Below are 72089 nucleotides of genomic sequence, written 5' to 3' on the forward strand. Positions count from 1 at the left end.
CTACTGGAGTATTGCCGGCCATTATGGTTGACGCCACCGAGACAAATAAGTGTTGGAAAAAAGGCTAACCTGCAATATAGTTGGCAAAAACACTGCATGATTATTATCGGAAAGTGAAATCGATTCAATCTATAAACGGACTTATTCTTAGTTTGGCTAAGCGGACTTCAGTTTTACAATATATTCATTTTCAGAATTTGTAAACACGAGCATTCTAAAAACGCGTTGGGAGAATGTAAAATGAACCTCTTGTCATTTTTCAGCTGCATTTGCAAAATTGCATTGTGTTCGAAAGCCTATCAAATTCATTGTCAGAGCGGCACCGGTTTACCTTCCATTGGTAACATTATTGTATAAATTCATAGATTTATTTATGAATTAACAAATATTCTGAATAATTTACGTTGATTAGTTGATTTGTGATCCTGTTTCGACACTGATGACAACTGGAGAATAATACCGTCTCATCGTACTAACTTTATTTCTGCAGAAATGATGAATTTATCGAGTTTAAAAAGAGTTCCGTGGCCCTCGGTGCTCCGTTAGCGATGGCTTAAAGCAAAAGTCTGAAGCACACGTGTTGGCAACGACGGTTTTTCTGGTACCGAAGAAAAGATGCGCCGAGCGGAGTAACTATGAAGTTTTTCCTGTAGTCGGCAGGGCGGCTACGAGGCAAGGTTTCCGGAAAGCTTTCTTCATGAAAAAAGTTCTTGCCTGTTTGGTTCGAGCTGTAAGTTGTTTTTAAAAAAATTTGTCTCGAAATTCAGTCGCACAATTTACTTTATTTGTAACTCGTGAGTAATATTGTTTCATCGGCAAAGAATTACATAACAGCCGGCTAAAAGTCATCAATAAGGCTAAACGTAAATTAAATTAGCAGACCTCTTCAATTTAGTATTTATAATTAATATTTCATTCCAAAAATAAGTAAATGCTTACTCTCTTTACCTAGTTAATACACGAAAAATAAATAAATAAATATTGCTTGAGCCAAATTCAAACAAAATAATAAGACAGTAGAATAATAGTCTTAGACAAAATAATAAGACAGTAGAATAATAGTCTTAGACAAAATAATAAGACAGTAGAATAATAGTCTTAGCAAGGACTAGGAGGCTGTTGACGCTGAAGATGCGTAGGCACAGCATCAGGTCGCAGGTAAAATATCCAAGTTAAATTAAAGATGTGGTGGTAATTTTTTTGCAGCAGTTCACATTGTTTACGCCTAGGTTCACTGATACTACAATAGCTGCTGGTCTGTAACGTGAGGTAATGGCTGGGACATTTCCCTTTAAATGCTGAGCTGTGAAGCAATGCAGGCGTCGTGGGAAAAACTGCAGCAGGGCTCCTAAAAGTCCCGTAAGCTCCTACCGATCATTTGTTAGAATTACCAGTCGAGATTTATGCGGGGCTGCCTGCTACTGGGAATTTATTTTGAAGACTAAAACTTAAGTTACTGGAACGCTAAAGTTTAGAACGCCGCTAAAATCGTTGTATGAAGCGTTTTGTTCGAGACGTAGATATCACAAGTTGACCGATGATTTTATGTATGAGAAATAAATTTGAATTAAAAAGAGCATTGTACTACTTGAATTATATATGTACATTTATTTGAGAACTGAATAATAAGTCTGTATTCGTATAAAAGATCACTATGATAGGGCCAATGAAATAAATTAAACTAATTATAAATGCACTGAACATTGACTTGGAAGATTATTCGTCGTATTGATTTGTGATTACTGTCATACTGAACCGAGTAATGGAATAAATGGATTAGCTGCACATTTGAATTGAAAGACATCCGCGGACATTATTTCACAATTCGCAACTTTTACAATGTATTCTTCGAACTGCTGATGGCTGACGAGACAAAAATACATATCCGAGAAGGCTGATGAGATAGAAATAAATATTCGAGAAGGCCGATGAGACATAAATATGTGTTCGAGAAGGCTGATGAGACAGAATTATATGTACGAGAAGGCTGATGAGTCAAATATATGTATATTCGAGAAGGCCGATGAGACATAAATATGTGTTCGAGAAGGCTGATGAGACAGAAATATATATTCTAGAAGGCTGATGAGACAGAAATATATATGCGAGAAGGCTGATGATACAAAATTATATGTACGAGAAGGCTGATGAGTCAAATATATGTATATTCGAGAAGGCTGATGAGATATAAATAAACTCCTATGTAAATAACATTTTCTCGTGCGGGAGTTCGTTATAAAGCCACCGGTTTGAGCACCTCCATTCACTCAGCTGTCAGCACTCCATCAAAATAATTTGACAGAAAAAGCACATTTTTCTCAATTATGGTGTGAGCTCGAGAGCTGCTGAATAATAGCATCTGTCAAGAAACTTACTGAATATGACGGTTGGGTTTACACAAACAAACGTAAGCTTTTCTGTGACACGAGAAAAATTCTGTGTTCATCCACTAACGGTATATTAGTACTTAATTTATTTAGTATGTAATTCATACCAATTTTCTTTCTTTTGTTTTGCTGCAAATCCTGACAGACTTCAATCCTTATACCAACCAAATAATTAGAAAAGAAGATAATTTAAATTGATGTTGACAAAATTCTATATCCATTATATATGTGAAAATAATCAATTGTTTACATCGAGTCAAAAATAGTTGAATGCCTCTAACACCCATTCCAGTAATTATAATGACTTTCTTTAGGTTTGGTCCTATTGGTCGTTAGGTTTGGTAGCTATTGGTATTCTTTATATTAATTTTGCATTGAATTAAAAATAAACGACTATTTTTATACACAGTCTTGGCACAAAAGCCTCACGAGGCACATCTGCCGGGACCGCGGCCATGAACGACAGCTACTACGCAGAGCTGTCATCTCTGTGACATAAGGAAGCGTCGGTGCGAACTGGAGCGCGGAGAAGACGAACTCTTTTTTTGAGAGGCCGAGTGACACTGGACGGCAGCTCGCAGAGATCATCTTCCAGAGCATCACAGCGCCTGGTGGCCGCGTTGAGGCTTGAGGCTGAAGTTATTTACGTGCTATCTGGACGCAACCGCGGCTACACTTCGCTTGTACGTAATTGCATTCGCAGATAAATTCTTCGGAGGAGCCGTGCGGTTACAGGCGTCTTGCACAACAGAAATTTGGACCACTCACGACTAAAAATCAATTAAAGTGTCTTGCTGGTCCAGTTAAGGCCTTACAAGAGAGGTGGGCGTGGAAGCCAGTCCAGTATATGTACACGACCAAGCGAGGTTGTGCCTGCACAGCGAATTTTTTGATATCGGGGGCGCTTGAAAGTAACAGTAGTTACATAACCGAGCGCATGGCGCCATTTTCCATAAACAGCTTAAATCATAGGTTACCCCAATCTTACCCTCGAATATTACCAACAAAATTACCCAATTACCCCCGAATAAATCCTCATACAATTTTATTACGAATCTCGACCACAAAACTTACCCAATTACTCCTGAATAAAACCTCCTTCAATAGTATTACAATCATTTACCCTCAAATCTTATCCAACAAAATTAACCAATTACCTATGATCCTTCAATATTATTAAGAACAATTACCCCCGAATCTGCACAAACAGCTTAACAGGGTACCGATCATGAATCTTACCCAACAAAATTAAGCAATTGCTCCCGAATCATGAGTTAACGACCATTTACCCCGATTTTACTGCACTCTTTAACTGAGAATAACCTAGAGCGGCTACCTGAAAAATAGGGCAAGATTCGTGGTAAATGATCCTGTTAAGCTGTTTATGCAGATTTGGGGGTAATTGTTCTTAATAATATTGAAGGTAATTAGTTAATTTTGTTGGGTAAGATTTGAGGGTAAATGATTGTGGTGACCTATGATTTAAGCTGTTTATGGAAAGTGTGACAATACACCCCTTTTGCTAGCTACTAGTAACCATAAAACAATATCCCATGATTAATTCTCACAGCGTGCAGGAAAGAAAATTTCCTCAGCATGTCAGATTATAAATATATATGAATTCAGACAGCCAAAAAACTTAGTAGCATTGGTTCTTGCTTATTTCTGAGCGAGATGTGTTTGGTCCGCGTATTATAAATACTCGTACCTCGTTCAAGTATTGAGCCGTAACCATGCATGCAATTCAAATAATTGTCTTCTCATCCATTATTTCTCGGTTTACGCTACCAATCAATTAAATCAAATAATCTAGTCCCCCCAGGAGGCTGACGACCTCCAAGTCATCAGTGGATATCCAGGAACTTAGCGGGAAATAAGCCATGGTAGATCAGCAGCCGATCATCAGTCATTTAGTAACCACTCATATTCAGGTGAAGATTCTTTTGATCGTAACGAACCAGCCAGAAATGAGCAACACGAAATGATGGCTTTTGTGGAGGCAATACGCCAAAATTGTCACAATGATTGGCAAAAGCTCATCAATATGAATTTAATGGATCCAGTGGGTGGCCTTCATCAACCACGCATTCTCGATCACGAGTCGACGCACGAAATTGCGCTTCTGGAGAATATTCCGAGATGATGATCGATGATGATAAGACGGTATATCCGTTACTTCATCATTACGGTGCAAAACTGGGCTTTATTTTGGGCGATCAACGATAAAAACTCGGCGGGCAAGTGCAACAGTTATATGGTAACGAATTTGGGGACGGAAGTCCCGAGAGCGCAGGCTCTGCGCTGCGGTGTGTTACGTGAGATGGTATAAAGGTTAATAAAAATTGTTTATTATTAAATTTATGTATTTTACATACGTTTTCGAAAATTTTGACTACAAAATAGGTAAAAAAATAAAGTTGAAAAACACATTAAACAGGATGAAACATAGAATTATAAGGAATGAATGGATTTTATCCATACCTGCAATAAAGAAATATCGTCGACGATTTATAACTAGATCTTCATCAAACATTTAAAGTTAACGGACAAGGTTTGGTTGTGTAATAGGATTATTTAAGAGAACAGTTCCATGACCCCACACGCGTGCTGTAAAAAAGTTCTCGCTTTGCAGTTAATCGTATAGAACATTTCAGACAGGCGGGACTGCGTGAGAGATGGGACGTCGTCCCAACAAATGCGCTCGAAAAATTCCAAGAGTTTGTCAAAAGTGAGGAGAATGCAAACACTTAAGGGTAGCAGTTTTCGGGTCTGTCGTCGACATCCATTACTATTAATTTTGTTCGTACAGCTCTGGCATGATAATTTTTCTCACCATATTTTTTCTCAACATCAAATTCGGTTGAGCGTTTCACGACCTAAGAATAAATTGCCGTTACATTTGAAACTTGATGCGTTCGAAGCTACTTACTATGCTTCGAACCAAAACCTTAATTTGTGGTATTTTTATTCCATTTTAGTCTGAGTGATAGTTGTTGTACTCAAAGCAAATTTCAGAATTCATTATAATATATAAGCATATAATTAATACTCAAAGCAAATTTTAGAATTTACCTACATGTTCAGGTAGTAACAGACGTTTGAAAACACAGCATGAAGAAAAAACTCTAAGCAGCATTTTACACGAATGTTATACTTGCGGAAGTTTTTGAGGTCGGCGAGTTTGCTTAACGTGTCCGAGGCTGCTTGAAGCCTGCTTTAAATCAGACCGAGAGCGAGCATCGCTGTGAGCAAATTTGCTCATGTTCTTCATATCAAATTGAACGCGCGATCTCATTAGTCTATAAATTAGTAAATAGAAAGAGAAGTCAGGGTTTGTTTGCATCCCTAACCAGGTATTCAAAATACTTAATTGACTTCAACTCAGTACATGTGAAAATAAATTAACAGAGTAATTATGTCAAGATTAATCAATTTAATCATAATTCCGAAGTAATTACCATTCAGTTCTCACCCTCAGGTAGCCCAACCTTACTTCTTTAGGAATGTGTCAAGTTGAGGGATGGTGGGAAAGAATTCTTTATATCCTAGTTAGGAAATATACTTTCAATGTTGTCCAATTTACGCCTGTGGGAAGGTAGCAAAGTTTGATTAACTCTCTCAGCTTTTTTGTAGTCCTGGACGGATGGAAAACAACGCCGAGAATTTCAGGCAGCTCCTTGACGCGTATGATTGAATCTTTCCCGTCATGAGGGATGCCATCAAATATACATTAAAGTCATACAGGCACCAATTTGGAAAATATCTTTCCACGGGGAATTCTTGCCATAAATTTTAACCTCGATATTCACCAATAAACAATTGGTCACTATAGGTACTTGAAATTTTTTGTCAGCAGTAAACTTGTTTATGATTGGCAGGAATGATTCCACTGCAAACTGCTCTAGCGATAAAGTTTATTGAGCTCAACAGAATAAACTAATAGACCAAGATGCTATATTAAGTCATACAGTTAAGCGTCTAATTTGATTTAATAATTTTAGCTAAAATATTTCGCATATTTCTCAAGACCAATCACACGCCAGGGCCAGCATTTCAATTGTAATATTAGTAGCTTAATTTTATTTAATTTGTTTGCTTAATGAGATCGATGTTGGATGTTTTCAATTGTATGGCATATAATTAGTGGATTGTTTGTGCTCCTATTAAATACCCTCATGCAACGGAACGATGGCAGCGCACAGACACGCCTCACGGGACAAGTTCTCGATATCCTGGATGCGCTGGAAGGTTTTTATGAAATTATCGATATTCCAATTAATATAAACTGAAGGATGTTTCTAGGAGACGTTTATGTGGAGCAAGAATTATCTTGATTTTAAGCACTGGATGAATGTAATATATCATTCCGCGATTTCTCTAAACCAAGATATTTTATTGCTCCTCAGTTAGCTTTTGTTCTTCGCTCACAAAATTTATTCTTTACAATGCCAAAAATAACAATAACATTATAACAGCTGACATAAAGTTTCCTGTAGTATATGCCGATGTAAGCTTCCTAGGCGACGTGGGTGGTACATGAAACTAGTCGAGAACTAGAGTATAATGAACAATTAACAGAATACTGAAACTATACACCTCATATTGAACTAGCCATGAATGACATTGATCAGTTAGTAACTAAAATTAAACATAACAATTGAAACTGATTGAAAGAAAATAATACAAATAAAGGCAGCATGCTTTAGCAATAAAAAAATAATAATAAATCCTTTTCATATCAAAGAACAAAAATTAATACCACATTACAGAAATTTATAACGCTTCAAATGATAAACATGACTCAACAAATTTTGCACAGAAATTTAAAAAGTTAACTTGAAATTTTTAAATAAGTTCCTTCGCGAAGAATAATTCGTAAAATCTGGCACTTAAAACTAACATTCTGAAGTGGAAAAGTAGGAAATCAAGATTCTCGGAGTGACTGAACAGAAATTAAGAAATTATCTTCTTACGATCGCAAATCAATCAAGTTCAAGTATGCCATGTCGTGGACGTACTCCAGAGTGTACGTGTAGCCATAAGCTACAGCAGCAAATATTAGTTCTTGCTGTAGACTACTTGTGTCCTTCAATAGCAGACATACGTAGAACTCTTTGTGGAATAAAGCTATAAAATTTAAGGAGTTCTAATAAATCGAATTATTGACTACGAGAACTCAAACGATCGAATTGCCAAATGTTGCTGACTACGAATAACTGAGAAATGTCCTGGAGTAACTGTCACTGGTCAGAAGGAATCTCTGCCATTGTGCTTATAGCGCAAATGGCCCCACCATCACGCCGCATAACACGGCATTAGCTATGGATACATTGCGGTCCTAATTTGAAGCAGATTTACGGGACTCGCGCTGCGCAGCGACAGGATTACTTCTTTCCGTATTAGGCGATCATTGCTATTTGCATTGCGTTTCCCACAAGAGAAGGAATGGTTTTAACTGTAACTCAAGAGACACGGCACGCGAAGGCTGCAGCTGCTTCATTGTGTTGCATGAATGTGACCGTCATGAACTTAGTGACAATGAATTGCGTTCTCTGAGTTGATCAGTGGAAAAATTTGAGATTTATGACGCGTTATTGAGCACCAGATTGCAATTTTTTCCACATCGAAACTAACCGCTATTTTCGAAATAAACTTGCCCGAAATAAAAGAAGAACGGGATTGGATAAATGCACATTCTATAGCTTAAAGAGACAACAGACAATTGTTTAAAACATTATTTAGGCTGGGCGTGTGGATTTACCAGGAATAAATACCAAATAAGTATCAATTACTCAACTTTAAGCATATTCAAATACTATTGCAACTTTTTACTTAATCATTTGATGAAGATGGACGATTGATTTCATTTGATTGATATTTTTAGTGATGATTCGTGTTGAAAACAGTAAAGCGTATTAAAGTTCAAAGTTATGCCAAGTTCAAGCAGGACCAAATAGCAAAAGAATGATAAGAAATTTGTAATAGTTTAGAAGCCTAGAATATATTATAATTCCAAATATAAAAGTTTTCACGTCGACAGATGCAATCCAGCACTTGGTCTTTTGGTCACCTCTTTTATTTGACTAATAAACTACATTTTACGGGATGACTTGTGCAATATATGGTGCACTTGCGTCGGAATCATCAACTGCAGCTCTAGTAAGGAGCTAATGTTACTACAATGATCACCGCCACCACATCCACCCTGAATTATTATACCCGTAATGATAACGTAGTCCCTTACGAATGAACGACTTGGCATTTAATAATTATTTCAGGAGGTGAATTAATGGAACAAAAGTCTGAGCCCATAATGCAATTAGTTATTCCAATAAAAAATCAAGTGTATGTCAAGGAAATTAATTATATAATAAATCCCACTGCTTACAATACAACTTTAACTGAAGGGCCGTACAATACGCACATATTTCTTGTTCGCACAACTCTCCGATAAAATCAAAGTAATCATATGAAATAAATCAATGGCAGCATCCATTTATTCCCCTTAGGTTTTTAAAATCTTAATAATTTATCTTCTTCCAAATTTTTTCGGTATCCAGCATGACATTATATAAATGTTCTACTGATAGAATAACAGTTTGGATACACCGCAAAGTTGTTGATAATAAAAAGATGGGCGAGTATCACGACGCGAGGCATAACTGTTCCCGCCAAGACGACTTTGTTCTGCTCTGTGATACGATAAGCTGCATTAAATGACGAGTTTTATGGTCGGATTTTATTAGGATCCTGAGCTTAGTTCGAGTTCACAGCTTTCGTTCATCGGATCATGGAAGTCCAAATATTTTAGTCCCTGCTTCATCCAATAATCTTATATTTATGTGCTTGCTGATATTTTTGATTCACGTGGAGGACATCAGTTACAAGACGACTCACATCATTCAATCATGTATTACTTCTCATTCGTTCATGTATCTTCAAAACAAATAATTTACAAATTGTAATTGCAATTGTTATCCGGCCATGTAGGTTAGGCTTTTAACGAAACCACATTTCGGTCACAAGCATAACTAAAGCAGCTCATACATGAATACTTCTTACTCGTCACTTCATACCTTACTCATTAGATTTAACTAGTATTCACTATACGAAAAAATAAAAATCTGGGAATAAATTTAATAAATCAATTAGAAATTTTACAAACAATACCAGTTTTTTCGCATAAATTACAACATGCTTGTAGTTCATTGCAATTGAAAGATATTAAAATCGTTCCTTCTATCAAAAAACTTAATAATTTCAATAGGTATATTTAGTTCGTACACCAAGTGAATGATCCACAATAAATGTCAATTTTCATTTCTTGTTATTGGACGCATTAATATTGGTATGATCCTGATTTCCCTTTTCGAGGTATAGTTGCAAAGCCAATATTTAGTCCTGGAATGCGCGCCGCGATAGCCCATTTCAAATAATATAAAAAATAACTCAGCAAGCAACACTAAGTTCAAAGGCACCGAGAGAGCAACGGACGAAGAAGTTTAAGTTTACAGTGGAAACCGCAGAGCTCGGCGCTTGCAGACCTGCAGACAATCAACAGTAACGCCTTTGCCTTTAAATTGGCAATCCGGGACCGTTCGCTCGTCGGGTTCAAAGCCGCCACGTAATACGAGAAATTTAGCCGAGACGGCATGTACAGAAGAGCCACTCAAAAGCCAACGCGTGAGGGATTCTTCTATTCCCACGAATTGCGTCTGATCAGTCGTAGCAGAGCTGTTGAAATACTAGATTGAATGCAATGCAAGGAGGCGGAAGTAAGTACAATATGAAAAAATTCCCAGGTATAGATGTGGGTGAAAAAAGAACGGGTTAAAAAAACAGTTGAAGAAAACCTTGGAATCCATGGTTATAACATTATAGATATCGTAGCGAGAGCATGAATCTGCAGCCTCTATTTCACGATAACTCATTAGGTTTCTTTACTAATGCGGTCATTTTTTAAAATAGTTTACTATTTACTAATATTTAATCAGATGAAATTTATTTAATTAAATGTTCATACAGCCCCCGTAGTGTCTCCAAAATCTTTGATGAACCATAAAATAGTCCAGAACTAGACATTTATCATCGCCATTCCGCACCCTTGCACACATTCCTGTATTCACACTCGGCTAACCAGTTTACTTCCGTTGTGTGTGATCCCTCACAAGACAACCTGTACTGCTCCAAGCAGTGTTCTCCACGTAAAAGGGATAGATACTTTTTAAGTTGGTAACCCGTCGTCTTAGTATGTTTGTCGATCCGTCACAATCAGGCAGGAAAGTAAAGTAAGTGCTCGAGCAGTTCTTCTTTTCGAGTTCTTTTTAGCGTGAAAAAGTTTATGATACTTGCCTCGCGACTGAGACTCTGCGTATCATGAGCGAGGTTCGTGAGGGGTGACTGACATAAGACTTGATGGTCGCCACTTACGGAGTTGCAAACGCCGGATGCGGACAACGGATTCGTCAATAATTAAATGCAAAGAAATTGACGGCGATGATGCGTGATGTCATTTAATGTTTTTGAAGAGCTTTAGAATTCATCAATGGTTCAATCATTCTCCGAGTTCAAAACAACTGAATTGCTTGTATCGCCGAATAAATTGGACACTGCGAAGGCTGTGCATGATTGAATCTTACGTCGAAGCTTTGTTGGACATTCAAGCAAATTTTAAAACTACTCTAGCAGATTAAATTGCTCAAATGAAGACTTTGTCACTTTGATTCCTGATTTTGACATTTATTTGTTTTCGAAAATAGGAAACGTTCAGTTATATTTTCTTCTTCTCCTTCGTTGAATGTAGCGAACATCAACAAGCTGATGAATCTGTTACCCTTGTCCAATTTGTTTTCGTATTTTTATTTTATTATCATTTCAGTTGCCCATAGAGCTGCCTAAACGCGTCATCAAGTTGGTGCTTAATTCCAGTGAAATTTCTAATTAATGCAAGCAACAAACTACTATAATTATTTGCTACTTAGACAAAATTTTTTTTTTTGCCATGTCAAAAGCTGTTTTGATGATCATTGCATTTCTATTGCATTTCCAAAAGAAGATTTGCGAGAGATTTTTCCTTGAAATTTGAAACATTTCTCGTCACAACATATCACAAAACCAAAAGCATGAAAATCCATTCAGGGATCACTTAACAGTGAATTAAATGGTATTTAAATTCAAGCATCCTCTCTGCTGAAATTTTTTTCTATGAAGCACACTCATAACTATAAACTTTAATGAAAACGCGTTCATCTACACGCGAAACAAAACTACCACCTGCACAAAACTCGTATAAATTTAAATTACGAAACATTAGCTACCGGACAACTTTGCGACCATACCTCATTAAGTAATATCCCCTTTGGACTGTGAGAACCATCAAATTGCGGCTTGCGGTATGACGAGCTTTATTTTATTTCTGATATATACGCGTTTTACACTGGCAGGTTAAATGCGGTATACTTTACACGAAGTATTTTGGGATCTGTAGCGAGGACTGCAGGAGGAGCAAAGAAAGCTGGGGTTTGGGTGATACTTGAGAAATTGAACATCAATTATTTTGTTAAGTAAGCAATCTGCATTCCGTCCAACGGTTGTTCCATGAGCTCAATGCAGTAACAAATGCAGTAAAACATTCTCATCAATAATTGTCAAATAAATGATTATAATTATCTAAAATTATTTTAAATGAGAGACGAGAGCAAATAATGCACTAAGAACAATAATTTTCCTGAATAGGAAAGGCTGATGTAAGCTGGTAAGCTTTTATCAAGATTGAAATGATTCCTACAAGAGCTTATATCGGCAGTAAACGTTTTAGTTTGAATTAAATTTTACTCATTGTTTCATATCTCAGAAATTCCAGATTTATTGTGCCAAAATGGTCCAGGCCGCAAAAATGATTTTATAAAAGAAAAAATTACGTACCGATCTATTCACAACGATTGCGGCATTTATGGAACTGAACAATTCAACTCGACTTAACATTGAAAATTATTTGTTCATTCGATCGTCTTTGATTAGAGACCGAGTTTCATGAGGTTATCCACCGTCGGTCCGGTAAGCTCTGGAAGTCGTTTAGGTCCTGTCTGGTTTGAACGCTGGCAAACCGCAAGCAAATCATGAACGAAACAGAACAAGTCGTTCACTGCAAGCATTTTAAATGCGAGGCCTGACACGCTCGAGGATTCAAATCGATTATATTCATTACCGCATTTTGGCGGGCGGATCGACATTTATTAGATAATTACTGGTAAATAAGGCTTACTTAATGCAAGACATTTTATTGGGTCGGACTGACTGAAGTGCTCTGTGAGACAATTGAAAGAATAAATCGGTATTGTTTGTCGACGAGTTTACGATGTTGGTGCCATAACTCGACGCAGGAATCATGAACTCCAATATGGAGCAGCCAAATCCTCCTATAAAAAAATTGCGCACAACAATGATGACGATATGCTTGTAAAGCATATTTTGTTAATTTTAGTGCAGAGGAAAAATGCACGACGACCTTCATGAATTAATGTCTTAGTGGGAAATGGAAACTAATGAAAGTTGCATCCAAATCAATTAAGTGTACAACTTACTAATCAAGTGTGGGAATCATGACAAGCACCAGTTCAAGAAATGAGCCATGCACGATCATTAAAGTGCGATGAAACAATGACATGTCGCTCAGGACCGCAAGTTACAATCGAGAACTTTCCCATCGAGCTCATCTCTCTGACTCCGTGATGCATTCCAGCGAATCCATGCCATGGACAGGACATTGTGAGGCGATAAAGTCCAACGCAAGGACCGAATCTCGGTTCGTTGTGGCACGACGTCTTGCTGCACGCCTTGAAACCTTTGCTTGACAGAGATAATGCAGGTCCCTTCGCTAAATTAAATATTATTTGAGAAGGGCCATGGGATTTTAAAACACATGAAATACCATGGGTTAGAGAAGGAGAAACTGGCTTCATCATGAAAGGTTTTCTGAATGGCCCATATACCCGCCATATCATTACCTATTAAGATACTTAATCTTCAATAAAATATCAGTTCGAATATATTTAAAACAATGTACGAGTGCAGGCGAGGGGGTGAGGATGCACTACGACTGTCGTCGCGAGCTCGAGAACATTCCTCATTTTTTTCAACATGAACTTTTCTGCTGTGAAAAAATTCTCTTTCGAAAAACAAAAAAAAAAAATATATATATATATAAAAGTAACCCATACTTGCTATCTAGCCTTTCTTCAGCAATTCTCTCACCACGCGTTAAGCTCTAAATAGCTCACAGGAAGTCTCCGTGAAATAACTGATGGTGCCAGACTCGCGCACCGTTAACGATGGCCGAGAGAGCACGGCAGTTGATCATCATAAGCAAGCTCGATTGCACTGCGGTATCAATAACCAGGCTCAGCTAAAGCGGCTGTCAGCGCCTGACTTGAGTCTTTTGTGCACCAAGCAAAACGAAAATATGCCGCATCACGATCTAGACATCCAAACAAATGAACGATAAGTCATGAAACGCACTTTCCGCACCCGCAGTCAGTCTCAAGTAAATGACAGCCCGCGGGGACAAATAATTGGTGAGCGATGGACTTGCCAAATGCTGTGTGGAAGCTGGCAAATTTAACCGCTGTCAGAGATTTGAATTGTCAATCAGAAATTCTTGGAATCCCGCTGCTAGCATGCGGTGCAGGGGTCCGCTTAGAGCGACCAGAGGAACCTGCTGTGCTGCTTAGGATTTCCCATCAAAAGAAACCGTTGCTCCCGAAATTCTGTCATTGAAAGTATGTGCGAATATGACGAGCGTTAACTGGACCTGCCCTGCGGGACCCTCTAAGTCACTGCCATCCTACAAGCGCGCGGAACAATGAAAGCCGCGATTAATTCCTTCAAGCATTCATTGGTACATGATTGATTCCATTTGATGTTAAGAGGATGGAACTATCGTCAATTATAACCTTCAAATGAGATAGAAGATCAAAAGAAGGAAAATGAATACTGGGACTTGGCAGCACACGTAACGGAGGACAGCACTAGGAAAAAAGAAAACTGTAATAACGTGATTTCAAGCGCACTACATCGTTTCTCATTAATAAAAATGTTCAATCCTAAATCGAACGTTATTTGAAGTGAATTTAAATTTAAAATCCTTGAAATCTTATAATTTAAAATGCACATAAACTACAAGCCTGATGAATTAATTGTGCACAAAATATAAGTTCGAGTTATCAAGACTTACGTTTTAAAGCTTAAAATAATCAAAACTCATTTAGGTCATAAAGACTGTTTGGCTAGAAACACAAGTCGACAAGACTCTTTGGCTTGAACGTTCAAGCCATCAAGACAATTCAGCCTTAAAGCTCAAGTCATCAAGACTCTTCAGCCTTAAAGCTCAAGTAATCAAGACTCTTCAGCTTTGAAGCTCGAGTCATCAAGACTTCTGCCTTAGAGCTCAAGTCATCAAGGCTCTTCAGCTTTAAAGCTCAAGTCATCAAGACTCTTCAGCTTTAAAGCTCAAATCATCAAGACTCTTTAATTGGCTTCAACGCTCAAGTCATCAAGACTCTTCTGCTTTAAAGCTCACGTCATCAAGACTTTTCAGCCTTAAAGCTCAAGCCATCAAGACTCTTCAGCCTTAAAGCTCAAGTCATCAAGACACTTCAGCCTTAAAGCTCAAGTCATCAAGGCTCATCGGCTTCAAAGCTCAAGTCATCAAGACTCTTCAGCCTTAAAGCTCAAGTCATCAAGACTCATCAGCCTTAAAGCTCAAGCCATCAAGACTCTTCAGCCTTAAAGCTCAAGTCATCAAGGCTCTTCAGCCTTAAAGCTCAAGTCATCGAGGCTCTTCGGCTCCAAAGACCAAGTCATCAAGACTCTTCAGCTTTAAAGCTCAATTCATCAAGGCTCTTCGGCTCTAAAGCTCAAGTCGTTAAAACTCTTTGGCTTCAAAGCCCAAGTCGTCAAGACTCTTAAGCTTTAAAAAAAAATTCACTATGACTCTTCAGCTTTAAAGCTGCAGTCGTCAAGACTCATGGTCTGAAGTCTAAACCAATGCAGTTGATCTGGAGACAAGATCTCTGTTGTTGAAAGGTCCTCTCTTTATTTGAAAGGAAAGCTAATTACTGCATCAGCTTTAACAGTCTCCAATTAGCGTTGGTTGGAAACCAGTTCTAGTTTTAAAGACCAAGACCAACGTCCTCCAGTAATTAAACTTACAGAGGATGAACGTGGACTTGAAACAGGATACTTAACCATGACTGCATATTCAAACAAATTCATAGTCTGATTAATGACGGCATTTTAATCGAAGTGTCAAGTTAATCGGGAAGGAAAGGGCTTCTTGAATCATTACAATTAAATAACCGCCGCTCTGAGAATCATGCAACCGTTTGGTTAGTTCAAAAGAATGGATCCAGTTTATAAAATAAAAAAAAGACATAAACTCATGAAAAAGCTTTTACCGTAACGAAGCTGCTGAAATAGATATCTCCCTATCGTAATGAAGCCATAAAAGATAACTAGACCAAGATAGGTCGCTGATCGCAGCTCAACCTGTTTCCACAGTACGGTACCCAAAGTCAAGATTTTCAGATCAGATAGAGCTTAGAGTTTTTCTACCGAGTCTTCACAAAAATAATATCAACTGATTTTAGTTTTGGCCTGCTTTTTCGAGCTCATCATAAGATTTTTGGGATAGAAAGTCTTGCACAATATTTAATTGTTTAAATGTGTCTTCACTTCATCTAGGGCTTGGGGTAACAATTTGAGTCATCAATAAATCCTTAATGACACATCACAAAGGGTAGAGCAGCACACTACGAAGACTGTTAGGTACAAGGTTCTCAGCTTAATCAATTAGAGTGATGAAAATTTAGGGGAAACTAGAAAGCTTAACGATTTCACGGAAGAGAAATGACAGCAGGTTTCCAAATGATGTACTTGAGCTATTTGCTAAATTTCCTACAAACACAATGGTTAATTTGCATTAACGATTCCAGTAGAAATTTTCTGAAGTCATCGTTAGGAGCAAAGGCTTGATCATTGAAATACTTCAGTGAGAAGCGAGCGAGTGAAACGACATGTTGATATCCTATTTATTATACCGGACTCTAAAAACTAAAGTGATCATCACTATTCTGTAGCACATATGAACAACTACACTAAGATAGTTAATGTACATCAATCCAAGAAACTGCGAAAAAGCACGAACAACCTTAGCCGGTAAAGAGGTTGTAAGCTTCGAATGTGTAACAATTGCAGTAGAATGCCTGCATAATTGCAATCTGTTCGTAAGGAGAGCTTTGGGAAGTATTTTGCTTAGGACAGCAATTATTGTGCAAAGGAAAGCAGGCATATGCTTAGTAAAGCTATTATTATGCTTAGAAAACCATGTATTATGCTTAGGACCCCAGTTATATTTTGCTTATTAAAGCAGGTACTCGTAATGTTGCGATGAGCGCGATGTCCACCGCGCTCGCCTGTCCCTCGAAACATGAGCACCGCTCGGCCGCTTGCGCTACGTATCCTCCCGCTTAGCGCAGCGCGCGATCTCCAGGCTCACGTGAAGGGCACTGACGAAGTCCTAAACATCGCGGAAAATGTGGTTTCGTGAATAATGTATTTTGTAAATGTTCATGGTTAAGAGAGCAATGAAAGCAAGAAGGAATGGAAGAAACACAGATATGTAAAAATTCGTGGAGATTGAAAGTGGAGTAAATTTTTAAATAATTTTTCAGTTCAGAAATTTGAAAAAATGAACGCTCTCATAGCTTCAGAATCTGGCTGTGAACACGGGCTTTTATAATATTTGATCTCCTTAGTTGCCCTTGTTAGTGGCAGCGTGCTGGGGACAGGTTACTACCCGTTAGTAATTGGTATCAATTTACTTCACTATTCATTTTAAGTTATTTTTTGTTTTAGTTTCCCATTCATACTGTTATAGAACCGAAATAAATCATTCGTTCTATTTAACTCATGAATAAATTCCGATTCTTTTCGAACAACAATGTTATATATAAAAACACTTGTTACCGACACTCTACCCTGCTAAATGTGCCCCCAAAAGTGCCACGCCATTCATGAATTTGTGGATTAATCCGCGATTTTTGCGTAAAAGAACCTGCGCGGCGAAGAGTCAAGTTACAGTTAGGAGCCGGGGTCCCGTAAGGGGATTCGATCATGGGATCCGTGACAGGAGGAGGGCACCGAGCAAACAGTTACTTGGGACTGCGGCACGCAACCTTGCTTGCTCAGCAAGCCTACCAAATTCCGGATTTGAGAAACTAATATTTGTCTTCAAATAATTCTAAATTTGATGAGATGTAGGAGTAGAAAGAATTTATTCTTGAAGGAGCTGAGACTTTTTGTTTCTTCGCTCCTCGTTCCCATTCGCGCAGTTTGAAGACTATGTATTGCGATGAATATAATTTGAAATATTGGTGTGGCCATTATATGTTCATTGGTGACAGTGAATAGAATTCAATTTTTAGTTGCTGACGATATAGATAAAGTTCGTAACAGTTTGTGTTGTAGTCGATTGCAAGCAACATCCAAATTTCTAACCGCTCTACTAAACCGGCTCAGTAACTCGATTTTAGTTCTAAATAAGTTCTGTTTAGTATTTGTGGGAGCCGCAACGCAAGGAACGTGTGTGAATGCAGGTAGTTTGGCAACCATAACCTCCTCACTTTATAAGGTCTCAAGTATTGAAGCTTGACACTCAGCACAAGGAAACTTTATTCAACAAATGCCTGGGCCGCTAACGCCGATGACAGCAAACAAGGAATTTCTTGCTCATCAGGAAACAATGCAGCGTAAATTTAGAATTATGCGGTAAAATAAGCACATGTAATGAAGGCATCACCAAATACTATAGATACTAAAGTAAATGCACCGCTAACTTAAATAGCAGGTTTCAGCACAAGCACTGGCGCATGAAAAGAGAATATTGTATTGTAACTGGGGCACATGAACCTAAATACGAAATGTTATGCTTGAATTGTCTCTACTTCACTATCCGTTGAAAAGCTTAAGCCTCATTCGTGTGAAATTAACCTTGCTTCTCGTAACTCATTTGACACTCGCAAATATGTGAGCCAAAAAGTGATATATTGTAGATTATTACGCTCATTTAAGGCTATATTGCAAGTTATCGAGAATGAATTATAAATAAATAATGAATCATAAATTAAAAATTGGAAAGTTGCAACTTTTTGCCTTGGATAAGTCCTGAATTTAAAACGCTTGATATTGAAAAAAAAAATAACAAAGTCTATCTTGTAACGTACCTGCTTGTCACGCATAAGCCGTTCATCTATGATGAACCAACTCGTAGGTTCTCCCGATCAGCATATGGCACATTGGGTCTGTACTGGATGAGCGAATGATAGGGAGGCGGGAAGAATAGGAGTCATGTTTCGCAAGCGGCCGCTGCTTCAACTATATGATTATACGTCTTAGCAGCCTGACGATGACCGTAAGCCGTGCACGCAAACACTCCCCCAGAACCTATATATATGCATGACTAGGCTTTGAGCGCATAAGTACGAGAAGCGTCCTGACATCGCCTCCCTCTGTACACCCATTGGGTCGTGTGGGAAAAAATTGTGTTCTGTGTCTATTATGTGAGGATGAGCGACGCTCTAATGGGCCCTGGTGACAGCTTCAAAAGGTTCTCTGGCGCCCGAATGCCTGCACACACGCTCGTGCCAGCAGATGCTGTCATGGTTTTTGTGCTACTGTATTGCTGCAGCGGCTGTAGCTGTAAAGCTGCTGTCATGGTGTTCCTGCAGCGATCAGTTCAGCCGCTTAACTCTTTCTACATTTATTGCAAAGAATATATATTATTGAAATGTTTTTCATTACAGCCAATACTACTAAAGGTATTACTTAAGGCTAGATTACAAATGTAATTATTCGTGTGGCTCTTCATTTTGCACGGCATTTCAATGCAAACATTTAATTTTTACCTTGTGCACTCTTACAAATTCTGAACAAGGAAAATATTCAGACGCATAATAATAAAAAATATCTATCGCCTATATAGATAAGCATGAATTGTCCCGCAACATCCAGAATCTGACATTAAGCGACACCAAGACGGACATAAGCTTGTAAGGACGCCTCGTTGCATGGCCGTCATCGAGAACCTGCAAGGCCATCATCATCATGTCGGGCAAATTACACAGAATCCGATGTAACGGCGGCCACTAAAAAGCGATCAAGCTGCTCGATCAAACACTGAACCGTTGCTAGGTAATGAAGATCTGTGTCATCGGTTGCCGTCAAATATGAGTCTTCTAATATTCACAATGACGAAAGGACGAAGTTGTCTTCGTGATTTGCCCATTAAAACGGTTCAAAGAACATCCTCAAGCTCATCACATATGACTTGATTTAACGGGCCGAAGTCCATTGAATTATTAATGTGCGAGTCGCAATTTCATCTATAGAATGTTTCTTCCAAACGTAAGCAACAAAGAAAGAGAAACAGACATAAAAGCATATTGATCTATGGTAATAAAATAATAATGTTACAGAAATCAGCTAAAAAAATTGAACGCAGCCGCAAGTACCAAGTTAAAAAAAGAGTATTTCAATGCAAGCGCGAGCGCTGTGCGAGCGTGTGGTTTTAGTGATGGCAAGTCCCACGCCCTTTGACAGCTTCCCAATTGTACGCATGTTAGGCTCTCAAAAATTTCAAGCTGAAAAAATAATTGTTCGCTATGGCACCATACCTAAAATTTACCGAAAAAATTGAATCTTCCGTTCAGAGTAATTTGTGGTCGCCGAGACAGTTTACTTTACGGTTCCACAACCGAAGGCTTTCTAAGTTCGGACCTTTCTTTGCAGTCTTTCACCGCGGCAGAAAGTACGTACACATAAGTAAATTGTCCTAGCAAACAGTGCAATCTACGGAAGAGCCAATACGCGAAGGTCAAGCTGCGGTGATCGCCCTAATAATCGCAGAAAGGAAACGTAAAAAAAATAATTGGTTTCGGCATGAGTAATACGAATGTTTCTATTGATAATGTAAGCAGAAATAATTTGTTTGCTAGCCTTAGATGTCCGTAAATACGTTTCCCGTGATAAAAAAAGCAGACCAATTTGTTTTCCTGCTTTGCCCGTGGGAATAATTTATTCTATCAATTTTTACCCAACCGTTTTGATAATTGTAAATTAAGCTTCAAAGCCCGAAATTTCAGAACTTAATTCAAACCTGATCGACGAAAACGTGAAGTCACGGACAGACAGACAGACGGACAGACGGATAAACGGACAGAAGACAATGAAACTTCCCAAATTGTATTCGTCTGCTAGAAGTCTCTCTTTTGCGGCAATTAATAATTGAACTATTTTTTTCATTCTTATATCAAATTTTTTTCAACAGTATAGGTCACACCTCGCATTCGACGTATTTATCAACGCGTTAATGGAATAACTTTACAATCAACCTAATTCAGATGCATAGAATGGCTTCACGTACGTCGCTAGGATATCGAACATGATTCGACATACCAGAATTTATCAGGTTCGAGTGTCAGAGTCTGAGATGAGAGGTCTGTTGCTCTCAATCCAACAGCGCGGAGAGTTTGCACTCTATGATGCCATGTCAACTCCTAGGTTTTCGCAGACGCTTGCTAGCAAATTTGACCTGAGGTTATGTAGAGAATTAAAGTCACGGTGCTTGACAAGCGTCCAAGAAATAGATGAAAAAGAGAGTTTTCTGTGCATGTCAGTTGTGAGGTGAGAAAGCATTGTTTTGTAACACCCATGTGATAGTTTCAATGAAAAAATGTTGTGTATACGTTAGACGACCGAAGTCTGAAGGGAGATACAACATTACAGTATTTATTCCTCGTCGAAACCATGAACTCGACGTTTCATTGAGAAAGCCGGTTGACACTAAGCCTTAAAAAATAAATAACTCCAAATACAATTGATGATCACATGAAAGATATATATCTGAAATCAAAGGAAAAATAACGGTAACTTTTAATAATTTTTTTAATCTCATAATAATTATGTGATTAGTCATAACTAGAACTGGATTTCAATTAATGACCAATTTACTCCAATGTATTGTTGATGAGTTCAGTATACTTATATAGCAGCCATTTTTAGATCAAAAAACAATTTTTAATCAATGAAAATGTATCTTTCGAGCCTAAATTTTTAGCATAAATGTTTTACAAATAAATTCAAAGGTCACACGCATTCATTTCAAATAGCTGCAAAAATTTTCCGATAATTTCTCATTGCAAAAAAATAGACGAAAAATTAACACTCACGATTTTTCTAAAGCCTTTCCTGTGAAACGTTCATTAATTACGGTATCGTTTTATTCGGTGTTCCAGGCGGGAGTTTTCGGTGCCCCGTTATCTCCCTGAGCTCGATGTCACGACCCATCGCTCATTTACTTCCCAAATGAACGGCCATTGAGCCGAAAGTTTTTCTCATAAAAATGACAGAAAATTATTCATCAATCTCTAAGAAGATGCGACAAGGAGCGATCCTGCGGCTGATTATACAGGAGTGACGACGCCAGATTCATATCGCCGCTTGGCGACGCTCCAGACACGGAAGAGACCTGCGCGTCAATTGATTGCTTTGCGCTACCGTAAATTCAGCGGTCAACTCAGGGCGGTTATCAACCTTCAGACCGAAAATTGTCATGCCAAAATTGCTTGAGAAGGTTTCATGCTGTACTGGTTTGAATTCATTTTAACTTTATAATAATTTTTAACTACTTATCAACTACCTTTTAAATTGCGTTGGAAAAACGAATGTACAAAGCATATTACACTATATAAGATATTATCATCAAGTGTTTCTTTTAATTAGACGTGAAACACAGTACTGTATTGTGTGATTTAAGAAAGCTCTTTGTGAACCATCTCAGGAAATACTTCACCAATTTAGCACCCATTTCCAACTTATGATGCTACAAAATTTATCTAACTTTAAAACAACTGCGGACTATCCGTGAAGGCTATGATTAGTCCGGTCTCGTGTACAGCGCATATCTAGCCGAGCTCCGCAGTTCTAAACTGTGAGAAAACAGCGCTCGTTTAACGGTCAACTCAAAAGCTATATAGGGAAGTTCGCAGCTGTCGACTTAGCAGCGAGAGCTTTTATTATTAGAAGTGCAGAAGTGTGATGCCGTAGACTTGTTAACAACGCCCTCATTCAAACATTCCAAAACGGGAAAGTCAACAGACGACCATATTTAGGAGCAGAGTTGAAGTCAGATAAAATTCGAACTCAACAGAAAACAGGATCACGCGAATGCACTCGTGATCAATTGAAATCTCTGCCAGGATTCATAAATTGGAAGCAACATTCGCAACAAGCAGTCGAATAGAAATAATTCTTCATCGGGATCCAAAGTTTATAACCCGATCGATCCGCCACACGGAGTGGCTGAAATCTAGCATTTTGCGCGAGCCGTTGGGGCTTTCTTAACAAAAATACCTCACGACGTCCGTAGGAGGCGTGACCGCGAACATAATGTAGAACAAGACGCAACTGGCATCACCGGCCATGACTGCACATCGGGACCATGCCTGACTGATAAGAATCGCTTCAAAGCTCCAATCAATCCATAACTATCACATAAATACAGGGTACAGAACCATTCTTAACAGTTAACTCTTTGTGCCAAGAGCTCATATAGGTTCATTAATAGCTATTCCTACCAAAATTTTGAAATGAATCCATCAAAATGGTTGTGCTGTTCCGACGAGCTGCTTGGTTCGTGGTGCCGATGGAGCGGACATGGATGCGGTTGTGGAAGATATTTTGATAAGTTCTTAGAACGCTCACAAGTTCTTAGAACGTTGACTACGCCACATAAGGGATGCATCGGCCATGTTCACGGCGGTTCACGACGAGGCATATGGCGATCATGTGCAAATTTATGATAAAAATGAAAACATAATGAAGATTTTTTTGGACGTATGATAGATTTCATTATGGAAATTCTGGTGTGGCATAAAAATATAGAAGCTGAAACGTCAAACGCTATGAAGCGTTTCTGAAAGAATTTAAGGCATAATAAACACTGTTGTCTCTTTAATTTGAGATATTTTATTAATTGTGGTATTTCTATAATATCACTCAATATCAAGCATTGTATATCACATTGATCGACAACAGTTATTTAAAGTCCAGAGTTAACGGTTTATTTGCGTCCTTGCGTCACCGATATATCGGTGGATGCGGTGGCTGTTACGTTGCCGTTATAGCGCGTGGTGACAAGAAGCGTCTTGCGTAAGAGTTGTCGAGTCGTGACCATCGTGTCACGCTGACGTGACACGGTGTCACGAATTTTAGTAACGTGTATCTTTAAGTACAATAAATTTTCTTCCTAGGCAAACACTAGACCAGGTGTAGAGTTGTGATTGTTCTAACTCATAGATTCATGAAACTTTTCCTATTTATTTATTATTAAATAAAATATATGTCAACATCCTACCATGTTTTCAAATTTAGTGCGCTCAATTGCAGTATTGAAAGAATGGACGCTTATCACGCCATATTCATAAATCATACTTCATTCAGTTTACATGAAACTAGGAACGACGATGAAAGCTTCGTAATAAAAAGTTAAGAGTTCCTAAATCATGAAGCAAGTGCAACTGAAAAAATTCAGATGATGAAAACATACTTGTATTTGATTAATCTATCGCTTATAGCACCTAACAATTGTTTTTCTTTAGCTAATTACGGGTCAAAACCTAACAAAAGTTCGTGATATGCAAGCCCTGTTGACAGCCGCGGATCGGGGTGCTCCAGGCGCGGTCGTGATGTGACCCGCGGACTCGGAACTGTAGTGCGCAGCAGCAGCTGCTTCTGGTCAAACGAACTTGGAACAATGACACAAGAAAATTAATTGGATGCACCATCAATCAGATTGTTAAAATTAACAACTCTCGTATATTTTCAGTTATTGAACTTTTAATTTATTATTATTCTATATGATCAGGCTGTGCTACAATCTTTATAGCGTTTATCAATATCTTTCGATTCCTGAATACTTATTTTAACATAGAGAAATTTATCCTATAGCCGATCATAATTCTTCAAAAGTTTCAATATAAAATTAAAAGTCAATTATACCAAAATTAAGCTCCATTATCAAAACCTAAAATGCAATGAACAAAACCTTACGAAATATGAGCCGGAGTGGTTCTGACTGATGTCTTTTCAGTGTCTTGAACCCGAGGCCGTCAAACTCAAACAAGTCGAAGTTGTTTTATAATGCACATATGAGCTTTTTATGAGTGATACGACTGTGATGGTCGCTTCCTACACACAAATCAGGCCTTGTTAATTCAGTGGAATGGGGATTATTTTCCCTAGAAAGCCTATTAATTTCCTCGCACGAGCTCGTAAGAGTTCCGAAGCTACAAGATAATTAGAGGTGATTATCTCCTAAGATAATCGCACACAAAAAGAAAATGACTCAACCACGTGAGGGCTGGGAAACCATTGCACTATACAACAGTGCTTTGTTTGATGCACTGTAGGAATTTACGTGGCTCTAATGATGCCGTAGTTATACTACTCTGTTGTTTGGCAAAATCTTGTACTCTTTTGAAGTAATCTTCGAAGTAAGTTTGCGTCGAACAGTGGAATTATTAAAACATTAGATCCCGAAAATTCATGCCTTGTAATTCATAACATTTTAAGACGACTGCATGCCTGTTGAGTTGAATGAAGAGATTATTCATTATTGTTATTAAGCCCAGGACTACAGAAAAAAGTATAGGTATATAAAATTAGCTAAAATATTATTCAAAAATTTATCGATGCTCATAGTGGAGGCTGAGGTACAATTTTAATGCATCCAAGACCCAGTAAATAAGCGATAACAAATTTGAGTAGCAGGAAAACAGTGAAGTGTTAAAGAATTACAGGCGTCAGAGTTAGTGACTACACTTGACAGTGCTTCGCGATTGCTGCAAATATATAGTGCATACAAGCAAGGCTGCTGTTGAATCTTGAATTGCTATGCAGGATCTACCCGACCTCAGATCGCAATTCCGGTGTTTACAACGAGTTTAACTCTTCTGCTTTGATCTGACTCCAAAAGATCTTGTTATAATAATTAGTCAGTCGTCGAGGATACAAAACTTATTTACACTAATTATTTACTTTATTTTACTCAAATTTTCAAGCCTCCCAAAAGTTGACAATCGAGTTTATTAATATCACTTGCAACGTTAAAATTTTGCCATTGTGAAAATCGATTTCGACTGGAAATGAGAGCTACGGGCGGTAAACTGGCTCCGAAACGCGCTACACTCGAAAATTTTAGAACTCACAAATAAATATTGAGCTACCAAAATATCTAACATAATTTCGACCGCATAACCCCAAAATACAACGAATTCAAATCTCACAGCTGCCTCAGACGCGCGGCGCAAGCAAGGCAGCCTCAGGCGTGCGGCGCAAGCAAGGGAGCCTCAGACGCGCGGCGCAAGCAAGGCAGCCTCAGCCGTGCGGCGCAAGCAAGGCAGCCTCAGCCGTGCGGCGCAAGCAAGGAGGCGCAAGCAAGGCAGCCTCAGACGCGCGGCGCAAGCAAGGCAGCCTCAGCCGTGCGGCGCAAGCAAGGCAGCCTCAGCCGTGCGGTGCGCATGCATGGGCGTCACGTCGCCGGGACCTGAGCGTTTTTGAGCGCGGATCCGACCTGCTCGGTCCGCACTTCCTGTGCGCATAAGCGTTTGTAACCGCAAAACATGCATAACTAAGAACTAGTTGTGCTGCGGACCGAGGATTAGTCATGAAGCGGTCCGAAACTAGTCCTCAAGCACACTAATTCTATACAACATGTTAATTAAAATAGTTTTTTTACAGCAAACCAATGTTCTTTGCATGATAGACCACAATATTTTCTATACGTTTATGGGGGCTCTTCGAGTTCGTATCCACGATACTTATCGTGTAATGATTTTACCGTGAAATTAATTTGAATCTGAGAGGGGAGAATAGCAAGACATTGGAAAATTGACAAGGAAAGGCTGGATGTACAATTTTAATTTTACTTAGGCATATCAAAATATACCTATTAGGTATATCAAAAAATTATCAATATAACTTAAAATATAATAATTAAAAGTCATAAAACTATTTTTACAGTTCCTATAAATAATAATAATGATTAATAATGATGCACCGTGATATGGTGTATCATTATTACCGCGATTCGGCATAACGGTGCTCAGGACAGTATTCTAACATTCTAACATTTCAAGTACTGTCGATCACAAGCCACACATAGCTAACATTCTACTAGTGTCATAAAAATAATCATAGAAAGATTGGCTTGCAGATAAACAACAATAATCAAGTAGAACTGTGTGCAGCTATGCATAGCAAAATAACAAAAATAAGCGCGAGAAGAATTGCACTCGTCGTATAAAAGCAAAATGTGAATCATGCTCTATAGGCACGTCAATGGAAATTTATACCGTACACGCAGCCAAGCTAAAAACAAATGCCTGCATAGGCCAGAAAAATACGAAGTTCGTGAAGGCCAAAGATTCACAAACCGAAATTTTATGTGTCCGTAGGAAAAACAGACAACGTCAAGTAACATAATTACGGACAATATCCTAGGAAAGCTACGGTGGAGTTCGATCTTTGTACAGCAGTTCAGCATATAGGAAGAGTACGTGAGTGCGTGCGTTGCCAAGGAGCTGCTTTTATAGCGGCAAAATGAACGCGCGAGAGAATTTTTCAGGTTTTTATGTCAAGAAATTCACTGGGGGACAGCAAAAATTTTTTCTAACTCACAATAAAAAATTAGTTTTTTACAAATACTTCTCGAAGAAGTTTGTATTTTGGGTAATTAAATATCTTTTGAAATTTATTGTAATCAGAGAATTTTAACAAGCAAGCAAAAAAATTAACAAGCAAGCAACTTATTTAACAACAGGCAAAACTCGTAAATTGAATAAAAGAATATGAAAGAAAATTTGTGATTCGGATGAAGAAAAAATTAAATATTCCACTATGTTCTATTAATGCCTGCTTGAAACTCTGGAAAATGCAATAATTTAGGAGATTCATATTCAATTTGAACACATGATAAATGGTTCAGAATAACGTTTTGAATACTACGTCAGGAGCAAATAACTATTCATAGTTTTATAAAGATATGTACGTAGATTAGATTGATATTTTTACAATTCTAATTAGGAAATTTCAAAATAAGAAGCGATGGTTCACCGCACGAGCGCAAACGCTCGATGTATAGTTCGGCTCCGCTCGACAGCTTCTAATGTTTCCCTCGTAAATGGAAGTGGATAAAAACTTCCCAGGATTTCCGGGTGCTTATTTCACGTCTCATTTCAGAGCCTCTAAGTTTTAGCAGGAGATGGATGCACATCAATTGACGAGCAAAAAATTCTAATTTTTAATCTTGCCCTCAGGCTCATACATGGATGTGTTCTGAAATTTAATCATGCGTCAAGTTCAACCTGCTAAAATATCTTGTCAATAAATCCATTTGAATCGTGCAGCATTCAAGACCAATTACTATTCTAACAAATGGGATAGTATAATATAAGCGCATTGCCGTCTCCTAAGACAGTACACTCGCTATTGAACCAACCTTTATAACAGAAGATACTCGAGATCTTCAAACAGTGGAGTGGTGCTGGATTCTTGTCTGGAGGTAAGAATAAGATCTTTATATTAATTAAACCCTGGCTTGAGAGTTGTTAAAAAGAGCAGTTGTAACTCTGCAGCCCCAACAGCAAGGGAGGAGGCTACTGTATCAATGAATAAATACTCTTTTGTACTGTGATTATTTAGCTCGTAGAATCTGCGTTTGAAAAATAATTCCCATGAATCGGGTATTAAATTTTTGTGGCTTGAACCCGAGCAGAGATTTACAAACTTCAATATGCCATTTTTTCGCGATAAAGCAGCCTCGCCATAGTTCCAGTCTATAAACCATAAATCAAGTTTCATTGAGATCGACCAGTAGAAACTAAGAATTCATCTATTCTGCCATCAATCGCTACGAGTTTTACCTATATATCATTGTACAATGCATGTAAGTTAACCCGGCGTGCTCGGGATTTAAATATTCCTGGCAATAGCCCCGTTATTCTAAATCCCGTCAACCCGTACAATATCATCCAATCAAGTTAATAATTTTGAAACTGTGAATGTCATGCGCGGTTCTGCATCTGTGTCACATTTACAGCGCACCTTTTCAGTGTTTAAACGAATTTCTTTAAAAAAGCTTTAACGGGCTGCAACTTTTTCGCGAACTAGGATTTAAAACGCCACTTAACTTGAGGAATATCATTATTTTTATTTCATTCTACGGTGGAATAATTTATAATTTTATGTCTCTTTACTCTTTATAACTTTAATTGATTTGGACAGCTTTAATTAGGAGAATGTAACGCGAATATATTTACTAGTGCAAATACAATTCATCCAATCATTCCCATTTCTTAGATTTGGTGCGTTTGAACCATTTTAAATTATTTTCATTTTTTATATGCAGGTCCTTTGACCATGTAATAAATAAACAAAGTTTTATCTAAACGAAATAAACATTTACTTCAATAAAAATACTAAGGGTCGTGGATTTTTAGTTAAGGATATCGGCAGGCTTATATGCAAGAGTAATTACACATCCGTTGCCAGGAGGGATTATGCCCGTTTTCACAATTGAACAACACGCCCAGGCCTGAGCCACGGCACAAGCTCAAAGCTAAAAACTTTATTTATGAACCATTGAGGAAGCCTGGTGTCACATTCATCGCATCTCCAATTCGATTCGAGAAAGAACACGAGCGTATCCGCAAGACAGAGTTCAGAGTTCAATTAACATTTAATTATGCAAACAGAGTCTGTGTCGCACTTAATCGTTTTGTCTGCAATTAAATTTCTGCTGAAATCTTTTCAAATATCTGACAGGTATTTCCGAGCATTAAAAATTACGCGTTTTAGCCGTCACTTTGATTTATGCCTACTTCATGCATGCTATCTAACAGTTCACATTTATGCTTTCACTTTATTTCATGGGCGTTAGTTTTTTCCGCCCTGGATGACTATTGAACGACTACAAAATACAAAAACTTTCACAACTTGTCAAGTTCCCCGAAAGTAAACCTACGCTCACAGAGACACAATATCTGAGCGCTACTATATAAGAAACCCTCAACAAGAGTTAAGGGGAGCGTCTAGGGTAAAATTTATCTCGGCTATTCACAGACGGATCACTCTGAAACTTGGTACACATATGTAAAACAGAATTCTAAGACATTTTTGTTCGTGTGAATTTTTTGAAAAAAATAAGAGAAAACGTGAAATTCTTAGAAAACGGTCAAAAAAGGGGGTACTGTAGAAATCTATCTCCTCCTAGGATTTTCAAGCTACAACATCGAGACACATATCATTCGATGCGTGAAGACAATATCTACAAACGTCACTTAGCGGTTTTTTGGTTTTCTCATTTTTGTGGGTGTGGGAGCATTTTTTCCGATATTTTTCGAAATTTTTCGCTTTTACCCCCGCCCTCCCCCACTTTTTGCAAAATAAAATCCGAACTATAACGAAATTGGAAAAACGACAAAGTGACGTTTGTAGATCTTTCATTTTCTAATCGAATGGTGTATGTCTCATTGTTGTAGCTTAAAAACTCTAGGAGGAGATAGGTTTGCAGTGACAATAAGTTAACTTTTCAGTAGAGCCCGTCAAAGTCCCGCGCGCATCGGAATAGGCACTCAATGTAGCAAGGATACAAAACTAAACGTTACTGGAGCTTGATTCCAGTAAAGGATGGTGGGAGCGACTGCATGCACACCTCCTCATACGACGCCAGGCGGGTAACTAAGGTGCACTTCAAGCAGACACTCTATTTAAAGTGCTCGCAGCGAATTTCCTCCCAGTCTATTTGTTAAAGAACTACCCCACCCCCCTCCCTTTCATGATCTGTCGTGAACGCATAAATCAACGTACAGAGATGGTTTTGGTACCGTTAGATAGGTCAGAATGTCAGCTTTAAGATGAGACTAAAAACCGGAAAAGCCGAAATCCAAAATTTTACCCTAGACGCTCCCCTTAAGGGATGTGGGTCGAGCGAGACATGATTTTCAGAAGACATGACCGAGCGAGGATCAAGATTGTGAGGATTTAGAACTTAACAAGAGATCGCCATAGGGGGTAAGTCACGACGGGAGGCTACTACCCGTTCAGTTTAATGATTTGTTGTTTTAAAAGAGGCAACCTTCGCACTGGTAACCTATTTCAAAGAGACTAAGCAGAATTAGGAACCCGAGACTTTTGTGTGTTAGTTCAATGATGTGTTGTTTGGAATTATTAAACTTCGCACTATTATAGCCTCATTCAGGGAGATATGCGTTAGATTCAAATCCAGCCGATGAATTGTTTGTGCTAAAAATAATCTAATCTCTAAATAATCATTTTAAATAAATTATAATATCAACTATTTGCTTCTAGAATCTTTAAAATAATCATAATCCGTGTGTTCATAATCATAAATAATTTAGATTTGACCACTTGGCCACATTTATTATTGAGTGCTCTTTGAATCAACCCATAGCGATGTTGCAGACATTCAGCCAAGCGCAGTAACAATGGGCATTAACAAGCTACTGCATCGATTTCGAGACGCGCCCACGTGAGAGATCAAACCACGTGTACATGTTCGATCCTGATCAAACCACGTGCGCGTGCGATTGCGCGCGAGTCAAGCGCTAACGCGATACAGTAAATTAATTCGCTGAGCTCAATGCATAAAAACAAGGGCTAAGTCCAGCGCCACTGCTAACTGTACGTCAAGTAGCTGCGACCGCGTGAAAAGAGTCGCGATGCGCGCGAGTCTCGTGCAAAAACGTGGCCAGACATGCACCTCTTATGCGCTTCAATAACAATCGATTTTGGATGCATGCATCGAAGTTCTTGCTGCCACCAACGAAGATCTTCTGCGACACATTTTTTATCATTAATTTGATGCAACGAACTCAGGGTGAAATTTTTGGTTGTTTTTAGAAAGCGTTTAGCGAGAATTTTGAAAAATATTTGGCTGGAAACATTTTTGTACGCTAACTAAATGGATCAACGAAGCATGGTTGATACTGACACTGGAAGGTAAAACTTCCAAAACGTGATATGATAAATTGGGTGATTTTGATCGGGAAAATTCACAAGTCTGTACAATTTTATGCAGATTTTCCTGATGTCTATCCGTTGCGTACATGCGAAAGAAATTTTCCAATTATAAAAATTTGAACTGTTAGTTACAATTTCTACGTCGAGTCACGAAAACTAAAGGACTCTTTCGTTTTGATGAGTTTATATGAGGTTTTAATTCGAGTGTTTCCCAAATTAAACGATTTTGTCAAGAAATGTCTTTTTATTATATGGATTGCTGTTCATGCAAGAACAAAAATAATGTTGAGACATTAACGAGAGAATTCAAATATACGCAAATCGGAAGGGGAATGTTCATGCAAATGTTAGGTGCATGCAAACATTCATGTCGCATATGATAAAACTCTGAAAAAGTAACCGCCTCGAGAATATGGATGTGAATTAACAGAAAATTGGCCTAAAGAAAAAATACATTTCTTGCATGCTCGAACAAATAATAATGGGGTGCCATGATTCATTTCATAATTACATTCAGAAGCAGACCAATTTAAGTACTTTCATGCATTTTCTAAAAATTTATGAAGTGTAAATGGAAGCTGATAGCCGAAGTAAATCATAGCTGTCGACGCTCATTAGAAGCGAGCGCTCTGTTAAACAAAACTGTGAACTTATTGAGCAACTTATTTCATTGAACATAAAAAATACTCTCTAAACTAAATAATAGATTACTTTCGATGGTCTTCATGCAGATGAAGATCAGGTTCGCCGTCATGACCCAGTCAGCAGAGAGAAAATCTCAATTTTAATCTACGAGGGCACACTTGCTGATCGGTACGATGCATACGAATTTTCGAGTTTCCTAATTAAGTAGCTATTAAAAATAATTTTCTTTAAAAGAAAACATTTTAAAATAATGTCGGTGAAATTTGGAAAAAAAATATATTTTAGTTCACGCTAATGATAGGTAAATTATGGTTAAATATCCTGTCTCACAAAGATCATGGGCATGTTTATTGAAATCTCGACGAAAAATCAGTCGATGCAACACCCAAATTGCACCCTTACCATAACAGAATAGTTATGGTATAGACATTCAAGTCTTTTAGAATACCTTCTTTCAATTATATCTGTCACTTGTGGAGGACGAAGACTGTGAGTTATTTTTGCCTATCATGTGTCTGAGAACCAAGGTCTGACAGTGTGACGGGAAAGAATTTCATAGTTAAAATATCACGAATGTTTTTAAATTTGTCTCCACTTATCACATACGCAGAAATTACGGTTTTCAAACAAAAGCTGGCTATTAAAAGGAGAATCTGCAGCCGTACCTAATAATAAATCAAAGAAATGTACATAAACACTTATTCAATCAGAGTTGCGTAAAACGATAATTTTTCATGGAATATGCAGTCATTGCTGCAATGAATCGTTTTCATTGATTGTGAGTGAAAACGACTTTGAAGCATACACTATGCCAGACATGAAACGAAGCCGTTCCAAATCTATTTTGAATTCGCCCTTGTACTATTGCAATGGAACACTTGTTTACATAAGCCAATGCAATTACTACATACAAACTAAGAAATTTACACATGATAAGATATTTACACAAACCAAGACATTTACACAAACCGAAACATTTACACAAACCGAAATATTTACACATAATAAGACATTTACATAAATTATGACATATGTATATACAAACTAAGACATTGCACAAACATAGGCATTTACACAAACTAAGACATTTACAAAAACTAAGACATTTACACAAACTAAGACATTTACACAAAACAAAACATTTACACAAAATAAATCCATTTACACAAACTAAGACATTTACACAAACCAAGACATTTACACAAACCAAGACATTTACACAAACCTAGACATTTACACAAACTAAGACGTTAACACAAACTAAGACATTTACACAAACTAAGAAATTTACACAAACTAAGACATTTACACAAACTAAGAAATTTACACAAACTAAGACATTTACACGAACTAAGACATTTACACACGAACTAAGACATTTACACACGAACTAAGACATTTACACAAATTAAGACACTAACACAAACTAAGACATTTACACTAAGACACTTACACAAAATAAGACATATACACAAACTAAGACAGTTACACGTACTAAAACATTTGCACAAACTAAGACAATTGAACAATCTAAGACATTCACTCAAACTGAAACATTTACACAAACTAAGACATTTACACACACCAAGACATTTTTTCCAATAAGTTAAGGGATAGAAAAGCGAGAAATTATGTTTCGCCTATTGTGTTCATTACATTTTAATAACATGAAATTACTTTCGTTAACTGTCAAATTAATGTTTAAACGCGGTCCGAATTAAGCTATTTCGCAATTGCATCTCGAGTTTAAGCCGGATATCAGGCATACAAAATTGGTTACGGAAGTTAATAGATAGGCTGGATAATAATATTTATATACATGGCAATTGCAGTGCCAGTGTGTATCGTATATACAGAGGTGGGCAGTAGCGCGCTACATTTAAGCAATTTAGCGGTAGCGCCCGCTACATATTTAAGTAGCGATACGAGGTTTTGCAGCTACAGCGCAACCGCTACATTTACAGATAAAGCCTTTCGATTTTACTTGATAGTATTAAATATTATTTAAAAACCAGCATGATACATACATAATATAAATTACAGAATAAAACTGTACGAAAGATTTCGGTGTAATGGTGTCAACCTCTGCCTGTTACTAGTGTCAACATGTTAGTTGTTACCAGAGGTGAGCTGTAGGGCGCTACATGTAGCGGCCGCTATTAGCGGCCACTACATTTTCAGTAGCGGTAGCTGTAGCGGCGCTACATTCAAGCAATTGTAGCGATAGCGGTAGAGGCCGCTACATTTCAAAGTAGCGCTGCCCAGCTCTGCGTATATAATCTAAGAATTAACGGTAAATTTATTGCAAAGCTTTAGTATAAGGTAAAGTTATAATAATAATAAGCTATAGTTAAATAATAATAATAATCTATAAGTTAATAATGATAATAATTAAGTTTATTTCCTACTATTTAATAAACTGTTTAATAAATTGCAATTTAGGAAATAACAACAGACACGGCAAAATAGCACTAGCCCGCCAGGTTATTGAATTAATTTGTAAAAAAGTGAGTTCACTTCGAGTACAATTAAGGCCAATAAAGATTCAGGAACTAAGGAAGTACAAATGTACGTCATCAGTTATTACTTTTCAGTGTAACGTGCGTAAATATTATCTCTAGTTGATAAGACGGAGGTAGTCGATAGCTTGTCAGGAGGATTAATATGTTCGATTACAGTGGGAAATACATTGTGTCTAGTTTCCGTGAAAATCAAATTTCACCGATAAGCGTGTGTGTTTTTTCAAATGCCAAATAATTTATCGTCACTGATAGTCGTAATCCACGCGCTGAGAAATCTTACGCTCCTCACAGGCAGGAAATTGTCATATCAATGGCTAAATATAGACATAATCTATCTACAAGGATTTAGAGGCACGTTTTCAACTCTTATCAGTAATCTTCGGTGTTATTCAGCTTAAAAGTACGTAGCACATATCAAGACTTATATCAACGTTCGGCGATCTTAACACGGTCAGTTGCGGTTGAATTCCGTATAGGAATGTCGTGTTGAAAATCTTCATAAGCAATACGAGTACAGTCTAAATTAGTGTAAGTTCTTAAAAAATTCAAAAGGGTATTTGTTGCTAGTTATTTAAATTAAAGTTCATATTAATTAATATTATTAATTAAGAATATTATTAATATATATTAATTATTATTTCATTATTATAAGTTCAAGTATCATTGATACACGACGCGACCGCAGACATATGACAGTTCAAGTATCATTGATACACGACGTGACCGCAGACATATGACAGTTCAAGTATCATTGATACACGACACGACCGCAGACATATGACAAGTTCAAGTATCATTGATACACGACACGACCGCAGACATATGACAAGTTCAAGTATCATTGATACGCGACGCGACCGCAGGCATATGACAGTTCAAGTATCATTGATACACGAAAACCGCAGACATATGACAAGTTCAAGTATCATTGATGCACGACGCGACCGCAGACATATGACAAGTTCAAGTATCATTGATACACGACGCGACCGCAGAAATATGACAAGTAATTTTTTCGTGAAGTTTGCGTCCATGTTGTTGGCACGCTTCAAATGATCTTATAGTTACTTCAAAATATAATTTTATTATTTTGCACGGTGAAGAACTTTTAAAAATTAATATTTTGTAGAGAATTAGTTTGTACCAAAATTGTTACTCGTTACTCAAATTGTTACTCATCACCCAAATTGTTATTCATTACCCAAATTGTTACTCATTCCCAAATTCTTACTCATTACCCAAATTGTTATTCATAATCCAAATTTTGCTAATTACCCAAATTATTATTGATCACCTAAATTGTTATAATTGGAGAGTTATAATTAAATGCTTTGTTTTCTTGAATTCCAGAGATTGGTTCTTATTAACGATTATCGTTTTCTGGACAATAGTTGATAAAATTTACTCTTTGGTCCCAAACGCAACTTGTATTAATATATTTATGCATATTTTTCAGAAAACTTATACATCGACCAGGATGGCAAAGAAGAAATGTTTCACCGTTTCTATCCTGGTTACATTCGCCTGGATGGCAGTCGCCGCAGCCAGTAAGTTGTCAGGCTCTTCGCAATTTTGCCAATATTATTCATATTAATTACAATCCCATACTTCTACATCAATACATTTCTGTAAATAGCTGGAAAGTATCAGCAAACAGTTCTCAAAAGCGTCAATAAGAGAAATTTCAGTACATTTCTTAAATTAGTGAACATTAAAATATTGTTAACAAAACAACATCATTGAAGTATTATTCAGGAAAATGTTCTTGCATCGAAAGCTGCTTAACCGAAGATAGCTATGCATGTAGTAAAATATCAGGGAACAAACATCATAATCTCCGTGCATTCTTATATCAATCAACCACTCGTCAGCATTATGGCACATTGATCATGCCATACGCATTATGGCACATTGATCATGCCATACGCATTATGGCACATTGATCATGCCATACGCATTATGGCACATTGATCATGCCATACGCATTATGGCACATTGATCATGCCATACGCATTATGGCACATTGATCATGCCGTACGCATTTAAAAACATTACACACTCTGCAGGCAGCATTGACCCATCGACAAGCAAGGTGTGTCGCAGCGCTCAGCGCGCCCAGGAGCTTATAGAGGCGTACGCTAAGAACTGGGTGAGCATATCCTTCTTTTAGAGGCGTACGCTAAGAACTGGGTGAGTATATCCTTCTTTTAGAGGCGTACGCTAAGAACTGGGTGAGCATATCCTTCTTATAGAGGCGTACGCTAAGAACTGGGTGAGTATATCCATCTTTTAGTGGCGTATGCTATGAACTGGGTGAGCATATCCTTTTAGAGGCGTACTCTAAGAACTGGGTGAGTATATCCTTCTTTTAGAGGCGTACGCTAAGAACTGGGTGAGTATATCCTTTTAGAGGCGTACGCTAAGAACTGGGTGAGCATATCCCTCTTTTAGATGCGTACGCTAAGAATTGGGTGAGCATATCCTTTTAGTGGCGTACGCTATGAACTGGGTGAGCATATCCTTTTAGAGGCGTACGCTAAGAACTGGGTGAGCATATCCTTCTTTTAGAGGCGTACGCTAAGAACTGGGTGAGCATATCCTTCTTTTAGAGGCGTACGCTAAGGACTGAGTGAGCATATCCTTCTACTTAAGCTCGTTTCCGTACCAATAGTTGCTAGAAATCCTTACGTCCTCAGGCGCTGAAACAAACCCCGTTTTAATGCGAAATCTCTCAATGCCGGTTTTTGATCCCATAATTTTATGTGTGAAGACTAAGAAATCTGATGTTTCTTCAAATAAGAGCTACTGTCGTTCCCTTATACTGTCAGTGTTGAGTTTATATAAAAATTGTTGAATATACGGAAAATAAAGATTTATTTCCAAAATGTTGAATGTCATTCACTGCATTTGAATGCACGTCTTTAATTTCAACATTTTGCCTGATCAAACGAATATAATTAATTCTATCACAATTCTTATGCCGTTTACGTTAAAAAAATTTTGCAGTAATATGATTTGATCAGTAATATAATTTGATTTATCTAATTCTGTTTTGAAATATATTCTTTCTATTCAGTATGCCAAAAGATTGTGTCACCTCAGGATTCGTTGCAGCATTTTCCAATTTTGATAATTGGCAATAAAAATATCCTTTATTTAAGATACAAAGAAACAGTTCAGCTTATGTCCCGTATTCATTGCCATATGTGCACATATTTAGGGAAGGGTTTCAGTTAAGCTATAAACATATATTATGAACAGTTTAACTTATGTTCTGTACTCGCAGACATTACAAAAACTGAACTTGAAATGGACGGACTCCTGGAACGAGTACGGCAACTATCCACTGCGCGATCGCTTACGTTACCTACAGCGCTTCACGTGGTATCCCTCAAGACGCATCAGTAAGTCTTCCCTCGTACAAGCCTTTGAATTGGCCCTCGGATACGAAACCGCCCTCACGAACCTTCAGCTCGACGCACATCTTCACGCTAAGCCCGCCGACGACGATGCTCAACACCTGAAAAACCTTGAACAAATTGAGAAAATGTTGATAAGTTTAGCGAATTCAATTAAGGGTCATAAATTGATAAGAAAATGCTCACGTGATCTGAATTTTTCGTCACAATCAGCGTCGAATTTCTGGGACTACGTCCCTGTAGATACGCCCTATGCGCAAGATGTAAAAGCCTTCATCACTTTTCATGAAATTGTTGCTGGTTTGGACGAGTTTCAAAATATTTTCAGCTGCGCCAAGATCAGGCGAAATCTTAGCTAATGATGAATGATCCGTTGGGAAAAACATTAAAAAAAGGCGTTAGTGGTCATTGCACGCTAATCCATCTTTAGACTAGCGTAAATATTATTTGTTCGTAAATAACATTTTTCAATATACTGACATGCATGTGAATATTTATAACCGTGATCATTATATCAGAAAACATATAAAGTATCAGAATATCACTTCAGTAACCATTGCGTTAACCTTCACCAATACACCCTTGATTTCAAATGATCGTTATAATAAAACGTATAGACGAGAATAAGCTTGCTTGGCACCTTCTCCATACCCGCTTTGGTTTGTCTGGAGTCTCTGGACTGGCCGAGTCGGTAGTCAAGTCTCGACCGCCGTGGAGACTGCAGCTGCAGGCCTGACAGTCCTCGGGTGACTGTCCAGGGACTGCAGGTGCAGAGTGAAAGCGTTACAATTTGATCAAATGTTAGTCAAGGAAAACTGTCTAATTATGGGGTATTGACTGTGAGTAAAACGCACATTGTGACAATCTTCAAAGTAAAAAGGTATCGAAAACTATTTAAATACACTGTGCCACCATTAGTATAATAATATCTATTGAAAAATTGAATCCCTTACTGACAAAATCGATCTTGAGAATAGCAGGTTAGCATTTTCAAACGTGAGCCCTCGCAACAAATTTTCATTTGGGTTATAATTGGAGTCATAAATTTGAAACTCGTATAAGAATTGCCACTTTCCCTTTCTTGTTTTGCGGTCAGCGATGTAATGATGACTAAGGTGACGTCCAATAAACATGATACGAGTTGCTGTAGTAACATAGCATTTCCAAATGTATGTGTGGCATCCGATCTACATTCAATGGTGCACGTTTGGTCGGTCATAGATAAAAGAAAATATCGGTAGGAAATTTTTAATAGCTTCCTGAATGCATTTACAATTGATGAGTTTTCTAATGTCATAAGGAATTCATTATCCGATTAATTATTCATCTACGTGCAGATAAATTTAGTAAACAATTTTAAACGAATATCACGCTTTCATTTTCATTATATCAGGGGTTGACCGGGAATAATAAAAATTCAATTGATTAACAAAACTTGACGAGCTAATACAATCCTACACGGCGGAGATGAATGAAGTCGGTCTACTCTAGGCCTTTGGGTTATCATTTATTAGGTTATGTTTACGAAGACGACAAACTCCGCGCTTTAGTAAACTCTTAAGTATTTTGTTTTCTTTCTTCCATCCCTCATTCCTTCAGTTCGTTGGTCAGTATGGAATCATAAGAACACAGTGCAATTATTTATAATTATAAATGTACGTTTACCTCAGTTTTTCATCAGTTGCTGTGCGGGAAATCAAACAGTAGAAGTCATTCTCAACTAAACCGGAATTTGTTGATGTTACTTCTGGATGAAAAATATGGGTGAATTCTGTTTGGAAGCGTTGTTTTAAAAGTTAGCGTGCATCACCAGAGAAATTCGAAATTTCAAGAAAACGTCATCAATTTTTCAATATCAGTTCCATTTTGCAGGTTGATGAACCCGTTTGCCGAGTAGAAATTTTGTGATCAAACGTAGGCGATTGAACAAATCGAAAACGACAATTTCGCTCCGGTGCTTATTTCATTTTATTAGAACTAAAGTAAGATGTCGTTCGTATACCACAAGAAGCGGTACCACCCGGTTAAACTAACCACCGAGTACCACAGCAAGGACCAGTCCTCCAATTACGATACCATCCTGCTGCCGCTGGACGAGGCTCAAACCCCAGCCTGCTGCTGCGTGCGCCAGCGCAACTCTTGGTGAGATTTAATTATTGTAAATTATTAATTTATTAATGAATTATTGAAAATTTTGACGAGTTTTTCTCCGTTAGATCAAAATTTCATGGAGTTATTTGTGTTCAAAAGACGTTAAGGAAGTCAAATATAGCAAGTAGCTGAGTACGCAGATAACGAGGCAGAAAAATTTACCCGTTCACGCTGTGAACTTCACTTGTCAGGTTGTTGGTAAGAAGAGTAAAATACAGTTGGATGACGCGCCAAATAAATTAGATATAGTTTAAAATTTTCCCCAATTAACTTAATCTTAAGTTATTACAGAATAATTTTTAAAAATGCTGCTTTGGCGTAATCCATAACCTAAATGGAAGTTAAACTCAAACAAACCCCAATTCCATAAATATATCGCGCACAAACATTTGATGAAAATGAATAAAATAAAAAAATGAAGATAATGACCGCAGATTAAATATTATTTAGAAACGCAACGTTCGGTGAATTCAAGTTATGAATACAATCATGAATTTTCATTTCCAATATAATATTATAAATAATATTTCTTCAACAAAACTTCCCGAACGGGTAAAATATTTATTGTTACATTGCTTGAGTCATCTGTACGTCCAGGCAGTTTCTTAATTTCCGTGCTAAAAAAACAAACACGCGAATTTCTTTCAGGCGCTGCTCACTTCTTGACTCTGGTTAGTTAAGTTGAAACCGAGCGATATCATTGAGCGCGCTGCATGTTGACGCGGCCATGACGAGATAATTAGCCAGCAAACCTCGTTAGATCATTACGTGTTCAACGTTTTTATTGCCTGTGACACGTCGGCTCAGGAACGCTACCATGAAAAGGACAAAACTAGCTGAATAATTAATGTAGGTTCAGCAACGGCAAGGCAGATTTGGAGCCTAATTATACAAACATTAGGAGGCGCGTCACTGGCTCGACTTCTGCTGCTCCAGAACTGACAGTGGAAGACGCATTCACATAATAGTAACTTGCAGTCACGCTTTCGCTGCAGTGGCCACCGAAAAACCAACCGTAATCTACAAGAAGATGTAAAGATTGTTTCAATTCGCAACATAATATGTTAAGTAAAGATCAATAAGCAGAAGAAAGAAAATTTATTAGATTTAATCTAAGGGTCCACTTCTAGACTCTTCGTAGGTAAGACTCAATAATCAAGATAGGCCTTAGTCCAGACTGCAAAGATTACAGGCCAGGGCATCCGAAATATAAAGACGAAAATACGAAAGAATAAATCTTCAATATTTTGGTCGGGACGGGCAAGGTCAGGGAAATGTCGGGACCAGAGCAGACAGCTCAGCAACGGGCATAGTTTATACTGTTGAAAATATTAATTGGGCTTAGCATATGCAGAGCTGGCGTCCACTGTCTCGATAAATGCAATAATATAGGCATTAAAAGCGAGTATGAAGCAATGCATATAAATATTAGTCATACACCTAAATCTATTTGGAGTCAGTGTGTAACCCAGGTCACGACTGTTAGGCTATGATTCAAGAAACGAATCTAACAAAAGAGGAGTTTAAGTAGGAGGAAGGCTCATCCTAATTTAATGACCGGCAGGACAGTAGCAGGTTCATGTGCTAGGAGAAGATTTAGAGGAAAAATGAAATCTAAACCTCCATTTTCCTATACTAGAACCCACAAACCCCAAGTTAATTTACATCCACCTTAAACATCCCTAATGGAGGTTATGCCCAAACGTAAACTATGGTGGGCCTTCGATAAATCGTACCTTGTTAATACGTGAGGAATGAATAATTTAGTAAATAATCAGTCCTGTTCGAATCGCATGCACATAAAATAATAAGATAATAGAATAATAGTCTTAGCAAGAACTATGAGCCTGCCGTCGCTGAAGATGCGAGGGCCAAGCGTCAGGTCGCAGGTAAAATATCTAAGCTAAATTAGAGGTGCGCTACCTTGTCACCTGGCAGCAAGTGAAGGCAGCAATGCGTTGAAGTGGTAATTTCTTACAAAGATTCACGACACAGAATAAGTGATGTTAGATAATAATCAGAACACAATCACACCTGACCGATAACGATCCTAATGACAGAATAATATTTTAAGATCCTAAATTACGGGGAGCTATATAAGCGATGTGAAGCTAAATGGGAATAACAAGAGCGAGCGATCAAGAGACTGAGAAAAAAAATTTACGGGGCAAACATCAATTCATTCACCAGAATAATTTTGTGACAAACAGTCAATTCGTACATCTGTCGAAGGTGCACCCGCGCTCTCTGACAATCTATACGTAGCAAATAGAACCGACAAATTTAATTAATTTTGATAAAAGCCGATATTGGTGAGGCGATTTGCGTACGATTCTAATGAAATGTGACCCTCAATAAATTTAATGCGGCTGACTGGGCTGCCTGGCGACCAATTATATATTGGCGACAAATGACGGGTTCGATCAAGCCTTCGATACGTTAGAAGAAAAAATTATACAATTTTTACAAATTTTAAAATAGAATGACAAACATTTTGTTGCGGTGTCTAAGAAGTAGAAAGGAAAAATAAACAGGTTAACATCGATAACTGTTATCTCTTATCGGATATCCTAGTATTAATCTTTCATTCAGTAGTGTTGATTTTCTTAAATATGCTGTGTACTGATAAATTGAAATTCTGCCCTAACAGATACTCGAAAACTTATTTTTAATCAATAAATGTTACATGCAAGTCTATATGGACGATTTAAAAATCACTACTATAGCTGTTCAAAGAGCCGAACGGTCTGGAGGCTTTTAAAAGATTTGTTGGCATTAATGTCGAGTACTTTATGGAAGGCAATTCTAAACCGCTTGCTTAATTTTTATGAAAGTAACTTTAAAATTCGTTTCGCTGTATTTTTTCATGTGAGGTTAATGCTCAAATGAAATATATTTTCCATTTTGGATCAAGAAGTTTGGATGCAAAATTTATGATTCAAAATTTTCACCTCAAAAATATGATTTTGTGGTAATTATAATGGAAGAAAATGTAGAGGGAAATTCCGCTAACTTCTGTGTAATTTACGCTAGTCAAACACGCAAAACTCCAAACAAAAATAAGCAACCAAAAGAAAATTCATAATAAATGATAGAAACAAGCAGGAAAATCCAATAAAGAGAAATCGGCCTACAAACAGTTTTAAACCGTTTTTTCTGCTTGACTCTCCACAAATGTACTCAACAACATACTAATGTACTCAGCGTCATACTAATGTACTCAACGACATACTAATGTACTCAACGACATACTAATGAGAAAATGTAGCGGCCGCTACATGTAGCGCGCTACTGCCCACCTCTGCATTTATATAATAACTTGAGACGTATCCTTTTACTATTCTGATTGGAGCTCGGCAATTGAAATGATTTTTGCTACGAATTCATGTTGTGGTTTACTATGGTACTTAATCTTGACAGGCAAATAGGAATGGGAAAACACGTTTTTTTTTAAATTGTGTTCTATGATGGTTTGGAGGAGGCCATACTAGCTGTAGCTGGTGACACCGGCTGACTGGACAGACTTTGATTTGCCTCCAGCTCAATCACAGAAACAGATTCATCGATCTTGCCTTAAGCAATCTCCTTCAACAAAAAGTCTGGAAAAAAATATCAACAACATTTTAAAATGCAACAAAATTTAAGTTGGAAAAAATATAATATTTTGATCTTCAAAAAAGAACTCGAAATATCCATGTGCATCCTTTCTAAATAACGTTAAACAAGCCCAAGTGTTTGATAACAATTCAGGAAACTGCTCAATTGTGAAGATTTCTTTCCTGGGGGCGTAGCACAAAATTTTACTAAAGGCAGCGATAATCTAAAACTAGCTTTAGTATTATTAGGAATATCTTACCAGGACTCCACTCCACTGTCTACTAATTGGCCTAGTAATTTAGACATTGAGTCATTGAGTATCTACTCCCTATGCGCTCCATGGCACCTGAACTCGTTCCGAACGCATAATGAACTCGACTCATATTCGTACGGTTCCCATAAGTGCCATCGAAGCCTTAGTTTAGACATAATTAAGAGTAACATTTTTGACTCAATACTCAGCCATACATCGACAGTTTTGCGGTGTTTGTCGGACCACTAATTAACTGCCATGTCAGTTAGTCAGACAAATTTTGCTAAATCTGCAACTAACTCAATTTAACTGGTAACTGTCTGTGGCCCTATTAGTAGCAATAAAGGGCTAACTTGTCATTCTTCAACACATGTTTTCGAAATGATTCGTATCGTAATCGAAAAACTTGTTTTGTCTTAAATAATTAAGACAAATTTCGACTCGTCTCGTTATGTCTCGTTTCAAATCTGTCTGTCTCGTCCCGGTTCATAATTTACCGGGACACAAGTTTTAAAGTCCGGGAAAGAAGTCTTGTCTCGGTTCATACTTTTATTCCGGGACAAAGTTTATCCTCTGTCCCGTTATTTTTTCCCGGAATTTTCCCGTCTCGTTTCGTCTGTCCCGGTTCAATTCGAGAAAATTATTTCGAGACGCAGGAGTCTACGTAATGTCCTCATCGTCATATTCAGCGGCAGTTCTTGCGTACTAATGTACACAGCGGCATTTCCCGTGTATTGCTCAGAGTTATATTGGTTCTTATCCACTTGACAGGTTCGTGCATAGCGACCACGGTTTACTGCCTACAAATTAAACATACAACAAAATTATAAAGAAAAATTATATTATAAATTGTACCGCAGGGTCCTTTGAAGTACATAGTTGATCGGATATAAATTGAATATGAATCATGATATAAAGGAGGAAATTTTATTGATATGTGAATAGTTGATCATAAGACTAGTGGCTAAAAGGCTTGTTCTGGTCAGGCTGCGCCAGCTGCGAGCGGGGCGTCCGTGGGTGTGCGACGCGCGCACAGCCGCTCTCCTCGCAGCCTTCTTCACAATGGTAAAGTATTTCGTGATTAATATTTAATAAAGATGATCATGTGGGTTGATGTTACTTAAATCGTGTTTATGTTTAGATGGTTTGAATAATTTTGTATGAAGATTTGTATGAATCGTGTGATGATTTGTGTTGACTGATTTCTGTGTTAGTGAATTGTTACGGCATGTATCCGTAGACCAGCTGTGGGTTTAGGGAGCGTTCAATTAGGGGGAAACATTTTTATGCAGCGGCTTTAATGTTTCCAACTTAATCATTATGTTTTTGCAACTGATTTTTGTAACTGAAAATTTTATTCAATATATGAAGGAAGAGATTATATGATAAACGTATGTTGTTGTACAAGAAATTTTGTGAGGGAAAAAATCTTTGTTCATAGTTGATGAAGTTTTCTGGATGAAATAAACAACATTGTATTCAGAATAGTAAACTGAGTACTCATTGAACGAACGAATATCGTGGCAGATTGTGAGACATTGCTTGTTGATACGGTCAAATTATTACAGGAAGATAGATCTATTTGGAATAATTAGGTTTCCTATGAAATTTTTATAACGATTTATCAAGGAATTTTAAATCTAGGAATTAATCAACCTAGAATTTTCATCAATTTAATACGCTTATCTTAGAAACCCAATAACGAATTTTCACGCACCGAATTCAGTTTTAGTGATGGGAACACAGCTCATGAATATCTTCGAGTCAATTCAGCCGGCCGTCCCTGCGATTAAATCTCAGTTGACTGCCACGTCTTTCATTAGGGCGCTCACCGACTCTCCGGGCGAATCAGATCTGAAAGCTTAATGGCTGAACTTCGGCGAAGAAACTTAGAGAAGATTTTTTCTTTAGCTTACAAGGCTTCTGCAAGGGATTACATAATTAAAGCAAGACGCATAAATTGTACTAAAAATTTAAATTATTCGTTGCATCAAAGAATGTAAATTACATCACCACTGAAAAATTAATGTTAAACTTCTCTAATAGAAATACTTACTAAATTTTTGGCATTCATTCGCGTAATTAACGCATTCTGTTTGACATAATAAAAAATTTCGGGTTTTTGTGCTTGAAAATTTACAAATACAACTTACCTATATATGTTAGACAGCAAAAAAATATCCAAATCTTTCTGAAGAATATTTATGCAAAAACAACATAGTATGGTGTTTTTGTCATCTGTTTTTCTTTTCGAACAGGTTGACGCATTTATTAATAAACCAGTACTATTATACAGTAAGATCTCCCTAACTCTTCAAGAACGTTCGACGACGATTAAATTAGCAGCCAATTTCGACATATATTTCAATTTGGCTCCTATATATCTCACTAACTCTTCAAGAACGTCCGACGACGATTAAATTAGCAGCCAATTTCGTTATGTATTTAATTTTTTTCCCCTATATGACGCTAGCCGCGCGTGCATCACGACGCACACATGAGATTATGTTCTGCAGGCAACGGAATTGAGAAAAAGAGCTCAGCAAACACCATTCAATCTGGCGATGAACTGCGCCGTGTTGACTCGGCCGTCGATGGCGAGATGACTTCACGCACGTTGACGAAGAAAAGGACGTGAAAATCATTCTAAATCCCTGCTTAATTCCGTTGAGCTTGTCACAGCAAACAAGATTTGACGTTAGCGAATGAGAGATATATTAAAGTGAGACATTCAATATAGAAAAAAGTAAATAATGAAAACGTGATATTGTAATTTGTGCTCTGCTTCATTGAAGCACAAATATTCGGCGTGTTACAGCCTAAGATGGCCTAAAATAGAAAATAATAGATGGGATTAATGTATAATACAAAATCTTCACTGGAAGAAGGAAAACGCTGCTTAGTGGACAAAATCAGTATACTGCTCGAGCCTTCGCTGAAGTAAGGGAATTCACTCCCCGGCACCACTATAGGGGAATTAGACTCCTGCGTTTGGTATTTTTTCTTATCCGAGACGAGACGAGACGAGACAACAGGCTCTGTCCCGGTTCGCAATAAAAACCGGGACAATTTTCAGCCCTCCGTAGGAATTCCGGGACGATTCCGAGACGAGACGAGACATCCCGGTTAAAATAGGTACCTTAAAATTTCCCGGAATTTATAGCCATTTTAGCGAGACATAACGAGACGAATCAATTATTGATGTGGTGTAAACTTTGGCTTACCATCATACATTTATACAGAGCTGGGCAGCGATACTTTGAAATGTAGCGGCCGCTACCGCTACATGCTCTAAATGTAGCGTGAGCTACCGCTACAATTGCTTAAATGTAGCGCCGCTACCGCTACCGAAAATGTAGCGGCCGCTACATGTAGCGCGCTACTGCCGACCTCTGGACTAACAACTAACATGTTGACACTAGTAACAGGCTGAAGTTGACAACATTACACCGAAATCTTTCGTGCAGTTTTATTCTGTAATTTATATTATGTATGTATCATGCTGGTTTTTAAATAATATTTAATACTATTAAGTAAAATGTAAAGGCTTTATCTATAAATGTAGCGGTAGCACTGTAGCGGCAAAACCTCGTATCGCTACTTGAATATGGAGCGGGTGCTACCGCTACCGCTACAATTGCTTAAATGTAGCGCCGCTACCGCTACTGAAAATGTAGCGGCCGCTACATGTAGCACGCTACTGCCCACCTCTGCATTTATATAATAACTTGAGACGTATCCTTGTACTATTCTGATTGGAGCTCGGCAATTGAAATGATTTTTGCTACGAATACATGTTGTGGCTTAATATGGTACACCACTATAGGGGAATGCACTCACCGGCACCACTATAGGGGAATGTACTCCCCGGCACCACTATGGGGGAATGCACTCCCCGGCACCACTATAGGGGAATGCACTCCCCGGCACCACTATAGGGGAATGCACTCACCGGCACCACTATAGGGGAATGTACTTCCCGGCACCACTATAGGGGAATGTACCCCCAGCACTATTACAGGGGCAAGATAAGCTCAAGCAGAGGATGAGCTGCAGTGCTATCTCGCTAATGGTTAAGCCTGCACTACAAAGGCGCGCCGCCCAAGGCGCACAGTAAACAAAGGCAGCACACGGAACCTTGGCTTTGAAGGTCTTTAAGATACTCAAGTTCAGGATTCCAATAACTCCTTCATTTGAGTGGGGTTGCGAATGTAATATTTTTTTTAAATTGTGGACTATATAAAAAAATGTTCACAGAGTGTTTAATTTTAGGAAATATTGTTATTGACTGGCCAACATTCTTAGGTAAACTACCATGATTTTATTCAAATAATGAACGTTGTCTAGGAGTCTTAAATTTATTCCAGCTAATATTAAGTCAACAAAAACAGTACCAACATCATAGAGCAGGACTCGACTTTCCTCATCAATCACCGAAGATGTCGAATTAATTTTGTGTTTTTCTAAGGATATTCTGTACTATCTAGCTGAGCTGAAATTACTGAAGGTTTGAGATTTTTTCACTCTTGATGAATGGTTCGTTATGGCAAGAAGTTCGAGCATCGCGACCGATGGCAAAAATTACCTTCGTCAGCCAGCCTAGGAAGAGGCGCGCTTTTTCTTCTATTGCAGCCGTCTCGTCTCGAGTTAGGTCGTCCCTCGCAGGAGTTTTCAGGAGCAGAGACGCTATCAAATCTCGGGAGGTTGTTCAAGCGACAAAAAAATCCTATCTAAAGGACTCGTGTCCAACTCCTCCAGTGGAGTGGCCACTCTAGAGGTCCAGTCGAATGCATGACCTGAGCGTCGTCCCTTCGCTTTATACAAAATCTTTTGAGAGCTTACGTCAAGAGAGAATGAATTTCTTTAGACGAAACTCAAACAGAGATAGTGAAGTTTAGGTATAGGTTGTCTCAAAGAGCTAAAATATCTAAAATCCTCTAACGAATTCATATTTTTAAATGATCTTGAGTAAAGCCGTGTATCCAGAATCATCGTTGGACTCCCCTAATGATAGGTAACAGTAACCAGGTAACCAAGCTCTTTCTATTCTCTAGTTTCCTGATTACCCGACTCGTGTTAATGATTATTAAAGTTATGCTTAAACCGCGAAAATAATTAGAATGCCTTAATTCATCATTAATGTAAGAGTATTGCGGATAATTCCTCTCCAGAAAATTTCGCTCAGTGTAGACTGGATCGAAGCTTTCCAGCCGTCCCGTTAAAGCCCATCGGGCTCAGCGACCCTCAGGCTACTTTTCATCACAGTCGGAATTAGTGATGTCATCGAGTCTATTTTGAAATTGAGATCCAATAAAAAAAGGCGGTCTACGTATAAAATCAGTATGCTCATTGTTAGCTAAGACAGAATTCGTGATATAAGCCCAGCCGAAACCGTTAATTGAACCACATTAAAAGCCAATGATCCCATTCTCTCTAATATTAGTAACTCTATTGTTTTTTTACCAATTTGTTGGTTGTAGCTTATTATTATTTCACTTGATTGAGTAACCTACCTTTCTCTGATCACAATTCCTGATTACAAGCCAGAAACTAATTTCTGGGTCCGGTTCTCTAAATCGTAGTCGGGCCGTTCCGCTAGTGATCTTTTCATCGATGTACGCTCAAAAAAGCGAATGGATTATAGTGTCAAAATAAAGACGAAATCTCCACTCGTAGCACTGATGCGCCCTTTTTTTCTAGCAAAACGGGATCAGAAAAACCCACACAAGGGCAAGAAGTGCATCACTATTCGGACAATGAGTAACACGTTTTTCTTAGTGTAGAATGCAATATTGTTAAAAAAACTATAGTCAAATTACTTGCACTACTCCGAGAAAAATTCACAAGCAAAAGTAATCGTCCAACTCGATTTTTCCGTTTAAAAATTCGGAGAACGGTAACATCTAGACGCTATAGAACAGCAAAACGTTTTGTGAAAAACTTTTCTATATTCAATCAGTTTAATTAAAAGATATAACAATTTTTCACACGCATGCAAAACAAAACGTGCAAATACCTGGTATTGATTATAAAGCAAGAAGGTATTACTTGCAATCTCTGATGACCTGACAACTTTTATTTTAAAAATTATTTAAATTTCTACTGCATTGCATTCCACCTTAACTCACGAGGTTTGAAACGAAAGAGTCTACTTGCGTTGTTGAAAGACTGTCATTTCATGTACGTATATTTTTTCACAGTAAAAACATTGCATTTGTCTCAGGTGTGCTCAGTGTTCGTGGCGTCCATGTACTGCTGCTTGCTCTACCAGCTCTCCTACGTGCGAAAAGACCTCGCTGAACTGTACTACGGTCAGTCTCAATTTAATGCCACCTCGCTTAATGTATTCCATTGATTTTACTATATATTCCATTTATTTTACTATATATTTCATTTATTTTACTATATATTTATAAATTCCATTTATTTTACTATATATTCCATTTATTTTACTATATATTCCATTTATTTTACTATATATTTCATTTATTTTACTATATATTATTCATGTGTACTTGAACCCTTCAGAGATTTATTGAGGGGTTCAAGAAACCATATCATTATTGAACCCCTCAAAGATTTTCTGCTTCGATTTTTTTTATTTATGTCAATTGAACTTATAACCGAGTGGAAAATACATGGTTAAGCTTCAAACTCCGTGTTTACAGCTTTTTTCCGACACTTAGTTGAAATAATAATAAAGCAAGAGCGACACAGTCATATCCCGATAGTTCATCATTATATATATCTAGGTTAGGTGTACTAATAAGAGATGTTGCGGTTATCTGCTACAGGAGTTCAGATTTCGTACCTGGCCGTGCTGAGCACACAGCTCTCCCTCTTCAGTCTCAGCGTGCTGCTATATACTGCTGTGCTGCAGGTATTCTTACATCACCTATGCATGATTAATAATTATTATCTAATTTCTACGTTTAATTCCAAAAATATCGTTCAAAGGATGAATATATTTTAAGAAACCTCTTAATATAACTAGCAAATACATGCAGTATTTTGTTTGGTGGGATGGTAGTGCGAAGAGAAGTTAAAATCTCTCATGGCTTCCCATAAAAAAATTTAATAAAAATAACAGAATTTAGAGCCAACAGAACAGCGGCCGGACCATAGAATATCTATCATATTAAAACTGCAAGCGTGCTGAGGCTTCACCAAAATGTTCACCCGACGAAACGTTACATCGAAAACCCTTCATGAACTTTCGTATAAATGGTGCGTTTAATTGGCTTCTCACAGAGCGAGCATAAAGCCTTTTACCGGTTTGTAGGAATGCGATATTTTGCATAGGATGAAAGGATTTGAGCCTAGGTCATTAATTTTTCTAAGTATTTGTTATTGGTTTTGTTTTTGGTTTGAAAATAAAATCAAAGTTGAAGTCAAGTTCACATGTTGATGCTGTAGGAAATACGGAGCTGGGAGGCTATATATACGTACCTTTCAATGATCGAGTATGTACAATTGCGTTGTGCGTGTCCTAACGTCCTGTTTTATCTCTAACGAATTAATAAAGCCTGGAAAATGCTCAAAATTCGACATCAGAAAACTCAAAACGAAGGAATAAAAAAATATATTTTTTTAAATTGGGATAATCAACTATAATTCAATCGGTACTAATCATCAAAAAGTTTTTTTTTATTCAATCAATACCATTATGGTTGTCGTTACAGGAGCGAATAGGATGGGTGGGGCTGTGGATGGTTGGAGTGGTGGCCCTGACTCCGCTCGAGGGCGTGTGTACGATGTACTCCAATATCCTCAGGGACCACGTCAACAAGGTGCATAATGTCTAGTACATGATGAAAAATTACTACAGATTTGAAGAAGCTCGGCCATGAAGACAAATGTCCTTAATAATGAATAACCTCAAATGATTCAATAAGGTTCAAGTTGCTAAAGAATGTGGATGAGCTATTTATACTTAATTCTAGACTCGCATCGACAAAATGCTGAAGTTTTGATGGAGGCCAAATGTGCTTAAATAAATATTTAATTTAATCCACGCTCAATTGATCTTAAACTATATCCTCCAATTGCATACTACAATAACCTTGCACTTCTATGTTGTTCCTGTGCAGAAATTTGACGTCCAAAGTAAAGTCGAGATGGGAGTCTTCATCATACGCTTGATAGCCAACGTGAGTATACTTTGTTATAGAACTCAGCAATAGGCAAGGGTAAATCCCTATTGATGGAAATGTCGCAACCGAAAGTAATTTCACCTTCGAGTTAAATTTCGATGATGAAAAATTTAGCTATATAGCGGGTAGTGTCGCTGTGTCGATTGCGCAGGGGTAATGCAGTATTATACTGTATGAGAAAACCGTGAAATAACGGTCTTCTCGGCGTTCTAGTGACCGGTCGCCCCGTGAAAATAAACCGTTTCACCGTTTCAGATGTGCGGTTTCTAGTGTTACACTGGAATAAAAACGGACACATGATGTTTATTATCACGTACAGGCTGGTCACTGAAGCGGCGGTAACACAGTTTATCAGTGATTTTTCGAACAATGTAGCGAATAATGTTGTTGCATAGGGAAATGCCGGTTTGAAGGAAATATTGGGTTTACTTATTCATGGATTTTTTTCTAATCTGGAAGTCAATATATAAATACTTGAAAAATGTAAGAAACAAATTTAATACAAAGTATTATGACAAAATTTCAGTTGCCAGTGAAGGAAGAAATTGGATTAGTTATCAACTAAATAAGAAGTAATTCGTTTACATAAATACGGTAAATTAAGCACGAGCTCCGATACAAAGTGTGCCAGAAACTTTATTCAAGTCATAAATCCTTATTTTCAGACGACAAGCCTCATAAATCTCTAGCTTATTGTCCTTATGATGTTGTTTATCGCTCCGGTTCCGGAGTTTGAGCCGCTATAGCCTGAGTCGAAACGTCCACTTCAAGTGCTTAAACCTCAACAGAAGCAGTTAGACGTTAAACGAACTGCAGCAAGTATTGTTATAAGTTCAACTCCTGTTCAAGCTTAGCCTAAGCCAGGCCATCAAGAACTTCCATGTCGTTGTGAGGGATAAGCTCGAGAATAGTGAGAGCAGAACGCTATTCGTTAAGTTTATTGAGGAGCAGGAATAATGCATTAGTAACTGAACTCATTCCAAATTTTAAAGGCACTATAATTAAAGTTATTAAAAAAATAGGGCGTCAAAAACACTGGAATATAAAAAGTTTAGTTAAAATTTTGGATAATTGACTTTTTAATACTAGAGAAAGAAACCAAAACTACATATCATCAAATTGCCTTTGGTACGAAAGCTAAATTTTGCTAACTTATAGTCATGGGGTCAAATGCTAGACATTCAATACTAAAAAAGATATATAACATACGAATTCAAAAATTCTAGTCATGCTCTCGCAGACTTTAATTATGAAAGGGAAACCTGCACGGATCGGAAAAACTTTGGTACCACAACCCCGCAATATAATGTCCGTGAACTGCAGACACGTGTTTTGGTGGCAAGATCTGTCCGGAGATTACGCGAGCGTCAGTCCTGCTAGCCAGATTTGACCGGAGCTCTGGGTTAATTACAAGTTTGTTGCGTCCGGATGTCAACGTAGAGAAAAGACTTGCGGCTGATCCATTAGGAGTTATTTCTGAACATAACGTAACAAGTTCAACAATATTTTGCGTAGACAATGTTTAGACCGCTAGAAACGAAAACAGACAGATAATAGGTAGAAATTATAATTTAAAAATTATGGAAGCTAATATACTTGACGGTAAAAATATCCATTAAAAAATAATCGAAATTTTAAGAAGTATATGATCAAAAATGAATCATGTGTCACAGATTTTTAATTCCTGATACTGATCTAATTGCGACTGTAATATTTCGGTAAGGTGACTCAACGTTGTGGAACCTAAACTAAAGTTAATAACACTGCTGGACGAATTTTCTTTCAGAACATAGAAGTTATTGAATATAAATTAAATTAAATGCAAACGTACGTTGTTAGCTGGAGCCCAGCAAATACCATAAGAACAGGAAAGACGGTTTAGGCCAGCTTGCAGAACTTGAGCAGTAAACAAACCCTTGCAACTTCAAGTTAGTCAAGAAGTTACCCGACGCACAAGTGGAATCCGGCGCTAAGAACCAAACACTTTATGGAATTGTAAAGTTTCTGGAGGGGCCCGAAAACATCATTGCGTGAGCGGCTCGACAATATCCTGGCAGAATAAACTTTGTGCCATTTTGTTGTTGAAAATTACAGATTGAACTTCAAAATCTTGGGACTTGCAGCTGGCCTACGCGAGGAGTTATGACAGATGGCATTAAGGATTGGGTAAACTTTTTAAAGATAGCATAAGAATAGGAAAGATTTACTTTAATCGATCAAATCATTTTATGCTCCTATTCATGAATGCATTTTGCTCCAATTCAGGGGTATGTACTTCTGCAATTATTAACATTGCGCACATGCCGCATACATCCAGGGGTTCTAATATGTATAAAAGTAATACTACTTCCACGTGGTCATGAACTGAAATGGTTATGGCAGCTGTTAACAATCGACCATTATCAATACTCAATAGTCTACTGCACTTTCTGATTGTGCGGTAACTCATAGGGCTATGAGAGATCAAGGCTATAATGCAGATCAGAAGAATGAAAATAGTGAACCATTCTTATTAATTAAAGTAAAGCCAATCAACTTGAAAATTAACAATGCTAATTTCAATATAAACATGTAACTATATTAATTAGTCACCTATTTTAAATTAAGAGTATTATTTAACAATGTTAAAAAATAATTCATAACCTCTTGAAGATTTTTTTCCCCGTTAGATCCCATGCAAGAACGATTGCACCATTAAAATTTACATCCGCTAATATCGATGATTTTAAAAATATATATGAATATTTGAATCATTTTCCCCGGCGATCATGTTTCTTTCGTTTGTGAAAAAGACCTTTCTAGAAATGAGGCGACTTGGAGAAAATAAATCCCTGGATCTCAATCTCCTGGAGTCACAATTGCAAGAACGAGCCTGAGAACGAGCTCATCTTCACTTCACCATCGACAGCGTGGCCATTCCCTGAGATGTGGAGGTGTCTGATGGAGCAATTCTCAATAAAAAAGTCAAGAACATTCTCCTGACGGCACAAGTTACCAACTCTATCTTCAATTCATCGAGAGATGTTGTCATTAAGATGAAAAGTTACAAGGACTTTTGATAAAACTTTAGGGTCGTAAGGAGCGGCCTAGCGCCTCAATAGTTCTGTTAGGACGCTAAAATGGCAGCTCTCACAGCTTCCATTTCAAGTCTTGCAGAAGCGGGGAACATATAAAAAACGTAATTTCGAGAGCTGCTAGGGAACATTCAAACCAGACCTGTTTGCTGAGAGCGACACTCAATGCGCAATTTCGGGTCCCGACCGCGACTAGTGAAAGACTTCGCATCGCAAGACGCTTCCTTTTATGGAACAGAAGAAATGACTACAGCTGAAAAGCAATAGTACCAAACCAGTCATGTACGCATTTACGAAGATTTGTTCTCTTGTCTCTCAAGAAAATTTTAGGGAGAGACAGGAGCAATTTTTTAATCATAAGCAAGGTTTTGGAACAAGGTTTATTCCGTCGCAACGTACATGTATCTAAACGCAGTGTAACTTACCCCACTACAACACCTGTACGAACGCTAATCAGCAAAGAAGTTTGATTTATCATGGCGTAGAATCTTTTACACTTCTTAATCATTATAATAGTTAAAAAACGATTTACTGATGATCTTTATGTGTCGCAGGTGCTTGGCGTGGGCGGAGTGTTCAGATTCTATCGCAGTCTGCAGTCTGGCCAGTCGTACCTTCCTAGTGATCAGTTCAGCCTCTAGACACCCTCTTATCAAGAGACACGCGACGCTATAGATAGAATCATGAAGGAAATACGATCTAGCATGAATACAGGGCAGCAAGTGTTTGTTAAGAGTGTCATCGGTATTTTTATAGGTTCTAGATATTTTATTTAAACATTTTCCCCTTGATAGATATATAATAACAAATGCGCAATTCTACAAAAATATAGATTTAAAATAGAAAACCATCATATCGGATGATTTATACACACATCTTCTAAAGTTTTTTAATGAAAAAAAGTAACAGGGTAAATTCTATAAATTTAGGTAACTTGAAATGTCACGAAGTGAAATAATATACGAGTGTTGTTATACCTTATATAATGTCGTATCTTTGCATTGACAAACTATCACATTTAACAACTCATTATCTCGCGACAATCCATCTAAATATTTTAAATTAATTCAGCACAGAGTATGGCTAATAATCATGAAACAAGTGACGTTGTAAATAGTGAAGTATCATTGATGGTGGGTGGTGTTTTTGTTACATGCATATTGAGCCGTAATGTTAAAGTTTGGATGAATGTCGTGGTGTTAGGAAGTAGAACATTAACATATGATGAATTCCATGAAGTCCCAATAACTCTGAGTTATTAGTATCCCACCTCAGTACCCACAATGCAGATTTCGTATCGAACCTGTATCTTATTCTGATAAAAACACTTATAAATCAATTATGTTTCTAGGTCACAAAATGTGAACAATATAGACCGTTAATTTGATGGAATCTCCTAGTTTTACAAAGCTTTTCCTTCATAACCAAATAGTTAGAACTAATATTGTAGTTCTAATAGTTCTGTCAATATAAAGTCAAAATCTCTAACTTTAAATATTATTATGTAAATCTGAGACTATGATGAAAAAATATACACCCTAAATATGCTATTAAAATTGTTACTATATGGGCGTCTACCCAATAATGTTTGCACCGAATGAAGGTAACGACGGGCCCATGATGTGATATGAATATTATATAAATTAGGCACTAAATCTGATTGGAAAATACGAAATTTTCACTATTTATGAAATTTTAGACACTTATTTGCCCTTAGAACCTATAAATACGCAGGAGAACATTCCATTTTTATACACGTTTCTTCTTTTAAAAGCTCGCGTATACTTCACCTGCTAGTCAACTCCATAAAATTAATAAATTCAAAAAATGACACTCGAGGAGATAACAAGGCACTTGGTGTAAGCAAAACATAAGACTAGAGTTTAAAAAATAGTTATGTATAAATTTTATTGATACACCGTTAGAAAATGCTTCTGAATGTGAGATTTAAATGCAATTTCGATTTTTTTTTTCATTTGAGCATGAAAAAGAAAATTTTATACCTATGATTTCATTTAACGATACTTCTAGTTTCGAAAAATATATGTGATTTTATAAGCGTTTCTTTTTCCAAGTGCTTCGGCAAAACCTTGCATGGGGCCGGAAAATTCATCAACAGATGATCTTTAATTCCGTAATAGAAACATATTGATTATATTTCAATCAACTAACCAGATTATTGCATTTCCATACAGTATATCGATTCAATTTCTTTTACAGTACGAACAACTTCATGCTGGGAGCTGGCAACCGGAAATTCGTTTCATTGATCAATCAGGAGCTTCTCTAATATCAAAACTGCTCTGAATTCACTGAGAAGATTATTTCCTGATCCTGCGAAGGCTAGAATTTCTCGGGATCTCATTTCAGGGCTAGCGTAACTCCTCAAAAATTCTCTCGCATTAACGAAATTGACCAACACAAGCCGATCTAATTAGCAGCAGTGGCTCGGGGCGAGAAATTCGAGCATCGGCGCGCGCTGCGCTTCGTTAGATGCTGGGCGCGGCAGCGGCTTTGATGTAGGCAGACTCGGCCCTGCGCGTGAGCCCGGCGTAAATATTGGCCGAGTTTCTTTCAGCAGGAAATGCAGAAGAGACGTGGCAGGCTTTGAGCCGTGACAGCGAGTGGAGCTGTTAATTAAGAGTAACTGCTCGGTCATGGGATATGCATAAATGACCGTGAAGTATGCAAGGATAAATCACCTTGGGTGTGATGTGTTAGTGTAACTGATGGGCTTGATGGGCTTGTTTTTGAAAATAAATTGGATTGATTTCCTCTCAGAATAGACGGATATTTGTCACAGATTTAGTTGGTTATTGACATCGAGGGGTTTGATGGTGTTTTGTCACGGAAAAGTTTCAAGGGTTGTGGCCTTTTCGTTTGCGGACCAAGTTTGCTATGTCGACCAAGGATGAAGTAAGGCTCAAGAAAATAAAATAATTATTTAATGATTTTGAATTTATCTTTACTGAGAACGGATTCTGAATCCATGTCCATTGCGAAATTGCAAATAAAATTTATTTTTAATGGTGAAGAGTATTTTAATGATTCAAAAGCTGAGAGTCGTCGGTTGAATTTTTTGAGACGTTATATTCTCTGCGTAAAGTAGGGCTCGATTATATGAGATCAGTATTCCGTGTAAAAAAACGATAGAATTGTATGATAATTTGGTCTCCATAGAACATTCAAACAAATTATTGATACAAATTCCCTCCTTATCATTTACAATTCAGGTATATAACAATTTTTAACGATAACCCATTTGTTGGACTGGTGGTCGCGTCTTTTCATTTCCCTCTCAGCGCCCCAACGGTATATAGCATCAGTCAGGGCTTCCATAGAATTCATTGTTCTTTGTTTGCTAAGACATCGAAAGGAGCGATATTTTACCAAGCTGCCATAAGCTCTTGAAATCAATTGCCTCTTTGTTGCTTCGACAACACTTTAAATTTTAGTTTATTACAGTAACATGGAAGCTTGAAAGGTTCATTCGTGTTGACGATTGCATCACAACACTGGCGGCTCATATATTGATGTTCAATTTGAGTAATTTGGGCAATTTATAATAATACAGACATATTATTGGCCTGCTAATTATCAATTCGAATATAAAATTGGACTAAGATTCGCACAAAGGTGACAAAACTCCTGGTCTGATCGAAGTTTGCTAAAAAACATTGATTGCGCAGTCCTGTTTCAATATCTGTTTTTATGTGTTACTGTTTGGTAAATGCTAGATTTCATTTGCACTCATTTGCACTCCAGTGAAATGCTGTGAGCAAAAACAACTTTCTAGGTCTTTTTGTGACCGACGCAATAATTGTTACGGATGTAAAAAGCGAAAAGTTTTTTTGCATAATGACGTCGCTAACCAGAGAGAAAGTTAATGTATATATATTGCTGATATTCAAGTAAGCCTCTACCTATAATACACGCTGTCATTTAACGATTACGATAAATCATTATTGAGGATTCAAAATGATTATAACAATAATTTTATACGAACAATAACATGCATGTTCGATTGATTTTTAAAAAATTTTCACTCTGCTCCCAGCAAACGAAGTTCACCACATAAACTTTTCCGCAATTAAATTTGATATTCAAAACAAAAGTTATCATATTCACTTTTTTCATCTTTAAAAAACATTGAATAAGAAAACTTGATACCCCGAGCCAAGGCTCTGATTACAAAGCACGCACATCGCTCGGCAAACTTCGCCCCGCGTTAGCATTTGCTGCACGTGTTGCAGTCAGCCGAGGTAATTTGGGCGTTGTTGCTTAAATTTATGGCGTCTTTGCAAACTGCCAAATAAATCTTGATCACCGAGAGGCCTGGCAAACGAGCGTCTGTTGGAGTGCGAGCCTGACGCAGGCTGGCAGGTCTCGGCTTAACCTGCAGGCTGGCAGGTCTCGGCCCACCTGCAGGCTGGCGCAGGTCTCGGCCCACCTGCAGGCAGGCAGGTCTCGGCCCACCTGAAGGCTGGCAGGTCTCGGCCCACCTGCAGGCTGGCAGGTCTCGGCCCACCTGCAGGCTGGCAGGTCTCGGCCCACCTGCAGGCTGGCAGGTCTCGGCCCACCTGCAGGCTGGTAGGTAGGCCTATACAGGTGCTAGAAGACCTTCCCTGAGGTTTTTGAGCTTCAAGTAGGCAGGTAAGGCTCGCAAATTTTATTGAATATTATCATAGTTTTCTCACTATCGACAAAGCTGCAGGTGAACAAGACTTTTTAACGGCCTTGCGGCAGTTGTATTAGATTTAAAGTTGGCTTGCGCTCATAACTGACTGAGATCTCGGCGCTACCGTGGAGTTAAAGCACATTCAAAGGTTTAAAATACCCGTGATTAAACCCCACTTTGTGGCGGCAGCTGTGAACTCAAACCACTTATGAACCTCTGATCAGAGCTCTGAAGGTATTACGATGGCCGTCAAATTTAAGGATATTTCCGTACCGCATTGCATTTGTGTTCATATTATCATTATTCGGTTATTATTCCGCTTTTCTTTATCATGCTTGGCACAGGCATCACTCAAATGAATATTCAATGGACCCACAGTCACATTAACAATAGTGATACCACGAGGCGCATAATAATTAAGGAGGCGGGGCGCCTGATTATGATCAGTAGCGTCAGTCCAGTAGCCCAATGTAGCAAGTTAGGAAGCATTAAAGCCTGGGCGCTGAGTTTAAGGTTTAGGCTCCAGAGCCGGCGAGTGTCGCAAGGCTGTGATGTGTGCAAGTTACACGGCATTAGGCACATCACAAGGCCGAGCTAATGCCTCATCATCTCTATTCATGGTCGGTATTACGCACAGAATCATCGAGCATTAACATATAAACGTGAGGTATGCATGCATCAGGCATCACATAACACGACTGGGGCATCAAACGAGCATCATGCCACAGCTTAACTGGCCACATGCATAGCCATGAAAGCTGTAGTTTGAGACACATAATGTCGACATAATGTCGTAGTCATTACACATAATGTCGTTCATCTCCAGCTCCATCAGCCTGAACCATGAAATGAAGAACATTCAAAATAGCGTTCGCTTCTAAAATCATTTCTCGTCCGAAACAAAAAATTAATTTAGTTATGACATACGCTTCACATAAAATAGTTTGACCAATAATTTATAAATTTCGTTTATTTATTGTTAACATAAGACAAACTGTAACCGCCAGCGTGACAACTGCGTTGGAGATTCAAGATCTTATTTCCCTTTAAGCATGAGGTAAAGTAAACGAAATGTAAGAAAAAAATAATTAGGAAAACAATAGCCTGCGTAAAATTAGAATTTTACCGAAATCAAGAGTTCATATTGCACAGCATGTGAACGAAATCTAAACAGTTTGAACAGCACGTTATATGAAATCGCAAGAAATTTATGACACTAGCAATTTCGTGGTGCTAAATTGATAATTTACACATCGTTGTAAATCCATGCAGTTTATTCAAGTAGATTTTCTTAAATTTAAAAATGATTGCTGAAAATTTTACACTACTATTCAAATTTATCAATGGCAAAAAATCGATAAATTTCGTGTTTTGCGAAACGTGGTTTATAATACTTGGTGGCGATACTATAGATCAATTAGATGCATGAATGAAAGAGTTGCTATATAATTACATGAATAGTTGGAATTGATACAATAAACCGAATTTATATATTACGTAAGCTTTGTGTTGGGTTGTAGTGTACATAATAATAACAGAGAAGACGTCAGTGTCACGGAGACTGACAGCGTTACCCCGACCCTGCGAGCCTGATCGATGCGCGGTGCGACATATTGCGGGGTGCGACATATTGCGGGGTGCGACATATTGCGGGGTGCGACATATTGCGGGGTGCGACATATTGCGGGGTACGACATATTGCGGGGTGCGACATACTGCGGGGTACGACATATTGCGGGGTACGACATATTGCGGGGTACGACATATTGCGGGGTGCGACATATTGCGGGGTACGACATATTGCGGGGTACGACATATTGCGGGGTGCGGAATATTGCGGGGTACGACATATTGCGGGGTGCGACATATTGCGGGGTGCGACATATTGCGGGGTGCGACATATTACGGAGTATGACATATTGCGGGGTGCGACATATTGCGGGGTACGACATATTACGGGGTGCGACATATTGCGGGCTTTGAAAGTAGATATTTTTACCAACTGGTCCAGACAGGTTGACAGTCAGCAGGAGTGATACATAAACCGATACATATAAATATTAATGTATATACATATAGCATCTCAAAACTCGGAACTAGACTTTTCGTGCATAACGTAGGCCATATTTTCGAACTGAGCAAGTGGCCTGGCAGAATTTTCTAGAAATTTCTGGTTAAAACTATAGCTTTATTTATGTCTCTATCATCGGCGCCTGCTACGCGAATTTGGAAGCTTCACTTTCTTTGATTATATGAGCCAGTAATCGTAAAATATATATGAGCCAGTAATCCTAAAATATATGCGATCCAGTAATCCTAGAATTACACCCTGGTCAAACTGAGACTGTTGATTGCCGTGCAAAGATGACTAAGTTTGGAAGCAATAATTCGGTAGAGATTTGGGCTATGATACTAACTACTGCATTAAGACTGTCATAACCACAAAAGCAAACTTTCATCTTTGTGATGCATAATTATAATGCTACTTTGTAGAACACAAGTATTAAGAGGCGAATGATGATATGAAATTAGAAAGTTCCTCAATGTAGTTTGTGGTGCAACTATTAATGCCATTTAAGAGTGAAATTCTACATTTCCACTCCTTAAAAGTTCGATCCACTTGCTCAATATTGCATTTCTGCTTTCATGCCGAAGTCTACCATCGAACACTATTCCAATGAGGAATTCTAGAAGTGGTGGTTACTGTATTCAACATCGATCCATCCGGGATATTAGCTTGATCTATAAATGATAGCGAGTTTATAAGAGAATGGCACCATTGGTTACTTTGAGAAGGGTTTTTACACTCCTCTCAAATTTTACTTGCGAGTTACTTGAAAACAGTAGCAACCTGCAACAATATAGAGCTCACAGAACTCATAAACATCCTTAATTTATTCCAATACACTACTTTCTGTGTGGAATTTAAGAGAGGTAATATAAAAACTGCTTGAACTATTGCATTACATTAGGATTAAAAGCTGAAGTCTGGACGATGAATATCACGTCAATTGGAAACATTAATGGAATATGAATATCTTCCCACCTGAAATTTTCGAAGACTTCTTCGTTGAATTATGTCACGAAGAACAGGAAGTTCAAGCAAAACAGCATTTATATTACTTCAACGAAGATTAATATTTTAGGAGACGTCGAAACTATTAATATACAAACTATGACGTTTGCAGGTACTTTTGTAACAAACATATGTATTTTATCACGATTTTAAATTTCCACTGCACACCTTTCACCGAATTCTAGAAAACTTGCTAACGGCATCTTAGATGTAATACCGGAAATAAATAACGAACACACAGCCGTTACTTGCATTTTACACTACGAACATACGGTCGCTGGCACTTACAGCAGATAACTGTTGATGCGTCATTTATCAGATTGGCGTAAGCAACCGAAAATTACCCTAGAAAATTTCAACAGTTGATCAATAACACCTCATTGGCTATGGAGAATTACCACAAGTATATTGGCTCTATTGCTTACGAAGGACTCCTTCCAAAAGATTATTTTTAATAACTTGAGCGGTAAAAATATTTCAAAACTTTTAATTGCAGTTTATGAATGAGTGAAACTTGAACAATTTGTTTCGATTTTATTGTCGTACATGTTCGAAATTTTTGAATTAAAAGTAACGTGATTAAACTATTATGATATTACTAATATTTAATTATCCCGTTCTAATCAAATTTACGCAAAGAAAAATCGCGTCATACGCAACCAAACTTCAATGATTCCATATTCCAAGTTTGAATTAATCTTCCCGTGATTCAAGTAAACTATTGGGCTGCCTCCATGACAATAATCTCATTATTTTTGAAATCAAATACAGTAGGGTTAGGAAAATTGAAGGCCCTGATATATTTTTCTTTTGTCCTATACTTTTTTTACGAGTATATGTCAGTGTCTTATGAATTGGATGAACGCTAACTTAAAACCATGGATTATCGGTGTCATGTTAGTTTGCTACGTAAATGCCTTGTTGGCTCAACACCAAAGATTTTTTTACTGTTTTTGCTACTTTATGTTATTTTTTATTGTAGAATTCCTGCAACATATTATGAGCAGGGCACGCTATTCACACGTCACGGTATGCGCCTAGCACGGTATGTGCAGGGCTAGGTATGCGCAAGGTGCGGTATGCGCTGGGCACGGTATGTACACGTCACGGTATGCACAAGTCACGATATGCACTCGTCACGGCAACCGCTGGGCACAGTATGCGCCTAGCTCGGTATGCGCAAGGTGCAGTATGCGCGGCGCACTACAGCAAGAGTGATAGGCTGTCTGCCCAGAAGCCAAGCCAATCTATTCTGAGCCGCTGGACGCGCAGCGTTACATTCCAGTTTTCTGTAGCTCAAAAATATCATTTATTAGCGGATATTTCTGTTCGATTGTCAATTATTCTTCCAGGAACGTAGTGAGCGTTTCTTAGTTCATTATTGTTAATAAATTGCAGGATTTGAGACTGCGAGCACCTAGAGGTTCCAGCAATTTAATTTTGACCTATTTTCATGAAATGTAAAAGTAACATTTCATATTAACCTAAAGTTTTCTTGCAAATTACACATCGCAACAAAAACACGTGAACTACCGTAGAATCATTCAATGAGTGTTAATCGAATCTGACGATTATTGAAAAATTGACACCTACAGCAGCAAGACTGTTGTTAATTGAGAAATACATCTGCATGTGAGTGAGGCAGCTGTATAACGCTGCTGTTCCGGAACACATCTGCATGTGAGTGAGGCAGCTGTATAAAGCTGTTGTTCCGGAACACATCTGCATGTGAGTGAGGCAGCTGTATAACGCTGCGGTTCAAGACAGCTCTGTATTTCTAAAGCACCACGCCGAGGACATCTCAGGCGCTCGATAATCGACCGTACAACACAAGTGCTTGCGACCTTCGCTATGCCAAAGCGATGTGCCAGAAGACAACGCCTGCGCGGCTGTCTTTGTTGTTAAAATTGTTCCCTTGAGAAGAAAATCTAAGCAGAAAATCAGTTTCAGTTGAATAAGAGTTGGGTTGAAACTGCACAACAATACATATTCTATCCACTGCCGTAATCGTTTGTAAGACAAATCATTGTATTGTACAAGCGTATGGTTTGTTGAATAACTTTCAGTTCTTAATGGAATGGGGTATTAAATTAAATTGTTTTGAATCATGTAAATATAAGCCCATGGTTTCTTATAGGATAGCACTTGATGCAGTTTACGAAGATCAGCAAAAAACATGCAGTGTAACTTACACCTAAACATGAATAACTGAGCATCTCCCTCTTCTTACTCACACTCCTGGAAATGAATAATACGTTGTCCAATTCGCGATACATTTCTTGCCCTGTGTGGGTCATCCTGACACAGTTCTATCGAGAGAAAAGTCATCTCTCTGATTCTGCTATCCCGAAGGCACATTTCTCCCGAATGCATATTTCATTGCAAGCACAAATCGGCAATTGTTAACCATAAAGGTTGGAGCTTAGAAACCAAATTTTATTGCTATCTCACGGATTGCCATTTTTCCCAAACTGGCAATTTTAATTCTTCAACCTGAACCTAAATTATTATTTAACAAGTTTTAACTCACAAAGCGCACGCAGCGCATCGCATTGGTTAACGTAAGCCAGGAGCAAGTATTCTTTTTTGGTCTACAACCTCAGCAGTGCTGGCGCAGGGCGCCTTATATATACTTCACGTCTTGACAGCTGGATAACAACTTTGCGGAACAGACGGCATGCACGAACACTTCTTTATTTCTGAACGTAACATTATTCCTGTGAGAACTTATATGAAAGACGCATTCATAATCTGAAATTCAGGCTGCTGGTCACAGCAACGACAGTAGAATATACGGCCGGTCTATTATGCATGGTAGTGCCGCTCTTACCTGTTTGGTATTCTGGAATAAAATTCGATAAAATGTGTATGAAACACAGAAATATTGGAAGGAGATTCATAAAATTTCTTATTCTTGTGTAATGGTGCGGCAAAATAACATCGTAAGTGCTATAGTTCTTTAGCGTGTAGCCTTTTATTTAGATTTGAGGGGACATGTGAGTTCGATGAGTTCATCCATGTGAGTTCGATGAAAAAATTAGTTTCGCGCACAAATTTCATCTAAAAAAGTTCGCGCAGAATAACCCGCACGTTTTTCAAATTACGATTTACCATCATCGTGTGAAAGTCTGAAGCAATGCAAGTTACGATGTCGCCAAGAACAAGTTTTGAACCCCAGCAGGATTTACAGAAGGAAAGAAGCAACAGAATTGTTGCAGAACTTGGAAAAGAAATTTGTGGGGCAGTCGAATGCGCAGAATGGAAGTGAAGAAGAACTTGCCGACCCCTGTGGACCTTGACGCAGAGAGTTTCAATGGGAATTTTTTACATAAATAATAAAAAAATAATGTGAAGAATGCTATAAATCCCAAGGTATTACAGTGACTTTCATGTTATTTATATTTTTTCTGTAATTAATGCAATATAATAAATACTGCTGCTAAAATGGAATCATCCTCCCAATACTACGCAAAAACTAATTTAAACCGTCAAATGCATCAGGAAACATATTAATTTCCTGTATTAACAATTGTACCTCCGATGAAAAAAAAAACATTCACTTCGCTCAGAGTTAAACAATTTATCGGAGCACAATATCTGCAATGAGTGGTAATGGCCGCACGGTAGAAACGAGAGACGTTATACCCATAAAAAATATGAGCGCTGTTTTGCACGAGTCTTCATGCGAACCTTACCTCATTTCCACAACAATCACCAGATAAGCAACGTGGAAATGACGGATCATTTGCACTTTGCCGTTTGCTATGTCTTTCTCTCGGTGGTGAATATGTGACATTACTCGGGTGATGTCACATTTAATGGGAAATTCTTTTGTGATGGGACCAGCTTCGTTTCATAATTCCTTTCCATGAAACATAGATATAAAATGATGTAATTCTTGCCTCATGCCATTTCAATGCTAGACAAAATTAATATTATTTCAATGAAAATAATAACTGTTATTACAGAAAGCGAAATGAGTTTTTCTATTCTCTTTTCAAATAAACTTTGTGCCATCGACTGTGAATGCATTGGAGAAATAATTAATTACACAGCTTATCTATACCCAGGGTATCCAAAACTAATACTTAAGTAGCAGACTTTGTAAGACTTTAATTGTACGTCAATTCGGCGTACCAGTTAATTTAAGTGATGATAGAGGGCTCCATGCATCATAGAACGAGGACGGCGCACATACGACTCACAATCCTGAACTTTGATTGTGGAACTCAGAACTCCGCACGAGTGATAGCTAGGTAAAGAGGATTATGGTGCAATAATATTGCATATTATACATGAAATTCGTTGCATTTATTTTTTTTTTATTTCCAGAGTTGAATCTAATTGAATTGAATACTAGAATTGACATTGAATTCTATACTTGAAGTTTTTACTTAATGAAAATCGAAGCGGACAGTCAACTTTATTTACACTTGCATTAGTCGAATTTCTTGAACTGGTTAACCTAAATATTAAAAAAACGAAGCAATAAGTAATGTAATTCGATCAATAATATATGCATTAATATAACATTTGCATCTATTCTTTTATTTGAAAAATTTTAAATTTTCACGTCTATGACTCTAAGAAGTAATAACTAAAATCTAAAATAAAATTACATTGCCGCATTATTGAGCGCATGCTAGTACGTGGCAGTAATTAAGTCTTTGTTATAAAACTCACTCCACCGAATTTAATCAGACTGGTACAATGCGATTGACCTCGTTCGATGGAACGTGTAATCTATTTACTAACTTAGTGGCCTGCCAAATACTTATTAATTGGGGCAGCTTATTTGGCAGCACGCTAGTGGATTATTGCTGGATAGGAAAAATAGAATTTATTTCGAGGCTCAAGTTTAATAACAAAGGTCATCAATAGCAGACTGAACAGCCATTAATGAGATTCTGGAATTCCAACAAAAATCAAACTCGCATTATATTTAAAAAACTTTTACAGAAAAAGCAAAAAATCATCAAGCAGCCATCAGCCACAATAGCCTTCGTTCTCTTTAGTATTTATGAGAGGATGCAAGCGGGAATGTCTACGGTAAACTCATCCTGTAATTATGCAGGCTTGCAGTCCTCATTTAAATTAAACAAACATTTCGTGGGAAAGAAAAATAACAGAGTTTGAATTTTCGAATGACGATGCCTGTTTGTGGTTGTTTTAGTTTTCATTTATGCACCTCATTCAACTAAGTGGTCAAATGCGCTGTATATTATTATGGAATTGAATAAAATATAATACTTTTCAGCAAGGTAAAAATTCTTACGACGTAGTTTTAAACGCAGATCAAATTTGTCGTGATAAATAACTGAAACTTTGAAATCGTCATTCAAACCAGAAAACAAATTCAGACTTTGAACTACGAGAACGCTGAAAAGAAGAAGAGTACCAATCCTCTTCCGGTTCAATATTGTAGATTAAATTCCCGCGCTAAGCATTATTACCAGGCTTGAGACTGTGAACTAATGAATTAATTAACTCAATTCAGTACATTACTTTGAGGTGGAGCGGCTGATCGGGTATTCAATGGCATGCTTTATCGGGCGCAATATAGGTCTAGTCTTATCATTAATTAATCGCATCGTTGGAATAACAGCCACGCAAGCCCACCCAGGGAACTCACGAGGCATTGTGTGGAGTCTTGCTCGCAAGTCTCGTGTAAATCAGAAGCTTGAAGCGTCAAATCTCCAGAACAGTTCGTGGCGCGGCAATAGGAAGTAGCTGAGCGCTCATTGCACGTGATTTGTTAATTGAACACGCATTTTGTTAAATTAACACACATAACACATTTTGTTAAACACACTTAAACATTTGTTAAATTTGTCGAGGATTTTAATTCCAGTTTTTGCAGCCAGCGTCTTGAATAACGGCAGCCTAATATACTGCAAATAAAATATATTAGCGTGTTCGAGGCTGGTAGTGTTCACTATTGGTCCAAAAAAACTAACATATGAAAGAAACGCATATGCACAAAAAAGCCTAGTTTTTTACCCAGAAATTCTGTCCAAATTCCCGATCCTCAGAAGCACAACTCCTGCTGATCACGCCAGGATAATGATGGATTGTCGATGACTCGAGACTGCATTACAGCTCTTTGCAGAGCAACGATCGAAGCCCCGTCTATTGCTATGATAAATTCTAGCAAATTTTTATGCAAAATTTGAGTGGTTGAGTCGATCTTGATGGTATAGACGATCCACCTCGAGTATAAGTTCGCTACGCAGACACAAATGTGACTCTGGTCTCGTTAGCCGCAAAATGCGCTCATTTTTTAATATTTTCTGCCGCGTCAGCAGTTTGTAGTCGAGTAGGAAACGTAAATTCGTGAGCAGAATGTCTGGTCAACGCAGAAATAAAGAGAGGAATATTAAACGCTCAATTATTTGCACATGACGTGACAGGCCAGCGAACATTAGAACAATGACCAAAATTTCAAATAACCTGCTGCTGATCGGAAAAATATGATTTGCTATTATCCAATCTAGAAATAATCAGGTCTCTAAAATTTTATTTATAATTTTTTCTAATTGACATGCTTTTGTTTTATGGCACATCTGTATGAGAACCGGTGATTCTTCTGTGTGGCGAATGCAGGGGAGTTTACTCCCACAAGGCGTGAATAATTCTCTTCAGACATTGTAAATTTTTCTAAGAAAGCGTCAAACTTAAAAACAATTCAATTATATATTCAGTCATAAACGACGACATTTTCAGAAAATTTTAATAAAATCACTACAGGTAAAGACACCTGGTTCATACACAATATAAGTGATGTGCTAAACAAGAATAGGTGGAGAATTATAAAATATTTCAGTCATGACCACAAAGATCGGCATAAAAAAATGCTTAAATTGTTGCTTCTCTGCACAGAAGATTCAAGAGCTCGTATTACCTGTAATTGACGATATCCAAAATTACATATCTCACAAAAATCTTGACCTGCAGCAACTACTAAAGAAATGTTGGTCTCTATATCTCCTCATAGAAAGTTGGTTTTAGATGTGAAATCAAGACATCCTAAGTCACCAGACCCATGCGCAAACAACAAGAGTAAATAAAAATCAGCGACTGAATTGGCTTGAAAATTCAAAAGCATTCTCTCATAAAAAAAAAACACGACATGCACATCGTTGAGCGAACATGCGGTCGTTTGACCAATAATGCAAAAGTGTGAAAATATAATCCATGTTTTAATTTATTTTTTTTATTTCTTAGATAAATTTAGGTAGATATTTAAAATTTATTTTGCTAACTCTCCTACCAATTTTTTACATGGGACAAGTACTATAAATAAGATTTAATTTGTCAATGTTTTTGGGAAGGTACTTTAAAGATAAAGCATCCTGTTGAATCTTGAATTGCTCTGCATGAACTACCCGACCTCCGTTCGGAATTCCGCTGTTCGCATCGAATGCAGTTTTCTCTTAATCCTGACTCCTTAAGATCTCGATGAAATGACTTGTCAGTAGTCATGGATACCAACATGATTTTCACTAATTATTTCCTTTATTCGCTTCAATCTTCTCAAGAATCCCGAAAATTGACCATTCATCACATAATTTATATCAATTTTGGCATTGTTTTTTTCCATCTTTTACCATCGTGAAAATCTGTTCTAAGTCGCAGAAAGAGCTACTGGCGGTATATCAGCTACGAGAATGCATTGGACACAGAAATTTTAAGCTGAAAAAGAAATTTTGGTAGACTAAAATATATAACATAAAATTGATACGGCAAACCCCAAAATTGATAGTTTACGAAATCTCACATAACATGTCGATAATGTATGACACACACTATTTTACCTCCTCGTTTAAATACTCTAAAAACATGCCTGCACCAGTTCGGGAATGCCTGAATGTAACTCGACGGAGATTGTGGGCCTAGCCCCAATTTTCCGCACCAAACCTTGCCGTGAATTTCAATTTAGATGCAAATGATCGTAGCCTGCAGATGATATTGTAGAGAAACGTAAAAAAATCATAATAATTTCTTAACACAGAGAAAATTTCGAAGCCAGACGTGGACAAAAGACCTTTTCAACCAGTAGCCGTGAAAGGAAATATCGCTACGTAATGTGAGAAGAATGTTCCTCCCCATTTGAGCAGATGAGCGATGGCCATGCATGTTTTTCCTCAGCTTAATGGCGAACTGCGGTAAGAAAAATACAGAAGAAAATCCACAGCTCACGGTGTGCCTTGGTACAGAATCATGACCTTTGTAGCTGGAATATGGTAGGACATGAGGAAACTAGAAGGAGAATCCTAAAAGATGTAAAAGAGGTCATGTCGCTAACGCGCAGCCATTATTCACCTGAAGGCGTTAACGTGGCCCAGACATCATCACATTGAGGGCGAGGAACGCGCCCAGCAAACAAAGCCGTCGCCTACTCAGCCTGGAAAGACAACCTCTGGCCAACACAAACTCGTCCTTGGCCTTACATTATTTTTGAGGAAATCCGGGAAAGGATACGGAACTTTTCAGCTTCTAACACGGAAATTACATCCTGGTGTTTCAAGGTATGTTTTGATGTGTTGTTTCGGATTAGTATTGAACCTGAGGAGTCTTTGAGATTTTTTCTATTACTTCATATTAAACCTCCCTAATTATAGTACACTTTTCAACTCTAGGCGCATCTGTTACGGCTTAGCGTGACAATCACCATCGAACGATGACTTTTAGACTGTGATTATGCTACAGTTATATAATTTCGTGGAAGGTACCTGCACTACTCTGATCGCAATGAATTAGAAATTACAAAAAGATTAAAAAAAATATGAAGTGAATAATGCTGCCTAGAGTTTTGAAGATGACTTGATAACAAATCAAGTCGTCATGTATTATGTTTTATCTCGGTTGTGAAACAAGTTTCGGTTTTCAAATCCGAGTTAAATTTCAGCTCAAAAACGGCGACTGCTGAAAACTCGCCAGGAGTTTGTAAGTCTTAAAAGGTAAATTTCTTTTCACTACC

General features: G+C 37.8%; 2 protein-coding genes across 2 annotated transcripts; both read left to right on the forward strand.

Annotated features, from left to right (window-relative positions):
* The first annotated feature begins 35181 nt into the window (after window positions 1-35181).
* Window positions 35182-39453, forward strand: LOC125178664. The gene is made up of 4 exons (XM_047882969.1): window positions 35182-35236; window positions 36165-36255; window positions 36775-36857; window positions 37995-39453. Exons 2-4 carry the CDS (start codon window positions 36186-36188, stop codon window positions 38484-38486), a joined length of 645 nt encoding a protein of 214 aa, XP_047738925.1. The 5' UTR covers window positions 35182-35236; window positions 36165-36185; the 3' UTR covers window positions 38487-39453.
* Window positions 39454-40012: 559 nt separating this feature from the next.
* LOC108672790 lies at window positions 40013-57268 on the forward strand. The gene is made up of 7 exons (XM_018160524.2): window positions 40013-40269; window positions 45115-45193; window positions 50352-50439; window positions 50923-51008; window positions 51811-51918; window positions 52219-52278; window positions 55910-57268. The coding sequence occupies exons 1-7, from the start codon at window positions 40115-40117 to the stop codon at window positions 55994-55996; spliced, it is 663 nt and encodes a 220-aa protein (XP_018016013.1). The 5' UTR covers window positions 40013-40114; the 3' UTR covers window positions 55997-57268.
* Window positions 57269-72089: the final 14821 nt, after the last annotated feature.

The sequence above is a fragment of the Hyalella azteca genome, unplaced genomic scaffold (assembly GCF_000764305.2).
Source record: "Hyalella azteca isolate HAZT.00-mixed unplaced genomic scaffold, Hazt_2.0.2 contig11709, whole genome shotgun sequence".
NCBI lineage: Eukaryota > Metazoa > Arthropoda > Malacostraca > Amphipoda > Hyalellidae > Hyalella > Hyalella azteca.

Excerpts from the sequence above, each read along its gene's own strand:
- LOC125178664 (XM_047882969.1), top strand. The coding sequence starts at position 36,186 with ATGGCAAAGAAGAAATGTTTCACCGTTTCTATCCTGGTTACATTCGCC. Across the intron at positions 36,256-36,774 it reads GATGGCAGTCGCCGCAGCCA|GCAGCATTGACCCATCGACA; the intron begins GTAAGTTGTCAG and ends CACACTCTGCAG. Across the intron at positions 36,858-37,994 it reads AGGCGTACGCTAAGAACTGG|ACATTACAAAAACTGAACTT; the intron begins GTGAGCATATCC and ends CTGTACTCGCAG.
- LOC108672790 (XM_018160524.2), top strand. The coding sequence starts at position 40,115 with ATGTCGTTCGTATACCACAAGAAGCGGTACCACCCGGTTAAACTAACC. Across the intron at positions 51,009-51,810 it reads TATATACTGCTGTGCTGCAG|GAGCGAATAGGATGGGTGGG; the intron begins GTATTCTTACAT and ends TTGTCGTTACAG. Across the intron at positions 52,279-55,909 it reads TCATACGCTTGATAGCCAAC|GTGCTTGGCGTGGGCGGAGT; the intron begins GTGAGTATACTT and ends TATGTGTCGCAG.